The 72,089-nt window shown below is 36.6% G+C and overlaps 5 protein-coding genes, 1 non-coding gene and 1 pseudogene across 7 annotated transcripts; 4 read left to right on the top strand and 3 right to left on the bottom strand.

The window, feature by feature from the left end:
• Positions 1 to 729: 729 nt before the first annotated feature.
• LOC125212256 (uncharacterized) lies at positions 730 to 2,849 on the top strand. The gene has a single exon (XM_089067528.1). It carries the CDS (start codon positions 757 to 759, stop codon positions 2,740 to 2,742), a length of 1,986 nt encoding a protein of 661 aa, XP_088923654.1. The 5' UTR covers positions 730 to 756; the 3' UTR covers positions 2,743 to 2,849.
• A 1,927-nt stretch (positions 2,850 to 4,776) lies between these two features.
• LOC125209296 (uncharacterized) lies at positions 4,777 to 6,162 on the top strand (annotated as a pseudogene).
• A 130-nt stretch (positions 6,163 to 6,292) lies between these two features.
• LOC125212259 (phospholipase A2-alpha-like) lies at positions 6,293 to 8,526 on the bottom strand. The gene is made up of 4 exons (XM_048112365.2): positions 8,256 to 8,526; positions 8,075 to 8,117; positions 7,854 to 7,979; positions 6,293 to 6,596 (listed from the first exon to the last, which is right to left on the bottom strand). Exons 1-4 carry the CDS (start codon positions 8,385 to 8,387, stop codon positions 6,421 to 6,423), a joined length of 477 nt encoding a protein of 158 aa, XP_047968322.1. The 5' UTR covers positions 8,388 to 8,526; the 3' UTR covers positions 6,293 to 6,420.
• Positions 8,527 to 11,135: 2,609 nt separating this feature from the next.
• On the bottom strand, positions 11,136 to 13,781 carry LOC125212257 (cytochrome P450 71A9-like). The gene is made up of 3 exons (XM_048112364.2): positions 13,289 to 13,781; positions 12,384 to 12,827; positions 11,136 to 11,924 (listed from the first exon to the last, which is right to left on the bottom strand). The coding sequence occupies exons 1-3, from the start codon at positions 13,703 to 13,705 to the stop codon at positions 11,319 to 11,321; spliced, it is 1,467 nt and encodes a 488-aa protein (XP_047968321.2). The 5' UTR covers positions 13,706 to 13,781; the 3' UTR covers positions 11,136 to 11,318.
• A 5,584-nt stretch (positions 13,782 to 19,365) lies between these two features.
• On the bottom strand, positions 19,366 to 24,019 carry LOC125216476 (uncharacterized). 2 transcript variants are annotated; one of them, XM_048118190.2, is made up of 5 exons: positions 23,895 to 24,019; positions 21,666 to 23,005; positions 20,977 to 21,188; positions 20,289 to 20,512; positions 19,366 to 20,174 (listed from the first exon to the last, which is right to left on the bottom strand). In XM_048118190.2, exons 2-5 carry the CDS (start codon positions 22,870 to 22,872, stop codon positions 19,448 to 19,450), a joined length of 2,370 nt encoding a protein of 789 aa, XP_047974147.1. In that variant the 5' UTR covers positions 22,873 to 23,005; positions 23,895 to 24,019; the 3' UTR covers positions 19,366 to 19,447. The 2 variants fall into 2 exon arrangements, with proteins under 2 accessions (XP_047974147.1, XP_088925498.1); XM_089069372.1 differs by lacking the exon at positions 23,895 to 24,019 and adding an exon at positions 23,109 to 23,873.
• Positions 24,020 to 48,231: 24,212 nt separating this feature from the next.
• Positions 48,232 to 53,020, top strand: LOC125214618 (putative inactive cadmium/zinc-transporting ATPase HMA3). The gene is made up of 8 exons (XM_048115717.2): positions 48,232 to 48,602; positions 49,328 to 49,585; positions 49,736 to 49,833; positions 49,911 to 50,166; positions 50,238 to 50,375; positions 50,455 to 50,782; positions 50,862 to 51,064; positions 51,360 to 53,020. Exons 1-8 carry the CDS (start codon positions 48,404 to 48,406, stop codon positions 52,868 to 52,870), a joined length of 2,991 nt encoding a protein of 996 aa, XP_047971674.1. The 5' UTR covers positions 48,232 to 48,403; the 3' UTR covers positions 52,871 to 53,020.
• A 1,428-nt stretch (positions 53,021 to 54,448) lies between these two features.
• TRNAM-CAU (transfer RNA methionine (anticodon CAU)) lies at positions 54,449 to 54,522 on the top strand. Its single transcript has one exon. It is a non-coding gene; the product is annotated as a tRNA-Met (tRNA).
• The last annotated feature ends 17,567 nt before the right edge of the window (positions 54,523 to 72,089 follow it).

Below are 72,089 nucleotides of genomic sequence, written 5' to 3'. Positions count from 1 at the left end.
AGATGAATTAACTTGGTTCTTGTAACTCTGGTATATTTATAATATGCTGAAATATTTTAGCACCAGATGTGCATGTACAAAATCTATATCACATATTCACATGCACATGAAAGTAGTAATTAATTTTAGTTTTTGGCACCAGACTCATATGGATTTTTCCTACCCTTATTTAGTAGTAATTCCCTTTTGATTTGAACCGGAGGACGTGACATGAAGTAAAAATTCGGGGCGACGGGAGGGGACCCCACATAGTGGAGCGAAAATAAATTGAAATTACAACAAAAAAATTTAAGCCCTCATTTCAATTTTGAAACCCTAATTCTTCAATCCGTCTGCAGGCACTTTGGTCATTCACGTTAGCATTTTTTAAATAATTATTTCCTTTAAGAATCTTCCATTCTCTATCAATTGAATTATTTATTTCATAGAATGTTATTGTTTAAATATATTATTACTCGCTCCCGTCCTATGAAAACATGAGCATTTAAAATGACATTATGTCATTATTGGTATAAATTGCAAATAAATTAATGGTAATGAGTTGCAGACAATTTTCCATGCATGGAAGCCCATATTTTTATGGGACGAATAGATATATAAACATATTTTTTAGTGAATAAAAATTTATTTGCTCTTGCTTGGCCTCCAAGCTATATGGCCTCGTCTACTATAAATCCAAACGATCTTAAATCACAATCTAAAAAATATTCTTCTATGGCCACTCTAAAACCCTGCCTACTTCTCCCTCCCACAGTCATGGCCACCGCCACCGTAAAATCCTGCCGACTTCTCAAACCCCCAGTCATTGCCATGGCCGCCGCCACTACCGTCAAATCCTGCCGACTTACTGCAAATTATTCCCAGCTTCTCAAACCCCCAGTCCCTCTCATCGGACCACCGGAAATCTATCAACAACCACCCAAACCCGACACCCGCAGTGGTGGGGGCGCAGGCCCCACCACTACTGGCGACCCATTCATGGACGCTATGGTCGCTAATTTTAACAATACAACGACCCTGATGCCCCCATTGTTAAAAGGCCTGACGGAAAAGAACTCTCCCACGTTTCTGTCGTCGGGAAATCCCTGTTTGGATTTCTTCTTCCACATCGTCCCGGACACGCCGCCGGAGTCCGTCGCCAGCCGCCTGAAGCTCGCGTGGGAACATGACCCGCTCAAGGCTCTGAAACTCGTCTGCCATCTCCGCGGAGTGAAAGGCACCGGCAAATCTGACAGAGAGGGTTTCTACACCTCCGCGCTGTGGCTGCACGAAAACCACCCCAAAACGCTAGCCGGCAACGCCGCGTCCTTCGCGGAGTTCGGCTATTTCAAGGATTTGCTCGAGATCCTCTTCCGTATCCTCGAAGGAGCCGATGCGCGGAAGAAGGTTAGGGAGATTGGAGAGCTCTGGAAAGCTCGGATGCTTGGTCCGGTGAAGGTTAGGAGAGGCGCGGAGTTGTCGAAAGCGATGGCGGCGTTTCACGGCAGGAACAATTCGACGCCGGAGGAGAGGAGGATCGAGAGCGCGAGGAGAGCGGTGGAGAGATTCAATCACGACCAGGATTTCAGGTTCCTGCACGATTGCGTTTCGGATCTCTTCGCGGAGCGGTTGAGATCGGATATGGAGATGTTGAAATTGGGGAAATTGAACAGGATTAGCCTCGCTGCGAAATGGTGCCCCTCTCTGTATTCGTCGTTTGATAGAATCACGCTGCTGTGTGAGACCATAGCTAAGAAGGTGTTTCCGGTGGCGGAGTTTCCGGAGTATGAAGGCGTGGAGGAGGCGCATTACGCGTATCGAGTGAGGGATCGGCTGAGGAAAGAGGTGCTCGTGCCGCTGAGGAAGGCGTTGCAGCTGCCGGAGGTTTACATCGGCGCCAACGATTGGGGATCTCTGCCTTACAACAGAGTCGCTTCCGTGGCGATGAAGAACTACATGGAGCTATTCTTCATTCACGATGAGGAAAGGTTTCGTGAGTATCTCGGGAGAGTGAGATCCGGCAAAGCCACTATTGCTGCCGGAGCATTGCTGCCTCACCGGATAATAGAATCGTTGGATGATGAACACGGCGGCGAAGTGGCGGAGCTGCAGTGGTGGAGAATGGTGGATGACATGGCGAAGATTGGGAAATTGAGCAATTGCCTTGCAATCAGTGATGTTTCAGGGAGTATGTATGGCATTCCGATGCAGGTATCAGTGGCGCTAGGGATTTTAGTATCGGAATTGAGTGAGGAGCCATGGAAGGGGAAGCTCATCACTTTCAGCCAAAATCCAGAGCTTCAAAAAGTGGAAGGGGAGAGCTTGAAATCGAAGACTGAGTTTGTTGAAAGTATGGACTGGGGATGGAACACTGATTTCCAAAAGGTGTTTGATGTGATACTTGAAGTGGCGGTGAAAGGGAATCTGAAGGCAGAGGAGATGATAAAGAGGTTGTTTGTGTTCAGTGATATGGAATTCAACAAGGCGTCGGCGAATCCGTGGGAGACGGATTATGAGGCGATAGTGAGGAAGTTCAAGGAGAAGGGATACGGAGAATGTGTGCCGGAGATTGTGTTTTGGAATCTGAGGGATTCGATGGCGACGCCGGTGCCAGCAAGCCAGAAAGGGGTGGCGCTAGTGAGCGGTTACTCGAAGAATTTGATGAAAGTCTTTCTAGAAGAGGGAAGAATAATAGATCCAGTGGAGGTGATGGATGCTGCAATTGCTGGGAAAAAATATCAGAAACTTGTTGTCGTGGATTGATTTTGTTTAGTTTGGTTATAAGTGCATATTGATTGAATTTAACTAGTAAGTATGTTTTTAAAATTATAACTAAACGTTTTCAAATTATAAAGTATTCTTCTCCATAATTCACGAATATCTTGTGGAAGGTATACATTGACATATGAAACACTTAGAGAAATGCTCGAGAAATCGTATGCAAGGGAGGGCCCAATAATGACTCTGTTTCATTGTCGTAGTATTAGTACTAATGTTTTTTTGACTAAAGAGAATAATGTAACATGATGCATTTATGAAGACCAACAAGCTAACAAAAATATTTCTCTTTTCAGCGCGCCACATAAGTTCGTAATAATTTAATTTTAATATGATTATTAATTATTTTTATTTAAATTATATTATATGTATGTCTGTAGGAAGAATGACCTTAGGGCTTTAAAAAATAATTTAGACTATAATAAAAATATAAAAAATCTCTAAAATATAAGCACCAAAATGCTCTAAAAAATAACTTGATCGTTTCATAATGCAAACATTTCCAAACACAACAATATGCTCGAATTATCAGAATATCTGAGCACATTGTGGTGCTCAGAAACTAAAATACTACAGACCAGTGCTCAGAAATTTGAAGTGTTGTGCTAATAAAGTACTCCCTCCGTCTCACTTTAGGAGTCCTGATTGAGTTCGACACGGTTTTAAGAAATATAAAAGAAAGTTGGTGAAAAAAAGATAGTGGAATATGAGTCTACTTTATATATTAGTTTTTTAATAAAATGTGAGTGGGAAAAAGGTAAGTGGAATGTGGGGCCTATTACCAATTATGGAATATTCCAACCGAAACTCTAAAGTGGGATATCCAAAAATCGTAAACCAAGATTCCTAAAGTGGGAATGATGAATATTTGAAATCTTTCTGACGAGGTGGATATCAAGCACTTCAATGCTTGAAAAGCATTCGAAAACTCCATTTTACTGAGCACTTTCACCTTTACCGAGCACCAAAGTGCTTAAATGAACATACTAATTGATTCTAAAATCAAATCAAAGCAAAGGGAAACGATTGAATGCATCCATCTCTATAGGGCAGGTAATTCGGTCGGTTCGGTTAGAACCGAACCGACAACCCGGTTAACCGAGCACAAAAGTAATCGAGATTGAAGCACCGAAACCGAAACCGAATTGGCCTCGGTTCGGTTCGGTTCCTAACCGAATAGGGTTGGTTCGGTTCCGGTTAACCGAACCGGAACCGAATTATTAAAAAAATATATATATGCAGTTCATAGGTATCAATCTGCATACGAAAAATTCCCATCCTAGCCACCACCATTTGCGCTGCATTAAGTTTTTGGTATTTAAATTTGTAGAAAAAATTATGTAGGTGCTTTGTATTAGAAATTTAAAAAATAAAAACAACCTATTTAGAATATACTTAATAAAAATAAATATTAAATGTGTAATTCGGTTCTAATCGGTTCCAATCGGTTCTAACCGATTGGAATCGAACCGAACCGATAACCGAAAGACACCTTTCTTTTAGAACCGAACCGCCGATGACCGAACTACCTGCCCTACATCTCTAATTCTCTATGTAATTAAGATAAATACTTCTATGAATTAATTATGTAACCCTGTTCCATAGTATCAGAGTCATTTTGCTATTTTGATACGATCCACAGTAGTGAAGCCATTTCTATTTAAAGGAAAAATTAACACATTCTACTTACTTACTTTACACTCTCTTACTTTATTCCCTCTTCATCTCTCTGTCTTTTAAAATGTTTCAACTACTATGGAAAGAAGGTAGTACTAATTATTTCACAATAAAATTTATTTTCCCTTTAGCTTGGCCTCTACGTTAAGTTCGCTACTATATAAACTCCAGCCAAATTTCACCTCAAAATCTTGACAAAAATTCTTCCAGATGGCCGCCGCCACTGTAAAATCCGGCCAACTTCTCAGAACCCCAACCATGGCCGCCGCTCTTCTCGTCGGACCTCCGTAAATCTATCGACAATCACCCAAACTCGCCCCGGCCACCACAGGCAATACATTCATGGACCTTATGGCCGCAGATTTTAACAATACAACAACCCTCGCATCCCCGTTGAGAGGCCTCACGGAAAACAACTCTCCCACGTATCTCTCGTCGGGAAATCCCTGTTTGGATTTCTTCTTCCACATCGTTCCGTACACACCGCCCGAAACCATCAACCACCGCCTGAAGCTCGCGTGGGATCACGATCCGCTCAAGGCTCTGAAACTCGTCTGCAATCTCCGCGGAGTCAAAGGCACCGGCAAATCTGATAGAGAGAGTTTCTACACCTCCGCGCTGTGGCTGCACCAGCACCACCCCAAAACTCTAGCCGGAAACGCGGCGGCCTTCGCTGGCTTCGGCTATTGGTCGATTCGTCGTTCGATAAAATCACGCTGCTGTGTGAAACCATAGCGAAGAAGGTTTTTCCGGTGTCGGAGTTTCCGGAGAATGAAGGAGTGGAGGAGGCGCATTACGCGTATAGAGTGAGGGAGGAGGTTCGCTGTGAAAGGCGTTGCAGCTGCCGGAGGTTTACATCGGCGCCAACGATTGGGGATCTCTGCCTTACAACAGAGTCGCTTCTGTTGCGATGAAAAACTACAAGACTCATTTCTCTAACCACGATGAAGAAAGGTTTAGCGAGTATCTCGAGAAGGTGAAGTCCGGCAAAGCCACGATTGCGGCTGGCGCATTGCTTCCTCACCAGATAATCGAATCGTTGAATGGTGACGACGAAGGCGAAGTGGCGGAGCTGCAGTGGAGGAGAATGGTGGATGACATGGCGAAGATCGGAAAATTGAGCAATTGCCTAGCAATCAGTGATGTTTCAGGGAGTATGGAAGGGATTCCTATGCAGGTATCGGTGGCGCTAGGGATTTTGGTGTCGGAATTGAACGAGGAGCCGTGGAAGGGGAAGCTCATCACTTTCACCGAAAATCCAGAGCTTCAAAAATTGGAGGGGGAGAGCTTGAAATCGAAGTCTGAGTTTGTTAAAAGTATGGAATGGGGGTATAACACTAATTTCCAGAAGGGGTTTGATGTGATAATTGAAGTGGCGGTGAAAGGGAAGCTGAAGTCGGAGGAGATGATAAAGAGGTTGTTTGTGTTCGGTGATATGGAATTCGATCAGGCGTCGGCGAATCCATGGGATACGGAGAATGTGTGCCGGAGATTGTGTTTTGGAATCTGAGGGATTCGAGGGCGACGCCAGTGCCAGCAAACCAGAAAGGGGTGGCGCTAGTGAGCGGATACTCGAAGAATTTGATGAAAATATTTCTAGAAGAGGGAGGAATAGAGGATGCGGTGGCGGTGATTGATGCAGCAATTGCAGGCAAAAAGTATGAGAAACTAGTTGTGTTGGATTGATTGGTTTGGTTTCATGTATACTACATATTGTTTGTTTCTTAAGCTTTCATGTTTTTTTGTTGATTTTGAAATTTAAGAGTGTACACAATAGAGCGTGGCAGGCTGCGGTGTATTGCAAGCCGGAGGGGTGCCGCGGCTAGTTAAATTGGCTAATTAACAAACTCCAACAAACTGATCAAACAAGAAGCCAAATCTTATCCTTGCACAAACAAACATACATAGGAATTATTCATAAACTAAAATTGAGAAATGGGATCGAAATTTGTTACACAAGAATAACGTTGTTATTGTTGTTGTTATTTAAGGTTTACCAAAAACTCTTCCTGCAACGATAGCAGCTTTCATGGCATTGTTAATGGATTTGATAACATCATCAACATCACAAGTGTTGCCTTTGAATGAAGGTGCTCTCGATTTCTTGAATGAATCCACACATTTCAGGAATTCTTTGTTGCATTGTTGGCTCAAGTAATCGTCTGCACCCACCAATCATTATGGAGTATTATCACATACAAATTACAAGGATAATCATTATTTTTCATCCCAAATAAGTAAATAAATAGGTACAGAGAGGTCCGTCACGAATTTTAATCAAAATTAATGATATACTATTATCTTACTATTTTTGGAAAGATTTCAACTGAGACAAAATTTGTGGGACGGAAGAAAATGGTAAAATGAGACAAACTTTGTGGGACGAGAGTAGTATATATGCCACCTATTAGTTATCTGTTACTTTTTTTTTGCCAAGAAACTATTGAGCTTTTTATGATATTACTTTTTTTTTGTAAATTTGTGAAATTTTGCTCTAAAGAGATCATAGTAAACAACTTAATATTCTCTTTGAAAGGGTTGGATCTAGAAATTCAGTTTGCAATTTGCAAGGTGCTAAGTTTGAAATATTTTAGGCTTTTGAAAATCAAATTTTCAAAATCACAATGTTAAAAACACTACTACAATATGACAAAAATTAAAGTGCATGTTTACGTGGCACCGATAGCCTGTTTTTTGTCGTATAACAAATTCAACTTATTCTATTTGTAACCCTTTACGTGTTATCTATACCACGTGTCGAAAATGATTATGGCATTTGTTTGGACTAAAAAAAAATGCCAATTGTCAATTAGGTGTAAGATAATTGACAACAACTATTAGACTATATTATATTAGTAACATCTACTGTTTTTTTGGCATAATTTTCAATTATTAAATAAAATCGAAACTAATAATTTACACATAAGATCCCTTATTTCAGCACTTATCATGTGCCACTACCAACATCACCCAAAAAATACGAAGTATATGTGTATTCCTTCTTCTTCATGTTTGATTAATTAATTACTAGTACATAGTACTACCATTTATATGGCCAAAAATATCTAAATCTTCTTCTTTTCTATTTTGAACGGCAAAATATCGAGATATAAAAGTTGCGTCAGACTCAAATTCGAAACCTTTAACATCGAGCAATAATGACTCTACGACTAGATAGCTAGGCTAATTCACACATATATCTAATTCTTCTTTACAAGTTATATCTTGTACTATTAGCAAGAATAAAACCGTTTGTTGGGGATGAAGTAAACATCACTTAATTAAGGTGAGAGGTCACCATCAACACCACAGTCAATTTTTAGGCATAAAATTAATATTTCTACCTACTATGATTAAATGAAATAACCGATCTTTAATTAATTTATTGAACAAACAATTGACCAAATTGAAGAACTTACTTCCCATCTTTGAAATGCATTGATCATGATTCATACAACAAGTGTCCAATCGATCACATGGCTTCTCCCCTGGACATCCAGTGTATAAAAGCCCACAATATTTCCCATATCGTAAAAATGGAGCAGCTGAAATTAAATAACCAATTTTTTTTTAAAAAAATGTGACTACAAGAATTGAGAGAAAAAGAAATTTAATCATTTATCGAAAAAGAAAAAATTACCGTCACAAAACATTGATTCACATGTTTTGCTGCACTCCTTGAACTGCAATAGGTAAATTAATTTACAAATTAAAAGAAATTGTAGACATATGTAATAAATTGGACCATGGATGTGTACTAATTTCGTCATCGATATATTTCATCGGGTGTAGTATCAAATTAACGAGGGGAAGCGACTTACCAAGCTGAGACCGGGATTTGCTTGAAGGCCGATGTTGAGAGCATGAACTTGGACAGTGTAGAGAGAAGAGATGAGAAGAGAAGCAATCAAGAAAATTAGTGATTGAGTTGATGGATTTGGGGGATGAGCCATTGGAAATGGAGTAGAACAAAGTGGGAAAATGGAAGCCTGATTTTCCTCAAAAAGTTATGATTTTTATTGATATAGAGATGGAGTTGGGAGAGAGAGAGAAAATTGTGTGTATTGTTGTGGTTGCATAACCCGTGACTGGTTTTTTTGTTTTGTAGTTTCACATTTCTCACAAAAGGGAATTGTATTAACTTTTTCTACAACTTGAATAATTTATTAGGCCTTCGATAATTTAAATAATGGAATGGAGGGGCTGCTTTTGGCCAATTCAATGAGTAAGTTGCAATTTCTTAAAGTTTTTAAATTTCATCTCCCCCAAAAATAATCTTATTAGTATAAACATTTAGGATCAATATTATTAAAATTATATTAAAATTAGAGGAGAAATAGTGTTAATAGTTAGTAGTACAAAATTTGTAATTCTATTTCATTTGGGTTTGCACTTGGTTGGGCTCAGCTGGTTGGGTTGATCTGTTTCATTTGGCCCATTTTTTAAAATATACCAATAGCTTACAAACTCTCTAAATTGAATCATAATTTCACTATAACTTATAATTATCTCAAGAGTAATTCCAAATCATCAATCCGACCTCCACGTAGCGGTTAATCACTTAATTGCGAACCTCGGTCATAAATCATAAATTCAGTCATCAATGATGCAAATTAAGAAAAATCAATAAAATTAATTACATTAATGGATACAACGTAATTTGAAGTGTACCTAGATGATATCATTTGAACAACCGGCGTTTTGTCCACGTTGTAAAATTCGGAGTCCATGTCATCTCCAATTTCACTAGAATATTTAGTCTCATGTAACAATTGGCCAAAATTCAACTAAATTTATAATTTAAATGTCAGTTACATGTCATAAATCTTTAAAGAAAATCCATGATTTTAGAAATAGTTAACCCAATTGTAAAAGTCGAACGTGTCTTTTTTTCCAAAATTTAAGAATGCAGTACAAACTTTGTTCCTGCCAATTATCTAAGTTAGTTGCTGAATCACAAAATGTTGTTCAGTCAATAATGGATTCACTATTTTTTTGGAAAATTGAATGAGTATAGGTCTGAATAAATAATAAATTGATATTTAAATAATTAGTTTTAATCACTAATTTTCGCATAAATTAGTTTGTGATTGACTCAATATATCCCGGGAAATTAAATCAGTTACACATCTTTTCACAACTTTCCACAACCCAAAATTTCTCGCAACTGAACTGACCAAAATTTCTTATCTGCAAAAAAAAAAAAATGAAAATCTTAACTAAAAAGCACAACTCACAAACAAAATACACATAAATCAATCATATAACAAAACATCATTCATTCCATCTTCCCAACATTTTAATTCCAAAGAAAACCAGAATAATCTTAAACATACCAATCCCTAAATTATTTATTTAATCATACCAATTTTAGTTGATCGGTTCCAAACCATTTCTATATTTTGATTAAAATGTGGTTAAATTAATCAACCACTCCTTATATATTGATATTCTCATTTTCATTCTTAACCTCACAACACTCTCCTTCTCTCTAATGGCGTCAGTGATGAAGAAATTAAAGAAGAAGGTGATGAAGCCAATCAAACGCCTCAAGAAAATCTACATCCGCTGGAAATCGAAGCGCGTTTACTACTCCTCCGACTCCTCCTCCTCCGGATCCTGGGCCTCCGAGAGTAGCATATCGGCCACTTCCTTGATCGGGATCAGCGTGGGGCCCGAGCGTCGCAACATGAACATCCCGTACGGGTACCTCACCCTCCCGGTGTTCCAGGCGCTCATCGAGCAAGGCAACGGGATGTTCGGCCACTTGAGCCCTCCTGCCTACACACTCCCGTGCGAATCCATACTCGTCTCCAACATCCTCACCCTCCTCGACAGGGACGAGGAGAGGTTTCGCGACTACAGCCTCGATGATTTTATCGAGCACTGTTTCGAGTCGCCAAATTGGCCACACGTTTAGAGAATGATAAAACCTCAGCAAGCCACCCCACCCCATGCATTTTTGTTTTAATTTGATTTTTTTTTTTTTTTTTGCAGTGTTTATGGGTTTTTAGGTTGGCTTGATGAGATTCCTATTTTGTTTTTGAGGATTAATGTTTTGAAATTTGCTTTAATGTTTGATTTTGATTATGAGTAAAATCATGCCATTTATTCGGTTTTTTTTGTTGGAACTCTCTTATGTTTCGGTCGACCATGGAAAGTACTATAATGTTTTATGGTTTCGTGTTTGTCGTGGACTATAGAAAAAGTATTTTACCATCTAATTGGAATTTGAATTGGAATTATAATTTTATGAAACAGAATTTGAAGGAATTAAATTATAATTTAAATTTAAATCCTTCATTCGATAAAAATGAGATATAATTGAAATGATATGAATTTGAAAATTTTGTGTAGTATGTGTGCACAGTGTGTATACGTAGAGTGTGTGTTTGTGAGTGAAGTGTGTGAAGGTGCTCGATTGTATAACTACTCCATCTGTTCCACAAAATTTGTCTCATTTTATCATTTTCGTCTGTCCCATAATGTTTGTTCATTTGGAATCTACCAAAAATAAACATTAAATACACTCCTCAATTTTTCTCAATGTGGGAACTCTTATTCCACTACACACCTTTATTTAACACAAAATTAAGCAATTTCTTAAAATCCGTGCCGGGTCAAACTATGACAAACTTTGTGGGACGGAGAGAGTGTTTAGAAATCCAGTTATCTATTTACATGGAATTCAAATTATTGAATTGGGAAGAGGGATTGTAATTCAATTCTAAAACCAAATATTTTGCGGTATCAAACATTGGATTGAAAACAGGCTCTAATTTCAGTTCCAAATGCTCGATTCTGTGATACCGAACGAGGCCTGATTTTGGCTAGTACTCAATAAGACAAGATACCATTTACATGCCCATATATAAATCAATCATCTAAACTTTCATAGGCACCAAGCAAAGTGGATGTTTCTTGTGCATAGTAATACCAGGCAAAACCTCCGTATCAATATCCTCTCTTGTCATTCCGGCCGGCAATTCCCAGTCGAACGAGTGAACAAGGTTCGCAAGCGCGAGCTCCACCGTTGCAAGCCCCATCGCTATCCCGGGGCACCCTCTCCTGCCCGAGCCGAAGGGGACCGCCTCAAAATCTGCCCCAACGATGTCAATTGAAGAATTCAAGAACCTCTCGGGCACAAAGTCATCGGGATTCTCCCACGTGTCGGGATCTCTTGCGATCGCCCATGCGTTTACGATGACAAGTGTCTTGGCCGGGATGGTGTATCCGTTTATGTTGCAATCAGACATGGATTGTCTAGGGAGTAGGAGTGGCGCCGGTGGGAACAATCTCAATGTCTCTTTTATTACTGCCTTGAGATAAGGTAGTTTTGACAGATCATCCTCGTACACGTGTCTTCTATTGCTGACTAGATCTCTGATTTCTTTTTGTAGCTTGTTCATTGTTGATGTGTTCTTGATCAAGGCTGTCATGGCCCATATTATTGTTGCTGCACTTGTGTCTGTTCCAGCCACAAATATATCCTACAAAGAGAAAGTGAATTGTTTCATTTTCTTGGAAAAATCACTAACAATTATTTGATGACGGATAAACACAGTAACGGAGGCAGGATTTTGACGATAGAGCCTAATAGGATAAAAACCGCATCCACTGTTACAACTATGAAGGACGTCGACAAAGAAATTGTTAGACGGAAATGGTGGTTGGAAGTTAGGATTTGAACCAATTCTAATTCGGAAAGGGGAAAATCACGACGAATAAAAAATATCAATGAAATTACCAAAATACCCTTGTTTTCACAAAAAAATTTAGAGGGCAGGTGGACATTCAATTTTTATTTCTAAATGTTCCCATTTTGTATTTTGTATTTCTTAAATACTTCTTTTTTTATTACTTAAGTCAATTATTAAAGTAAAATATGATATCACCTTTTATACTTAGAAACTACAAGAAACCTTGAAAATAGAAATAAAGTAACTAACCATGAGTATGGCCTTAACATTATCCCATGTAAGAGCCACCGAGTTAGAATTGTCCTCTTTCATCTGAATCAAAATATCAAGAATATTCGAATTCATCGACTTGGACCTGATCTGATTCACGCGCTCCTGAATCAGCTCCTCAAAGAATCCATCCATGTCTTTAAAAATCCGATCAAGTCTCCCGATCAACCCGGAAACTCTATCCACCCAACCAAACCAAGGCAAATAGTCCGAAACAAAAAACTCACCCATCATAGCCTCAGCTTCAACCGAAAGCTCATCAAACCTTGTTCTCCTCAGTTCCTCCTTCCCAAACGCGATCCTACATATCAACGTGTTCGTCAAACCCAGCACCACCGCGCTCAGATCCACAACCTGACCGCAACCAAGGCTTTGAGTCATCCGAAGAACCTCCTCCTCGCGCACCGGCCTAAACGACTGGACCTATGGTACATTTACAAATGCGATTGCTAGAGATTATCATGAGAAATTGAACAACATACTCCATTAGTCTCAAAATATAGTCTACATTTACCATTTTGGTTTGTTCACTCGTGCTTTTGAAAAAAAATCCACCAAACATTAATTATACTATCCACTAACATTTCAATTACAAATATTTTTTTCTATTTCTCTCCTATTTACTAACTTGGATTTTGATCCTTTGCTGTGGAGAGAAGCACACCTATGGTTCCTTATAGTATAATATTTAATTTATAGATTATATTATTAAATATATAACAATAAAAATATTATACTATGAGGCACGTGCTTTTCTCCATTAGGATCCAAATCCTACTAACTTTTAACTTTTTTTATAACCATGGTCAAATATAAACGATTGACTCCCTCTTATATGTCATTTCTACACTTTCGCGTGAAAACGATGTGAGATTCGTATCAACCTGTCTGTTGCTGAGGAGATGGACGACGCAGATCTTCCTCATCTCCCGCCACGACTGGCCGTAGGGGGCGAAGGATATGTCGGATAGGTTGTAGGACAGCTTGTGCTGGCCGAGCAGCTTCGGGCGGCTGCAGAAGACGAGGTCGTGGGTCTTCATGACTTGCTCTGCGGTCCAAGGGGATGAAACGACGACCACGGGCACGCTGCCGAGCTTGAGGGACATGAGGGGGCCGTGGGAGCGGGAGAGGCGCCATAGAGAGATGTGGGGCTTGGAGGTGTCGAGAGAGAGGAGGTTTCCGATGAACAGGAGGCCGAGGGGGCCGGGCGGCGATCGGGAACTTCTTAGTGTTTTTGTTGTGTGGAGGAGGAAGAGGATTGAAAGAGGGAGGAACAGTGACATGATAACAACAGTGATCATTTTTTTGGTGGGTGGTGTGTGCGTTGTTGATGGTAGAAAGATTAAGAAGATTTATATTGGAGGAGTAATTTAGTTTGTGGATTGTGGGGTTTGGCATGAATTGTGGTTGGATTTATTCGGCCCCGTAGACTCTAGAGAAAATTGTAGGCATGCCTCAAATTGTATAAATTGTATAGTACTCCTTTCGTTCCACAATAGATATCACATTTTCTTTTTTAGATTGTCCAATAAAAGATGTCAAATTTTTATTTTTGAAAAAAGTTTTCTCTCACATGAATATTAAAATTATATTTTCTTTCTCTATTTAACGCATAAAACAAAACCTCCTAAAATCTTGTGCCGTCACACAAATGTGACATCTTTTGTGGGACGTAGGGAGTAATTTATTGTATTTAATTAATACTTCACTATTATTTAATTTTATTTTATAAATAATGGAGATTAAAAATATAATATGAAATTAAAGAATAATATAAAAAATGAAATAAAATATAAATTGTGATATGATTTTTGGTTCGTGTGGAATGCTAACATGGAGTAGTTAAAAAAGCGAATTGTGGTATGATTTGGTTTTAAAATTTTTTGTCAGATATGATTTTCGTTTGAATAATATAAATAGTTATGGAGAAAAAAATATAAAATATGTAAGAGATTGTGTAACAATTAATGTAGTTTAACGAATAGAAAATGATGCGCAACTTTTGTAATATTATCTATGTTCCATTAAAAATGAAACGTTTTCCTTTTTTGGTTGTTCCATTAAAAATGAAACATTTCCTAAAATAGATATAACTCTATCTCTACTTTTTCATCTTTCTTATTTTACTCTCTCTTCATTAACTCACAAAATAACACTACATAAAATTTCGTGCCGATTCCTAAATGTTTCATTTTAAGTAGTACGTTTTTCTTTTATTCAACAAGCCTGGAGTCTAAATCGATAGAGGATAAATAGATGGGAACTATCATTGCAGCGACTACTAGAATTTAGTAAAACATTTAAGAGATAAACGAGAAGTTTGGGAGAAGATAATAAATAATTTAAACTTCTTATTTGAATATAATATAAGTACATCCTCCGTCCAAGATAGATATCACAATTTCCTTTTTAATTTTCTTATAAAAGATGTCACATTTTTTCTTTTGAAAAAAATTTGCTCTCACATCAATTATTAAATTACCCCCTCTGTCCCGCTTTAGGAGTCCCGGTTGAGTCGGGTACATGTTTTAAGAAAAAAATATTTGAGTGTGTAATAAATAAATATTGTAGTGGATGTTGGGGCCCACTTTTAATTGAGTGTCCAATAAATAAATGTTATAGTGGATGTTGAGACCCACTTTTAATATTTTTTTATTAGTTTTAATAGATGTTGGAAACCACTTTTAACACTTTGTAGGCATTTTTTTATTAGTTTATCTCAACCGGGACTCCTAAAGCGGGACGTCTAAAATTGATTAATCGGGACTCCAAAACGGGATGGAGGGTATATATTTTTTCCCACCATTTAACACATAAAATAACATCTCCTAAAGTTCCATGTTATCTTTCAAGTGTGACATCTTTTTTGGGACGCAGGGATTATATATTATTCGCATATGTAGTTATCCACATTATTGCGGTTTGACTCCTTACAAGACGCTGAAAAGAACTGTCTAGTAAAAAATATCTTGCAAATAAAGATAAAATATTCAAAAATATGATTTGATCCTCATTTTGGACAATAAGGCTTCGCATCTGGGCCGAGTTGGCGTATTTCTTATTGGGCTAGGCCCATTTGACATAAATTTGCAGTCAACTAGTTTTAGTAGGATGATAATCGTAAATCGTCTATATAAAAGTCAAAACTTGATTTTTGAATCCAAGATAATTAGCCAAGGAGAATATTTATATAGTATATAGGCTTTTCTAAAGAAAATAAATAAACTGCAAAATCGACCACATAAGAAGTTTCCATTAATCGGTCAACCTAATATATAAGAATTGCATTGGGGTGGATCAAATAAAAAAACCGTAATCATGAATAGATGCATTATGCCATTATCAATATAAAGAAACCGTAATCATGAATAGATGCATTATGCCATTATCAAACAACTATAAAATGAACTATCGTCCTACTACAACGGTATATAGTAAATCAGATAACGATTCATAACTATTACAAACATAAACATTAAATAAAATAATCAAACCTTTGAATATCTTGAAATATATAATTTTTAGGCAAATAGCATATCCACATAGTATATGGCTTTCTTAAATTGCAAACTATAATAATCACAAAAGGTCGCATGTGAAACGAGGGCACCTCCATCTTCAAAACTTTGTAACAATTTGTCGAAACCAGACAATTTGCAGATTAATTTGCGATCACGATAATCATACACATATACGCCACTGTAAAACTCGAGAATAACACAACCAGATGGAGGCTTCCATGGATGATTACTTATATTATATGAGGTCCCGACTTCCAAATTCACAACTATCATACGCTTCCAGCTCAGTTCCCTTCCTTCACATCTCGACTCATAAATCGTCAGAAACTTATCTGATAAAAAGGTAGATAATTCAGTAGACGAATCAAAGCGCCAGAACGAGTGCTCGTCTTTTGCAAAAATAGTAGTAGAAACATAATCCGAATTATAATCTGATTGTGTGAAACACTTCATTCTGCATGTCAAAGCTAACTATCCTCGACGTCGCCATATCTCCTCCCAGTGTGAATTGCGCGAATTCACGCGCCAGTGGACATTCTTGCAGAACGACTTTATGGGGATAACTGAGTTGTATGCTACATCATCAACGACATCGTCTCCTCCCTTGCCAGGGCGGGGAAAAAGCCAACTGGGCTATTGAATTATTTAGGATAGCTATTAATATACAGATAATATATACTTCCTCCGTCCCGCTTAAGATGACACGTTTTCCTTTTTAGTCTGTCCCAACTAAGATGACACATTTCCTTTTTTGGTAACTTTCTCTCTCCAATTAATACACTCAACCACTTTTTCCCACTCCTATTAAAATATTCATCTTTCTTTATCTCTCTACTTTAATACTTCCACCCACCTTCTCTCTCTCCAATTAAACACTTTAACTAATAACTCCTAAAATCCCGTGCCGGCTAAGCAATGTGTCATCTTAGCCGGGACGGAGGGAGTAGATTGGTAAAATGGTTGGGGGTTCCATGGGTCCCCCATGACCCTCTTTAGGTCCGCCACTGTCTGCAGCTAGAAGGGCATAGCGCACACCCTTTAACGGTCAGCTCCCGAGCAACCTTAACCTCTCCTAATAGCTCTTCATATATGGCCGATTCAATCCAACCTTAAGATGTTCAGCTTCTAACTATATAGTAAAATTACTGCATCTCATCCATCACCCTCTTAGGATTATTTTAAATACTTATAAGTTTTGGGCAAGATTATAAATATCCATATGTACACACGTTACTATCATATTGATGAGAATTCATTTGGTTTAAGGCACTAATTTGAAGGATTACATAGGGTTTAATGCAAATATTGATGGGAATTTATTTCTCTAAAAATGATGGAAATTTATTTGTTGGAAGAATGCATGAGCCGTTAGACCTGAATTCCCTCATATCGCTTCCAATTGTTTAAAAATGATCAGCAATGTTTATTGAGGAAACCGTCTCAATTATGTGAGCATTTAATTCATAATTATGCATAGATTAATTGATATGCAATTACGAAATAGCATGAAGCAGTCATTTATACATTAATATTTGTATATGAAATACAAGGAGACCTTAATATTGCATAAAAAGTTTATTATATAAATTTAAATTAAATGATGTAATGTAACAATATAGTTAATGCAAAAACGTTCATAATAATTCATTCACAAGACATAAATAGCTTCTTTATATAGCTTCTTTATAATTTATATATTATTGCTCATTTCTTCATTGACTTCTTCCCGTTGCAATATTGTATTTTCTCCAACAAAAAATATTGTTTACAATGTGTTATTGACATTTCTTAATGACATCTGCCTAGAAATATTGCATTGGTCTTCAAATAGATTTACGTACGTGTTTTTGAGATGATCAAGCCCAGCGACAAATCAATTTGTTATCGGCCTGGACTGTGTGTTCCATGCCAAAATAGTATGCTTTTGTTGTTTCTCATATTATATTTTTTTATCTATGAATATGTCTCCTTATTACTCAGTTTTCTATTGTCTTCTCCCGTTATATTATTTGATTCTCCTACAAAAAATATTGTTTACAATATGGAAATGACATTTCTTAATGATTTATGCGATCAATATTGCGTTGGTTATTAAAGTGAGGTACGTACGTGTTTTTGAGATGACCAAGCCTAGAAACAAATCAATTTGTCATCAGCCTGGGTTTTGCGTTCCATAACAAAATACTACTCCGCATTTTGTCGTTTCTTATCTTATAGCGTTCTATGACATAATGATATGTATTTTGTTGGTTCTTATCTTATTAGTTTTTTAGGATAATTAATGAGTAATTATTTTCCATGCAGGGCATATGATTCAAAGAACATTTACTTCGTTATCAAACTAGGGAAGGAACAATTCTTACTATGTCATTTTTCTTATAAATAAAATCCATACTTTTACTACAAATCATGAGGTTAAGAAATTAATATTTATTTTAACTCTTATAGAACAAAGTTGTTTGTGAGGTCAACTTTGTTATAAATTTAGATTTTAATAAATATGTAATATCATAATTTTAATAATTATGGTGATAAGAATATAAAATTATGACGAATTTTTACTAGTTATTGTAATGTCCATGAATTGAAAATGTAGTTCACTAAAAAATAAATAGAAAGGTCGATAGGTGCTTAAGCTCCTTCCCATTCTCAAGTGTATCGAACCTTTATTTATAAATTATTGATATAATTTCATTAAAAGGAAATATATCAGATTGGAAATAATACTATCTTTGTCCAAAAATAATTTGTCGCATTTTGAATGACATGAATTAAAAATGAATGATAATTTATAAGTAGAAGTGTAATTTATTCTTTTCATTGAACTTATTTTATATTGTTTGCAATTGTTATTCTTGATTGAACTAATTTGACTTCATAGAAATGTCACAAACAGATTATGGGTCATTTCATCATTTTTTTCTTAAAATGTATATAAAATATCTAAATTATGTTGAATATTAATACTCCTATATTTGTTTTAAATCAGTCAAACAAAACTACCAGTCAAAGAAATTAGTAGTAGAATTTTATTTTTATTATTAGCGTGTATAATAGGTTTCAAAATAATTATATATGTGATTATAGGGGTGCCTTATAATGATAAGTTATATTTATGTGATAACCTAATAATCCTATCATTTTATGGGTCAAAAGTATCATTTTTACTAAAAATGATATTTATACATGATAAAATGATATTTTTTCAGCATACATAAAATGATACTTTTAATCTATAAAATGATATTCTGTTCTATAAAATGATACTTTTCGTCCATAAAATGAGGATTATTAGGTTGTCACCATAATTATAGATTATCATATAATCACATCCCTGTGATTATATTTATTTATTTTACTGTATAAAAAAGGGTATACATATAATATTCTTACTATTTTCATCTCCAAAGCAAAACTAATTCTTTTTTTGGAAATAAAAGTTAAAAAAAGCAAGCAACTAATCTATTTCCATACAAATAATTAGTTAACAATTAGTTCAAGATTTACATTGATTTTTCCTCTCTACTTTTCTGACCCATGAATTGTTTGTGGCTGCTGCTGCTGTTTGTTATTCTCCCATTGCTTGATCAAATCAGCATATCCTTGCGCTGAGCTGACAGCGAACTCCGTGAGGGCGCTCAGCGCAACGGACATCCCGGCGCACAGCACTCTGATGGCCACCTCAGCCATCTTCTCGGCCGTCACCACCTCCTCTTCAAAGTGCCCTGCCTCCACCACCTCCATTTCCCCTCCAAACCTCTTCGATGAACTACCAGACTGGCGACGTGAGTCCTCCTTCAGCTGCTGTGCGTACAACGAGCCGACACCTGCTGCGAAGAAGTCCATCCCATCGAGCACCGGGGCCCCCTGGACGGCATCCAGGAACCTTGACCATTGGATGCAGATGTTGAACATAGGCGGGGCGTTTAAGGACCTCCGAGGGGAGAATGGGAACTTTGTTGTGTCGGGGTCAGAGCGGACGCAGCGCAGGAGCCACCCCTTAAGCGCGTGCGCATAGGATTGTTGAGAAACAATCCATGTATCGAAGCTGGACCTCCAGTTCCTCAGCTCTGTCTCGAGGTTGGCTGCAGAGCGCGCCATCCTGTGTGGTTCGGAAGGTGACATTATCGTGTATCTCCGTGATCCCGACAGCTTTGAAGGTGTTCCAGCCAACAGAATCTTAGCTTCGTCGAGGGTGCGTTTCTGCAGTTGATGGCACTCTCCCATCACCTTCCACATCCTTGCTAACCTGCCAATTTAGATCAACAGTTTTTAAGTTCTCACTTCATCACTGCCTCATAAATTCTCTTAAATTACACTATCTGATTAAATTTATCTGAGAAGCAATTCTCTTAAAACATACCCTTGCACTAATTCTAAGAGCTGAGGCTCCAGTTCTTCGTCCCGTAAAGTTTCAATCCTCTTTGAGATAGCTTCAACTGAGTGTATTGAAACTTTTATCTGTGTATCAAGGTCTCTTATGGAAGCCCTTGTCTTGTCCACAGAAATAGGGTCATCGCCTTTCACGTCCTGATTCCTAAGTTGATTGCACTTCTTTTCGTAAGCTCTACGAACACGCTCACCAGCCTGTGTGATCAAAAATACAGAATTTACTCATTTGGGACAAGGAAGAATCTAGACTCATTAAAGATATAGTACAGAGCAGCTTCTGTAATTCTGAACCTTCAGAGAAATTGTAATAATAGTGTGATTTAGAATATTGAAAAATTATAATCTGATCATAATGCACATATTCATATTAGTCCATCCTAGCTAAATACAATAAACTTGGACATAGAAAAAGGACTGACAAACGTTTTATACTTTGATTGGAAGTTCGACTGGAAGCAGCATTGCTGATTTCAAATCTGATGATCATCTAGAGACATGTCCTAAATACTTGCTTAATATCTTTATAAACAAAGTTAAGTCTACTTCTAGAAAGATGATCCATTTCAATGTGTTTTCTGGTGGAAACTCATGGAGATATATAGCTACAGTAAATATTGAACCCAGCATAACCAGGTGGTTTTTTGGTTTCAGATGCATACCCTAACTTCATTGTAAAGCTTCTTTTCCCAAGCGTACAATCGATCCAAGGTCGACTGGTGACTCCCAGAAAACATGCAGGAATCGTCAGAGAAGTCACTGCTGCTTTCGTAGCCTTCATCTCTTGAAGTTGAAGCACTGACCAAACATCTTGATGATGATGATCGAGATGATGCTGACCTAAATAATGCTACTGGATTTAAAAGCTTCATAGCTGCAGACAAGAAAAAGTAGTAAATTATACATCAATTTTGTAGGAAGCATGTGAGTTGACGTGCAGGAAAACAGGTAACTCCTATCACCAATTGTATCACATTAAGAAAGGTAAACTCTTAACACAGCCATCAAAACAAACTAACTCAAGTGAGTGCACAATCAGTAAAGCTTCTTATAGCACATGTCTGCCTGTGATAACATTTGATAGTGAAGAATTCATGCATTCAAAAGAAAGGAAAGTATCATCTCATGAACATGCTCACAGTGATGCATTAATCTCACAAAACTAAGACTAATATCTTAGATGCATCACGAATAATGGACTTCAAAGTTTTCACATATAGCAGGATGAATTAAAATATTTGGTGTGCAGAATACATTTAACTATGCTTCCAAGCGTAGGACTAAAGAACAAATGAAAGAAACCATAAATTCCAATGAAAAATTTACAAGATATTCGAATATTGTTCTGAACCTGTCACATCATTGGCTGATGGTGAGTGCTGAGCTCTGCTGGCCTCCAAAATGGAAGACACCTGACTAGCCGCATTGCAAGCGGCTGTGAATTGATCTTCAAGATCCTTTATAACTTCTGCCATACTTGTTGGCCTTCTATTTACATAGACAGTGAAGCCCGGTGTTTCCTCTTTTGATTCACCATCAGCAACAGCTGTTTCCTTTTTACTTAATTGACGCATATTTTGAGCTTTGGCCACTTCTACAGTTTCATGTTCTTTAGATGGTGGTTCTTCCATATGTTCCTCCGATTCCTGCTCTTCCTCAGTCTCAGTTTCAACATCACTGTCACTATCGCTATCGTTAACATCTTCTACAACAACATGCTCTCTATCAAAGTTGCTGCAAGGTTTAACATTCTCTTCTTTACTGCTCATCCTTTCATCAATTTCTTCATATTCTGTTTCCTCTTCTAACTCAGGTATGCCTTCCTCCTCGCGGACTTGTTGCAAACCTGCATTCTCATCGTCCAACATTGCCTGATCAAGAGCACCCCTGGTGGGATACCCATAGTAATCTAATGAAGAAAAGGGATTCCAGAAGAAATCCCACTGAGATGTTTGAGGCGACGGAGGAGGGTAGTTAGGCCTATTGTTGGGAGAATACTGGAAAAATGAAGGGTTCATGGGAGAGGACTGCATTGCAAACATGCTGTCCATTCCAAAATGCTGTACGGGAGGATAAGCATCAACTCTATGAGTGTCTGGCGAATAAGGTGGTCTCTCCTCAACCGAAACAGAAGAATTCCTGCCAGGCCTGTAGTAGTTTATTCTATGAGTTTCTGGCGAATGAGGTGGTCTCTCCTCGACCAAAACAGAAGAATTCCCGCCTGACCTGTAGTAGTTTATTTTATAAGACGATTTTGTTTCAGACTTTATTGGTGCCACTGAGAAGGAATTGGGTGATATGGAGATGAAACCGGGATTTGTTTTCTTTACAGGTGTGAATGTCGGTGTTGCAAATGAATCCAAAGTAAACTCACGAGGCCCATCTACATCAATGTATTCTCGCAGTGCAGCAGAGACTCTTCTCATGGCTTGGACATAAGCAATGTGTCCAGATGCAAATCTCATCCTATGCTCAACGGCTTGTTTAATGAATTTCTTCCGATCTTTACAAAGCTGGACCGCCTCTTCATCATCCAACTTCGATATAGAACATCCCATCTCTTGGCTTTGACTTATCCCTCTCTCAACCACTCTATCCCCTCTAAGAGTTTTTCAGGCTTGAATCGAAATGCAAATCAAAATGAAGCGACTTTCTCGCAATTCCCACCAGATTCATAAGAAATTCCTCTCTCTGAGAAATAAGAAAGCCAATACATGCAACATAATCACTAGTAAGCAATGGGAACCAATAAAAATCTGTCTAAACAACATCAAAGGACTTGAAAATCCTTTACCTCGAACCCAAGAAAAGGTAAAAACTAAAAGGAAATGCAATCCAGACCATCCAAACAGTCAGAAACATAAATTGCAAGATGCAAAGGATGATTTCCAATGTTCTCAAAGCATACTAGCTCCAGAATTTTCAACCAACCAAACACTAAACAAAGCCAGAAAAGACTAAGGTAACAAAAATTGCGGTTTCAATTGAGTTTACCTCGATAGAATGGAAAGCAAAGTTAGAAAATTAGTGTTTCTTCAAAAGCAAGAATACCTATGGGATTAGAAAAAGCATATTTGTGCTAATGTGCAGCAGACAGTCTTTATCAGTAAAGGTGCAATGAGCAAACAGTAAACAAACTAAAGGCCTGAAACAATGCTTCTAAACTCCACAGCACGTTGAATCCTATTCAAACTGACATAAAGTCGAAAATCAGATTTATTGGAGAAGATGATGTCTGATTAAATTTTTAAAAAATTATTTTTTTCAGCTGCCAATGGACATCAATAACACAGAATCGCAGTCTCTTTCAGTAAATTTCACAAACAGGTGGTGAAGAACATGAGAAATCTCACAAGTGTAAATTCACGAAAATGCAAAAATACAAGGCAGCTAGAAATCAACATTATGAGTTTAATCTATGAACAAACCACTCTGTGTGTATATACATAACAAAAAAATTGAATCAATTCAGCAACGGAAATGCGCAGGAATGAATTCATCCAATAAACACTAGATTTTGAAGAACTAGAAGGAGACAAATTGCCTCCGAAATGAGAATTGAATGAGGGAACACACGTACCTCAATGCAAAAGTTGTTTCTAGCTAGATTGATCGAAGCTGAATGAGTGAGAGTGTGTGTGTTGAGAGAGAGAGAGAGAGGGGGAGAGGGGAGAGGAAAAGCAACGGTCAAAAAACTGTTTAAAGGTGTAAGGCCGAAAAACAAAAGCAAAATAAAGGAAAAGCATAATACGACATATACAGGAAATTGCCCCTTTTATTCTACGAAATTTCGGATATGCCACTAATTATATATAGCAGTGAAAAATTGAGACTTTTAAATATATACAAAATGAGTATTTTATTTTGTTTGTTTTTCCATTATTTTAAACGTGAAATATGGCTGTCTACTATACTGAAAATGGCTTGATTAATTAGATTATTTTGAAATCTTGATTTTATGAAAATTTAATGGATCCTATACACATGAAGTTATGTACATACATATACAGCTAGTTTTTGTGGTGTTAAATTATATTTCTTCCATAATAGGAGTCTCCTTTTTTTTGTCATAAGATTTAAAAAATAGAGGGAACATCTTTTTTGGTATACGAACTTTGCCAAAGTATCATTTTAGGTCCGTGAACTTTGAAAATATCATTTGAGGTCCATCAACTATGGGTTAATATCATTTGAAGTACTTTTTTACTATTTCCAAGTTTTTCTAGACGAAAATACACTCAATCTCTTTAAGGGTATATATTTTTAATAAACTTGTCATATAATCATATTTTTTATAAATATCTTTACTAGATATTTTTTATAAATTTTCTAAATATAATTTGACCTTCAATATTATCACTTAATTTTGTGACATGCAAGAAAATATCCTTATTCAATTTTTTATTATTAAAGAAAAGTTTTTTATTAACCTTCGATATTATCACTTAATTTTGTGACATGCAAGAAAGTATCCTTATTCAATTTTTTATTATTAAAGAAAGTTCTTTATTAAATTTTAAAATTCTTTAATATAAAAAATTAAAGAAGCAATTTTACTTGCATGTCACAAAATTAAGTAATAATATTGAAGGTCAAATTATATTTAGAAAATTCGTCAACAATATATTGTAAAGATTTTTATAAAAAATATGAGTATATGATAAGTTTATTAAGAATATATACCCTTTAAGGTATTGAGGGTATTTTCGTCCAGAAAAATTTAAAAATAGTAAAAAAGTACTTCAAATGATATTAACCCATAGTTGATGGACCTTAAATGATATTTTCAAAGTTCACGGACCTAAAATGATACTTTGGCAAAGTTCGTGGACCAAAAAAGATGTTCCCTCTAAAAAATATTAATTGCACATTTCATTGAGATGTGAATCTTATTTATTTTATGATGATATTTGAGTGGAATAAATTAGTAGTAATTGTAATTTTTTTTTAATGCCATACTTTTACTAAGAATATGTTCTTATTTTTAAATAACCATTTATAGTCATTTTTTCACTAGTAATAAGCAATGTGAACACATGATTGGTACAATACTAAAAAAAAGGATATAACTATAAAGATGGGTATAAGAATTGGCACTATGAATGCTTTTCAATGTTCATACTCTACCCATCGATATCTCTACCTTTATTCTAAAAATATTATCACCCAAGTTCTAGATAAGATAATACCACTTCTAAAAAGTTTTTTTTTTCCTTCATAATCTTGGAATAACCGACCCTAAGAATTATAGTCTTCTAGAAATCCCATTTCTCGTTCTTTACCCCTTTTTAGTTTTTGTTGGTCGCATTAAATTATACTAGAAATTATTGTATTTTAAAGATCCCATTTGTTGTTTCTTAATTTACTCTTTTATTAGTTTGTGTTCGTGGCATTTAATTAATGAAATGGGAGAATTATTAGGTAATGACTAAAGAGGGTTTTGGAAGAGGATAGCTTAATGGAGGTGTATTCCTAAAGCTAAATAAAACAAAGAAAGTGGCCATAAAGTAAAAAAGATCACCATGTCCCACTTAAACCATCCAACATATACTTGGACCATGAAATTGCACCTCAAACTAACCTATATAACAATAATGCCATTGAAAATATAAATTAAATGAAGGAGCCGCATTATTGATTTTTTTTAAATGACTCAATTTGTAATAAGAAATTAAAATTTTCATATTATTTTATAGGAATATCTAACATTCAACTAATAAAAATGAATTAGAGATTATGTAGACTTCTAGTACTCCCTCCGTCCTGGCTAAGATGACACATTCCTTAGTCGGTACGGGATTTTAGGAGTAATTGGTTTATGTGTTTAATTGGAGAGAGAAAATGTGGGTGAAAGTATTAAAATAGAGAGAGAAAGAAATATGAATATTTTAATAGGGGTGGAAAAAAATGGTTGAGTGTATTAGTTGGAGAGATAGAGTTTTCAAAAAAAGAAATGTATCATCTTAGTTGGGATAAAATAAAAAGGAAAACGTATCATTTTAAGTGGGACGGATGAAGTAGTATTTAACCAAGATCATTCCCTTTTAAATACATTTAAATTTCATTTAAACCATAATTAGTTTTGACCATTTGAAATACATTTAAATTTTCGTAATTAAATCGAGCATACGCTCCCTTTTACTTTGACTTGGTGGTCAAAGTTATGAATGTGAGGCTGAGATATGTTATTATGATAAAAAAAAAAAACATCTACTCAAGGAATACTAAGACAGATAATCCTATTTGGAATGTAACATCAATAAGTTTTAAACATATGGAAATATATATTGCTCCAATTCCTGCTCCAATTCCAAATAACGTAAGCAACATTCTTGTCAGTCCCAATCTTCTCAATCCTACAAGAGATCGATTATCCCAACTCTACTTCATTCGATTATCCCAATCCTAGTTATATATAGAATATGAACTAAATTCATTCGATTATGCCACTTTATAACGCAGCAGGATGATGTGTGGATTTGGCAAAATTCAATATGAACTAAATTCCATTCAATGGGAATTGTCAATTATTCTCTATTTGTATAAGAGTATTCTCGACAGTTTCCCTAATACCTCTCTTATTTCTTCCTAACTTCTGCCACATCAATACCATAATTTATCCCCAGTTTTTAGCCAACTTTTAGCCAACTGCTTCAATGGTTTTTCCTTTATTTCTCCCTAACTCAACATTTCATTTTTACATCATCACTAATTTAATTGTTTTATTTTTGTATATAATAAAGCTAGATAATTTAATTTATAAGACAAAACAAATAATAGTAATAAAGTTCGTTGTATTAAACACGGGTAAACATTACAACGACGAAAATTAATAAAAAAAAATAGTACAGGAATGGGAAAAAAAATTCAAAGTAAAAAAATTCAAGGGTTGTGGGCGCGGTTTCTATTTGCCCACAATTCTTCGATCATATCGTGTTGTAGTGCTCGATGGGCCTCCTTCTGGTGTATGTCCATGAACGCCTTGAACCGTTCATGTTCGTTGTACGGTACACCCCGGCGGGCGGACTCGGACTCGGTTGAGACACCGTGACTCGATAATGAAGAGAAGGTGTGTATTTATAAGGGGGAAATTAAATATATATATATATATATATATATATATATATATAGGGTTTTGATCTATGAAGACCAGATTTAAATACAGAAATGCAGAATACGGTCATACGTAAGACATTTTTAGGTCATAGTTAGTTTATTTTTAGGTCATGCTAACAAAGCATGACCTAAAATGATCTTAACATGACATAAATCCAAATCTTATAATATGACCTAAAACTACTTAATTATGACCTTCCGTGTTTTGGGTTAATTATTGACCATTAGATCATCTAATCCTAGGGCCAAGATTTGGGCTGCATTTCTGGATTTAAACACATACTTGTTTTGATCATCTCCCTATATATATATATATATATATATATATATATATATATATATATATTTATCGCCGAATTATCGACCACAGTGGTCGGCGATAATCCGGCGATTTTTCGCCGGTTGGCGATAAAACGGGAGGAAAAATCGTCGAATTATCGCCGACCTCTCCCATTGGTCGGCGATAACTCGGCGATAGACGGCGAAAAAACGCTGACTTTTAGCCGGTACCATTGGGAGTGCTCTAAGTTGTTCACTTTATCAGGAGCACCATTCACATTTAGGATCAAATAAATAATTAAAGTCCCCGATAAATATCAAGATGAATAATATTCGTAAATTTACAATCCTCATTATCATAATCACAATATATAAAATGAAATATTATAAAACACATTATATAGACTATTAATCCTATTACAAAGGTAAGCTTAGAAGTTAGAAGGATTAGAGTTTTAAAGTGAAACTAAGCTACCTCTGTACTCCATCAGCATTCAGCAATGCCCCTTTAGGCAGATGACAAATGAATTTACCTTCACGATAATCATGCACAAATGGGGTGCCTGCCCAATTCTCAATAACAACAAAACTAGTCTCCCATCGAGGTATTATCTCAATCGTAATGCATGGCATTTCCACAGTCGTCACATAATTCCAACTCCATTCGCTTCCTTCACATCTCGTATCATAAATATGCACCAATTCACCATCAAAGTAAAAGCTCCGAAATGATTGGCCAACTTGACAGTATGGAACACTTCATTCTTCATATCCAGGCTTAGTATCTTTGACACATGGTCACTAGAAGAATACACACTCCAATGTGCAAAGCGGCCATTCTCACAAGCCGATTTTATAGGATCATCTGAGGTAAATCCAAGATCATCATCGACAGCCAACCCCCTTCAAGAATCCGTGTTTCTTGAGTACACATGTGCATGGAGACAGCAGTGCGTTCCGCACCACAACAACTGCGCACTTTGAAATCTTCGTTGTAACCAACTGCGACCTAGCGCTTGGATACTCTACACGACGAAAAGTTGGAATAGGTGGTTGGGATTGGTGGGAGAAGCTTGAGTTGGCCTAGAAAAGGGTTGCATATGGCGATGGGTGCCCTTAGTGGGCTTGATAAAAGGTTCTAATTGGGCTTACAATGTTTTGCAAAATCGATGCTGATTAGACCCTTAACTGGCCCGTATAACCCTAACGCATTCAAGTGGTCGCAATTATATGAGATTAACGAGTTCGTGTTGTGTTGAACTCGAATTCTATCATTGGATAAAATAAATTGCAGACATACCATGCCATCTAATTTGTTATTATTGTGAGTGCGAAGTTCTCGGAAAGACGAAGAATTGATGACGTCATACAAAAATTTGCTGACAGCTCTGAATTTCAACAGATATTGTACAGGCAGATGCAACAGAATCTCCGTTAACACATCGTTGTTCATGGCTATGTGTTTGGAGTGAAGAATACACCCATTGATGGAGTCGAGATAGATAAATCGATGCAAATCGATGGAAATATATATTAGAGGCTTTGTGTTAATTTAAATGATTAATATTTTGTTCTTGTTAGGAATGTGATCAAACGAAAACTCTAAATATTGTACAAACTCAAAACTATGATCTGGACTATTGAAAAATGTCAACAGATCACAAAAAAGCATCAACAGGAAAATTTCAACAGAATTTCAACGGTATATTGTGTTGATACTGCATTGACAGTAAAATCTTGAAATTTTACACTGTGTTGATATTGTATTGAAACAGTGTTGAAGCTGTGTTGAGGAGTTTTGATGATATTGTATTGAAACAGTGTTGAAGCTGTGTTGAGGAGTTTTGAGTTTGTACAATATATAGGTTTGCATTATATCACTACCCTATAAGTATATATCTCATATTTATAATACGGAGTACAAATTGTTATGGGAATATAATTTATAAGTCATTACCATATTGGAATACTTTTCAAGTAATTATGTAATTTAACTATATCAATAATTTCCTAATTCACTTGTTATATAGTATACCTTATATAAAATATCTAAATTACATATGGGAATAATTTAAATATTACCATATTAATGGAGTAATTTCCAAGTCATTACCATATTGAAATATTTTTCAAGTCAAAACGATATTCAAACAATTTCATTCTTTGTAATTTATTGAAAAACTGAAATAATAGAGATAGAAAATAAAAATTCTAAAAATAAATGCTATACATGAATAAGATGGATTGGTCATATAAATATATATATAAGCAAAAAAAAAAAATCAAAACACATTAAGTGTGTTGAAAAATTTCTAAAAATAACATTAATTTAGAGCGCAAAATAGTGTTTCTAAATGAAAAATAAATTAACTTAATTTTGTAATAAAATAATCCATGAATAATCAAATAATCATTTTCCCCTTTCCTAAGTTAAAAAGATTATTAAAATTTTATAAAAATCGTTACTACTAGCATTGGTGGGCCCATGTCATGCATACCAGTTTCCTCACACTTTTATATTAATAAGCTTCCTTCAGATGTGTAATCTAATGTAGCTACCATTTTTTGTCGTTGTAACAATTAAAGTATGACCTCGGATGGCAACGATTCATCCGACGACAAATTGGATAACAATTTATCTGAACACATATGGGGGAAATTTGACAATCATTTTATTAATGCTTCGATTTTAGATTAAATATCGCTTACAATAAATTATAATTTTAGGATTTGAATTATGTAACTTTTAACAAAAATCATTTTTAGGATTTTAATATTATATCTAATTTAAAACTAAATTGGTTGAAAAAATAAAAATAAAATAATGAGATGAAATGGTGGATTGCGTGTGCTCTTTCTTGAGTAAGGAATGTGATGAGAAATAGTATTAGCCCATAAATAGTGTCATAAAGGGGTGAATTTAAGGCATGAGCTCATATCCATCCCCCTTCCCTAGCTAAGCACTGATTTATAAATTGTATATTAATTGTCAATTGTATTGTTTATATCATCTACTATTAGCTCGAATAAAATTGTACAGTATGATAGTAGTATTTGTGAAATTGAACTTCTTGTATGTCATATTAAAATTCATTTATTTATCTCTTTTCTACCCACATTGCGAAACTATTCCAACGTTTATTACAAAGGAAAAGGATCTGAAAGTGTGATTTTTGATGTGATTGTGAATTTTGTAAATTAAAAAGAGAGATGACGCATGTGAGTTTGTTAAGGGTAGCAGTGTATATATATTTGTATTTGTGTGTGGTTTGGGAACCACAGGTGACCCAATGCATTTCAATCATTTTCTATCTTCGTTATATCCATAAATATAAGGATAAATTGCCTAAAAAGTCACAAACTTTGGAAAAGTTTGGTTTTTTCATAAATTATAAAAATTGTGCCTAAAATCACGAACTTATCGGATCGTGCAAATTTCCCAAACTACCCGACCTGACGACATATTTGTGTTAAAAACTTATCCTGGCATGCCAGAGGTGTGACTTGGCAAAATTTCTGAAATTAGGTAATATAACTTCTTTTCGGCTGATTTCGAAAGCGCAACCTCAATTCAATTGACGGAAAACGCAAACGACAAGATTGAAATCGTCGAAAAACGGTTTAGGAATGAAATCAACGTGTAAAAAGATTCAATAAAAAAAAGCATAAAACGACGTTGTTTTGTGCCCAGTCAGAAATTTTTCCAAGTCACGCCTCCGGCATGCCACGTGGGATAAGTTTTTAGCAGAAATATGTCGTCAGGTCGAGTAGTGTGGGAAATTTGCACAATCCGATAAAATTCGTGACTTTAGGTGCAACTTTTATAATTTATAGGAAAAACCAAACTTTCACTACAAAGAAGTTTGACTGGTCACAACCAATTCATGATCATGTGACAAACATGCCTAACTTGGCGGCAAAGCTAACGACCTTGGGAATGGAGGTTCATGAGCAATTTGTGGTCCAATTTATCATGAACTCCCTACCTATTGAATTTAGCCAGTTTCAGGTGAATTATAACACCATCAAAGATAAATGAGAATTTTAGGAATTAAAGGCTATGTTGGTTCAAGAGGAAGGGAGATTAAAGAAGATGAATTGTCAAGTTGCGAATCTCATAGGTCATGGAGGTGCTAGCACCAGTAAAGGAAAATCAAGTAAGAAGGACAAAAAGAAGGATAAATCTTTTCTGAAAGGTCCGGAGAAGAAAATCCAAAAGGAAAGGAAGTGTTTCTTTTGCAGGATGTGTCTCATATTAAACAGGGATTCAGTTCGATCCAACCTATAAAAAGGGTTGAACAATATTTGTTCATGGGAAATAGGATGAAAGCACTAATTGAAGGCATTGGGACCTACAGATTGATCTTGGACACAAGATGTCATGTAGATCTTAAAGATTGTCTTTATGTACTTGAATGTGCTAGAAATCTTGTTTTTATAAGTAGATTGGATGATTTAGGTTTTAAAGTTTAGATTGTAAATGGTGTATTCTCTTTGTACCGAAACGATTACTTTTATGGTGGTGGTACTTTGTATGATTCACTTTATAGATTCAATCTTGATGCAAAGTTTCATGAATCCTTATTTAATGTTGAAAGTCGAGGCATTAAGCGTAATGCGTCAAATGAAAGTCCGGCTTTCTTGTGGCATCAAAGATTAGGTCATATTCCTAAAGAAAGGATTATGAGGTTGGTAAAGAATGAAATTCTTCCTCAATTGGATTTTAGTGACCTAAATATATGTGTAGATTGCATTAAAGGAAAGAAAACTAAACACATTGTAAAGAAATCAGCCACGAGAAGCACTCAGCTTCTTGAGTTAATACATACTGATATATGTGGTCCTTTTGATGCTCCTTCGTGGGATGGTCGAAAATACTTTATCACATTTATTGACGATTACTCACGTTATGGATACATATATCTACTGCATGAAAAATCTGAGTCAGTGAATGTACTGAAAATATTCATTGATGAGGTGGAAAGGCAGTTAGATAGAAAAGTTAAAATTGTGAGATCGGATAGAGGTGGTGAGTTTTATGGAAAGTTTAATGAGACTGGACAATGTCCGGACCCATTTGCAAAGTTACTCGAAAGTAGAGGTATTTGTGCACAATATACAATGCCCGGTACTCCGCAACAGAATGGTGTAGCGGAGAGACGGAATCGTACATTAATGGAAATGGTTAAAATTATGTTAAGTGGTTGTACTTTACCCCTTTCATTGTGGATTTATGCTTTAAGGACTGCAACATATATGCTTAATCGGGTTCCTAGTAAGGCAGTTCCTAAGACACCTTTTGAATTGTGGACAAGAAGGAAACCTAGCTTAAGGCATGTTCGCATTTGGGGTTGCCCAGCAGAAGTAATGTTGTATAATCCACATGAAAAAAAACTTGATTCAAGGACCGTCAGTGGATTTTTCATTGGCTATCCGGATAAATCAAAGGGGTATACTTTTTATTGTCCTAATCATAGTACGAGAATAGTTGAGACGGGAAATGCTAGGTTCATTGAAAATGGGAAAATTAGTGGGAGTGGTGAACCTAGAAAGGTGGATATTCAAGAAATCCACGATAAGGTTCATCCACATGTTGTTGCACCAAATATTGTTGTTCCTATTGTCTCACAATCAAACGATACAATAGAACAACGTAATAATGTGCAAAACTCACTAGCCGAAAATGAAGTAATTGAACCTGTCATAATTTAAGAAGAGAATAGTGAACCACAAGAAACCTTGAGGCGATCGGTAAGGGAAAGAAGATCCGATCTCATTCCGACAAGCCATGGAAAGTGAAGATTCTAAAAAGTGGTTGATTAGATGAAATAAAATCTATGGGTGATAACAAAGTTTGGGACTTAGTAGAATTGCCTAAAGGTTTTAAAACCAGTGGTTAGAAATGGATTTTTAAAACAAAACGTGATTCGAAAGGTAACATCGAAAGATACACGCCTTGTTGCTAAAGGCTTCACCCAAAAGGATGACATTGACTATAAAGAAACCTTCTCTCCAGTTTCAAAGAAGGATTCTTTAAGAATTATTTTGGCTTTGGCGGCTCATTATGATCTTGAGCTACACCAAGTGGATGTGAAAACCGCTTTTCTAAATGGAGAACTTGAAGAGGAAGTTTATATGAACCAACCCGAAGGATTCTTGGCAACAGGACAAGAACACTTAGGGGCCGTTTGGTAGCTATGTTTCGCCTAGATAAGAGATTAATCTGGGTTTATTTGTGTGTTTGGTAGTTATGTTACCAAACATAGTAGCCCGTGTTTTATTTCCGGCCCGCACAAAGCCCACTGAAAATCTTATGTTTTAGTCATATTTGTAACTACCCAAAATCCTATGTTATTTATCATGGAAGCCTAGTTAAGTTATCAAAATACAATTTTACCCATCAAAATTTCTAACCCATCAATTTTACTTAGTTGTTGTATTGAAGGACGTCATTTTCCTATTAAATCATATTAAGAATTTTGTTGATGTCAATTTGTTGTTCTAATTATATTACTTTGTTATTTTATTTACATTATATTATATTATAATATTCTCAGTATATTACTTTATGTTCTCGTTATATTACTTTACATTAAATCGTATTATATTCTTATTATATTACTTTATTTACATTATATTATATTATACTTATAATTACGTAATACTTGAAGGCAATTGCTTTTGTTTTGAACATAAATATACGATGTTGTTCAATCCACAAACGCTTTAAACTTCAAAAAAATTGAACATATAAAATTTGGTACTTGATAAAATATTTTCATATAGAATTTGTCCAAAATAATAATTGATTATTCATAAAATTTGTCCAAAATTATTAATGCTCACAAAAATAGAATACCAAAATAAATATAAGTTTTTTGATATAAAGATGCTAATTTTTGTAAGGAGTTTAGCTTGAAAAGATGTTAATTTTAAACAAAACGATTTTATAGGAATAATTAGGGTAAAATGATGATAGTTTAGTAATTAATTTAAACTAATGAGGATAATTTTGACAATCATAATTTTAATCCTTACTTGTGACTTATTGTACCAAACACTACAATAAGATAACTCACAATTATCTTAATCTACCAAACACCCAATATATGTAAATTAACTAATCAAAACTATGATTACTATCATAATAGTATCATGTCTAGTCGAAATAGACATAGCTACCAAACGAGCCCTTAGTATGTAAGCTGAGGAAGTCAATATATGGACTAAAACAAGCTTCTAGAGAATGGTATATAAAGTTTAATGATATCATTGTATCATATGGTTTTGTAGAGATCATTGTTGATCGATGTATCTATGTAAAAATCAGTGGGAGTAAGTTTATAATTTTAGTCTTATATGTTGATGATATTTTGCTTGCTGCAAATGACATAGGTATGTTACATGATGTGAAGAAATATCTCTCTAAGAACTTTGAAATGAAAGATATGGGAAATGCATCTTATGTGATCGGAATAGAAATATTTCGAGATAGGTCACAAGGATTATTAAGTTTATCTCAGAAAGGATATATCAATAAGATTTTAGAGAGATATAGAATGGAAAAGTGCTCTGTAGGGATTGCTCCAATTCAGAAGGGAGACAAGTTTAGTAAAATGCAATGTCCTAAAAATGAATTGGAGCGTAAGGAAATAGAAAGAATTCCATATGCATTAGTGGTTGGGAGTTTGAACTATGTTCAAACATGTACGCGGCCAGATATCACCTTTGCGGTTGGTATGTTGGGTCGATATCAAAGTAATCCCGGAATGGATCACTGGAAGGCTGCAAAGAAAGTAATCAGGTACTTGCAAGGCACCAAAGAGCACATACTTACGTATAGAAGATCCGGTAATCTAGAGGTCATTGGATATTCAGATTCAGACTATGCCGGGTGCGTTGATAGTAGAAAATGAACGTTTGGCTATTTGTTCCTTTTAGCCGGGGGAGCAGTATCATGGAAAAGTGGAAAGCAGTCTGTCATTGCAACTTCCACTATGGAAGCCGAATTTGTGGCATGCTTTGAGGCCACTGTTCACGGATTGTGGTTGCGGAACTTTATTTCAGGGCTTAGAATTGTTGACTCTATAGCTAGGCCGCTGAAAATTTATTGTGATAATTCCGCAGCTGTCTTCTTTTCAAAGAATGATAAGTACTCGAAAGGGGCTAAGCACATGGAGTTAAAATACTTATCTGTTAAAGAAGAAGTACAGAAACAAAGAGTGTTCTTTGAGCATATTAGGACGGATATGATGGTAGCGGATCCGTTGACTAAAGGACTACACCCAAAATGTTTATTGGCCATGTAGAGCGTATGAGTATTATAGATAAAGCCTTACTATTTTAGTTGTATTATGCTTGTAAAGTGCAAGACACTTTGAATTCAATAAAAGTTATGTTTCTGTTTATTGAATATGTTATCATTATAGTTTGTATACAATTATGGTTATTGGATAACATATGATGATTTGAGAATAAAAGTTTATCTCAATGAAAGGACAATGTAAAGCTGGAATTGATTTGTGATACATGGAAGGAATCATGTCGCTTAATGATGTGTGACCGCCATGATTCGATCAATTCTAATTTTATCATGGTATTTAAAGGATATTTTGAACTTGATATAAAAGTGCGCTTTATGGTTATTAAACCATCAAGACGATACAAAGGTCAAGTGGGAGAATGTAAGAATATTTATATTCTTATATGACCTATGTATCTATATATGTATCTATTGGTTTAAATTATAGTTCAAGTTCATAATATTAAAAGTTAAAAGGGATTCTAATATTAAAGACGACACCGTGATGGATCGGTTTCGATTAAAGAATTAGAATCGGGTGTATTGATAATCCTCCACTCTTACCTTTAATTATAATGTTATAATATAATATATATAGGTAGATAAATATATTATATTATACGAAAAGTATTTTATATGTATGTATGTGTGTAGCCGAGAGCATGTACTAAAGTAACAATTAATTATGGTAGTTACTTAGTACATAAAATAATATTATTAAATGTGCATGTATTTGTATATGCATGTATGTGACGTGATGGATTGAGTTAGAATCATATTCTTTAGAAACTAATTAACTACCTTCTCAACCGACATGTCTATTGCATTAACAAAGGCAGTAGTGTTTAAATTGTAAAGTCATGTATCTGTGTCTCTCATGAAGAGTCACTTCTTACCTATATAAAGAGATGGTATGTGCATGATTTATACACACCAACAAATACCGTATACACACATATATAGTTATACATATATATAGAAAAGTGCTCTTGATTCTTTGTCCATTAAAGGAATCAAATAGAAGGCTTGAGGTCAAGGAGAGGAGAATCATCAAAGGTAGATTCAACATCTTCTTCAACACAAGAAAAGCATGGATGGAGGTTAGTGATCTATCTCCACTTTATAGTCTAAATGTTGTGGTTGAATTAATTCAAATCTAGAATTAGATTTCATTATCGAAATCATTAAAGTTGAGATATGGCTCATACTCTACAGGAGAAGTTGGGATTGGTGGGAGAAGCATGAGTTGGCCTAGGAAAGGGTTGCATACGGCTATGGGCGCCCTAGTTGGCTTGGAAAATGCTTCTCATATGGCAGATAACGTTTTGCAAAGTCAATGCTGATTAGACCATTAACTGGCCCGTATAACCGAACTCGGTCATTGGTTAACCCTAACCCATTCAAGTAGTCGCGATTATACGAGATTAACTAGTTCGTGTTGTGTTGAACTCGAATTCTATCATTGGATAAAATAAATTGCAGATATACCGTGTCACATATTTTGGCCAACAAACATTATTCCCTTTTATTGTACACATTTATTTTGATTTTACTATCTCATACTAATTCTATTAAATACTTAAAACTTAATAGTCTTTTTCAATTTAACTTTAAATAAATGAATAAAAAATGATCAAGAAGTTATGTTCATGTACATTGTCAAATTAATATTGGCGTTAATAACTAATAGTAAGATGTTGGAATGAAAAGAAAAGTTGGCCTAAACATAAGCAATGCCTACCAAAAATGACTTTAGAATATTATTCCTCTTGGTACCTATACTATTTATGTTGTGTGTGGATGATCAATGCATCGGTGGTGTAGCTGGATGAAGCAGCAGATGATCGATTGAATGTTATCAAAGATGGAAATAATTATCATATTTTAAAGTTCACATATAAAAAAAAAAACAAAAGGACATAAAAGGACCCTAAATTTTTTGGCTTGTTGCACCGTTAACCCCTAATAAAAAAATCCCACTATAGGGGTCTGACAAAATATAAAATCACAAACCTTGCATATTTTGTCATTTTTCGGACGAAATTGCCCAAATAGCTTGAAGGGCAATTTTGTCTAATAACTGCCATCCAGCTCACCCACTCTACATTGACTTACAGAGCTTTGTCAAATCATACAGTGTAAGGGTCATATATCCTATGGCCCTTCAATTATTTTACTAGATTCATCAATAGATCAACTTCATCCAATTTTATCTTCATCCAATTTTAGACGAAAGAGATTATAATCTCCAACATAAATTTACACATTTTTAACAACCATTATTAAGAAGTGAGAAGTTGTTCGTAAAATACCAGTTTTCTCCCTACAGCCAAGAATTTCGAGGTACAACTCGTTATGCACATAGTATGACTTCAATCCGAAGAAAAAAAAAGGTTGGTTTTCACAATTCGGGCGATAGCTTGCAAATGGAGGAGACGAAATCGAGCACGTAATTCAACGAATGCGATGATGAATTTCATGATGCGGTCGACGAATTCGAATTTTACGACTGCTGCGAGAATTTTTCCGATCAAACTGAATCCAGTCGTGTCGAATCAATTTCAAATTCCAGCTCTAATTAGACAGTTGAAAATTTTTTGGAATCTCATGTTTGGAATTGTTACAGAATATGTGTATGAATGGATGAAAGAACACCGAGCGATTTGGAAATTAGGGTTAAAATGTGGCTGAGGATTGTTGGAATGGTTGGTGGCGGCGAGGTTCAAAAACCCTAGATCCCTAATTGAAAGCCGAGGGAGGAGGGAAAGAGAAGAGAAAGTGTAAATGGGGGAAAACAAAAACGAAGGGCGGCGGGTGGGGTGAGGTCTGAAGCACAAAGAGGGGCGGCGTCGTTGATCTGCTGCCGGAAATGGAAGAGGAAGGTCGGCGAGGGGATAGGTAGAGAGAGAGAGAAATCGTTGAGAGTTGAGAGAGGATGAATTGTGATATCTTATTAAAGATAAGTGCAATTAAAAATAAGTCTTTCTTAGATATATATTTATATAGAGTGAAAAAATATTACTTTAAGTCACATCCTCTTGATGTGTAAGTGTTCCGGTACATGAAGTAGACTGCATGGCAGGGGCGGCGTCAGCATGGTGTCTGTGTTTGACGAGAATGCCCTTTTAGGGGCTGAGGGTATTATGGTCCGAAAAAACCTGATTTGTGATTTTATATTTTGTCAGACCCCTATGGTGGATTTTTTTTGTTAGGGGTCAACGGTGCAACAAGCCGAAAAGTTAGGACCCTTTTATGCGGTTTACTCTTTAATAAATAACACTTTATTTTCCTAGAAAGATGGAAATAATTTCCAAGTCATTGCTTTTCCTAATTTCAAGATTCTTACCAAAAATAGATATAATATTTTTATTTTTAATTGTTTTATTTCCTCAAATTTCCGAAAATATGAAATAATGCATCATTCTTATTTCCTGGATTTTCAATTGTATAAAAACACTTACTATTGTTATTATTATTTGTGTTTTTTTTTAGTATACCTGAAAATAGTCGTAAGATGATTTTCAAAATCTAGGATTATTTGGGCTCAAAGTTGGGCTTCAAACTCAGCCCTCTCAATGAGCCTTACGTTCTCCTAATTTTGTTTTTACCGCTTTTATTTTTAGTTTATAGTACTAGCATCAGTGTTTTTTCAGCAAAATGAATATTAATTATATGATTGATAGCATGGTATGTGAATGGAGGAGAGAAGATCTCAATTTAATTGTATAGTAAGCAGCGTGAATATGCCCAAGAAAAATAGTTTTGGTTGTAAAAGCTGATGAGTTTTAATGCAATATTGAAAAATATAGTAAAAAAAATTGTTGAAATCTTGTTAATAGAAAATGACCTATCTTGGGAGAGAAAAATAAATAAAGGATATTTTATTGGTTGTTTATGTTTCGCAGAAAATATTTAATATCACTATACAAACTCAAAACTCTTCAACACAGCTTCAACACAGTTTCAATACAATATCAACACAATGTAAAATTTCAAAGATTTAAATGTCAATACAGTATCAACACAATATCAACACAACATCAATCATTGACTACCGTTGAAATTCTGTTGATATTTTCCTGTTAATGCTTTTTGTGATCTGTTGACATTTTTCAATGGCCCAAATCATAGTTTTGAGTTTATATAATATTTAGAATTTTCATTGGATCATGTTCCTATTTGTGAATGTTCCTATTTGTGAATGTTATCGATTTAATATTGTAATTATTCATTGAACTAATTTAATATTTTAAGAGCTTTTCTCCTTTTTGTGTGGCAGACGAGTCATCCCACACTAAACGTCAAGAGGCACGCATCCTAACTTTATTAATATATTATTTATACTTTTAATCATTTTTATATACTAAATTAGTTACGCAAAATGAATTTATTATAGTTTTAAACAACCTTTTTACCATATATAATCATATATTTTCATTCAGCTCTTATCTCAAAATAAACATCATTTTCATTAACCAGATTGAAAACTTTTAGAAGAAAAATAATACTCCTTCCGTCCCGGCTAAGATGACACATTGCTTAGCCGGCACGGGGTTTTAGGGATTATTGGTTAAAGTGTTTAATTGGAGAGAGAGAGGGTGGGTGTAAGTATTAAAGTAGAGAGATAAAGAAATATGGATATTTTAATAGGAGTGAAAAAAAGTGGTTGAGTGTATTAATTGGAGAGAGAAAGTTACCAAAAAAGGAAATGTATCATCTTAGTTGGGACAAACTAAAAAGGAAAACGTGTCATCTTAAGCGGGACGGGAGTACTAAGTTTGCTTTTACTAATCTTGAAGACTTAAACGTACCAATGCTGTTTAACTATGGTTGGTTCTGATTTGAAGCTCAATTTTAATTTGATATTTCAATTGCATAAATAGATTGAGATCTCACAACTTAGAAAAGTGAAAAAGCTCAAATCAACGGATTGTGGGATAAAGTGGATAAACACTGATAATTTAATGATTATCTCCCTTTTTTTCATAAATTACATACAAGTTATAATGCGCTTCATTACGTCAATTATTTTACTATTACATAGAAGACAAAAAACATCAAAAAAATAAATTGCGTGATAAGATAAAGTTTGACATGTTGTATCTCAAAATTATACTCATCTAAAATTGGAAAGTGAATCAGCATATCAATATTTTTTTTCAGTCAATTAGTACTTCAGAGTAGTATAGACAACATTGATGCTCACTCACCACATACTAATGATATGTCCACCCAACTTAGATAATTGAGCAATACAAATTTGTATTCCCACTAAGTAATAATCACAATCCCTTTGAATTATTTCATTACATACTCCTTGTTACAAGAATATACACTCTTTTTTTTAGTCCGTCCCAAAAGAATATACACTTTCTAATTTTAAAATATTTTTCTCTCTATTAAAGTGAAACTTATTTTCCACTTAGAATATTTTAATTACTTTATATTTCTACTTCTTTCCTACTTTACTAATTGTGCATTAAAACTCATGTCTAGCCAAAAATGCAAATACTTGTGGGACATAGGAAGTATAGTTTTATTTATATCTACTTTGTACAAGTCTTAGATCATGAAGCTCAATGCTTTCATTAGCTTTGTTACTTGAATAACAAAAGCAAAGGATGAACGTTGAACGAAGTTCCTAACGTTGTTGTCTCGCTCTACGAGGATTTGGTGATTTAGTTCCAGCAGCATCACTGCATGCTCGATCTAAGAGTGTTGAGTTACTGAACTAAACGTGATAATTAGACGATGTTGTTCTCCCACAATGGACACTGGAGAAAATATTTTGCAAAAATATGTTCTAAAACTATTGAAGGAGGCGTTTAATCGACGTGTCACTCTTGGGGTCTACCTACTAGCAGACCTAGGGCGGATGGGGCCAATGGAACCCCCAAAAATTTTAACCTTATGTTTATATATCACCTATAAAATTCTATAATCTAGTTTAAATGGTCGTGGTGTCGTTGGACTTAGAAACCTTATATTCCTGAGAGCTAAGTATGAAACCCGACACTTGCAATATTCAACTTTTAACATCTCATGACCTATTTTTTTCATACTGTTTCTCATTCATCTTTTGTTCTGTGGTTTGGACCCAATGTAAAATTCATGGTCCGCCACTGATTCTGCCCCTCGATTTTCAAGTTCTTGATAAGGCCACTAAGTTCAATTATTATGTAACCTATCATTTATATATGTCGCTTCCAAGAAAATATCGTTACTATAGTTTTCATAATAATGAGAGCCAAATTATATTGGAGTAACATGTTAGTATTAATGTGTGGTATGTAGATGGATCATTATAGGTTGTCTCGCCTTGTTGTGGTAATGATAGGTCCAAATCTTTGTGCAAAATTAAGTCCGGCATTTCAAAGTGGTTTCTCCACAATCATTTTGAGACTATTATGTATAGTAACATCATGTATCGTTCGTCACAACTTATAACAAAAAAATATTGAAATTTACAAAAACAAAAAATTAAAAAGAATCAAATATAAGATGTACGTTCACTTTCCCTTCCCACTTCTCTATCTCGAATGGTTTCTTCCACTCATGGTGGAATCTATTGAAACATCCACTTAATCATCCACTCACCATTAATAAAACAAAAAAATATGGTAAGTACATTCAATAAGTATGCCAAGGATATACAAACTATATGATTAAGTACATTCATAGGAAAAAATATTCAAATGTGATTAAGTACATTCAATAATTATGTCCAAAGGATTACAAACAATATAATTAAGTAAATTTATAGGAAAATATTTGCGTGTGTTATATATATTATGGGGACTAGTTAATATTACTCAATGATTTCAAAGATCTGTATATATTTAGCCAATGATTTTTAAATATTGTTGTATACACTATATATCAATAATCAATGTATTCTAATTTACTCTGTAACTTTAATATATTAAATTTTGACTTTAGAGGTTATAGTTTGAAACAGTGTTTTTTACTCAATTTTTTTTAACAGGCTTTTCTGTTAGGTATAATAAAACGTTTTCGTTTGACTTATTAATAAACTTTATTTCATTATTGTGATAATTAAGCTTGTTTCCAAGATTATCACAAATAATTCGATATGGAGTAGTATTAATTTTTTTTGATGTGATTGATTCTGTCCTTGTTCCAAATTTCCATATAACCAAATACACCCCTTGCTTTTAAGATCTTCCACGTGATGAAAAATTATAAGGAAAAACATAAGGGTCACCTCGTAATTAAGGATTGCTTCTGACGAGGACGACGACACCGAGAGATACCCACAGTTGTTAACTCGTGGAGCCAATACTTTTCTTCTTTGTTTTCTCAATGTCAAAATTCTGGCTCCACCGCTAATTAATTCATATTTGATACGAAAAGGTGCATGACATGCGCCTAAATCCTAAACCCCAAATCGACGAAGAAATGTAAAACCTTTGAAAGCACGTCTCTTCGTCGTCTAGCAAACATGTTTTTTTTACATAGATCTTCTGCTCGCCCTAAAATGTTATGTAAAATCCTCAACTTTTTTCATTAGTTTGCTTATATATTCTTGTGTTTTGTATGACAACAATGGTATCATAGCCCATTGCAACAAACCAAATCCAACATTGTGAAATTGCCTTTTTTTTTTAACAAATCATCAATCATCCTACATATTTTTCCACTCCCTTTTTCTTGCTCAAAAGCAGGCAACTTTCCCTTATTTTGCGATACATTCATTTACAATATATTATTGACAAAGACAAAATTCACCATTGTGTATCTCAAACTCTAGCACAAAGTGCCTATAAAAAATGTGAATAAATGTTGGCATTTTTGTACTTATTCTACGTACCCAACATCATTATGTCTTTAGCAATAAAGAATTCAAACTTAAAATTGAGAGGGATATTCAAAGACTTTGGAGTCAAGATCATACCTATATAAATATATATATATTTGCAAGTTTAATTAGGACATGGTGCATGCCATGCACCTTTATGTAACCATCACAATGAGATTACAAAGATAGTAGTACTACCTAACTTCGATTTTAATTGCTTTCACAACTTATTGTGGAAATGAAAAATTAAATAAAGAAGACAATTCAGGCATGCTAGGAATATAGATTGACACAATTATCACATTATTTTTTCTTCATTATTTATTACTCCTATAAATGTGTTGAATAACTTTGGTTAGGTCAAAATGGGCGTTTTATTATTATTTAATCAATTATTACTACTATTAATTTTAAAATTTTACTCTGGAAACGACACCGTTTATAGAATGCAAATTTTACAAAGTAACACGTAGCATGGTTCCGTCAACGACGTTGCATTGCTTAATTAAATTAGTTCTATAGTGGATTACTACTTTATCTTTACCAACAGAAAGTTGTTCCTTTTTTGTACAGTATATTTCTTTATGCAGAAAATATATGTTTGTCTTTTTTTCTATGGAGAAGTTTCACATTCTAGTAGATTCCTCCCTCTCAACATTTTCACACCCATGTCCAATAATTTAATAGTCAAGAACTTTTTGAACAGATCTCTAGCTTGGTTGGTGATGAGATTTCACCATGTGATAAAAAATCATAATATTCATTTTTAATCATTTACAAATCTTTTATTCCCAATTATTACTTTTTGAAATCCAGCCAATTATATTCGGACCCATTCCAACGTGTGCCACGTAAAATTCCACACGCTTGGATACTCAAAAGAGTGATGAGTGATAATTGATTAGGTGCAATATCAATTTTAATAAAAATTATCTAAGTGATAATTAGCCTAATAGTTCATTCATATTGATTTAAGTGATACATTTTATTTTGCCATGAAAATAAATTAAAATGCAAAATTCAAAAATATTACTATGAATATAGAAAATGCATGTCATGTTTTAGAATTGTACCAATAATGAATTATAAATATATTAGGAGTGATTAAGATGGTAAAGTATTTATAATTAACTTGAAATGTACTATGTTTTATGAAGAGTACTAAAGTCTAAAATAGTGAAATAAACTAATCTTTAGAGAAGAAGTATATTAAATTATGACAGAATCATTTATTTTGGCTACGGAATATCCCTCGATTCTTGCTCCACTAATTGTATCATGATATTTGGGCGTGCAAGAGCAATGATGATATGCTACATTATTGATATTATTATAGAGCATACTATAATTTAATATTAGAGTGTAATTTAAATAAAAAAATACGTATTTTATTTTCGTTTTTCAACAAAGGGGTTCGACACATATTCCGTCACACGTGGATTTAGAGGCTTTTTCACTTCATTGGAATATGTGCCTACGAATAATAGTGCAATGCTAATAAAAGTAAAGTTAATGTGATATAGAGTGGATATTAAATTGAAATCATGATAACTTTTTACTAGTTAAAATTTGCGAATGTTGGCAAAATGTCAACATATAGATAACAAATGTTACCATAAAATATTGTGAAGTATTTCATTGACCATTTTTAGTTTTCCAACTGTGAAAATATAGTAGATGAGGACCTCATTTAATCATCGATACTCATTTGAATACAATATCAACGACACTACTCAAATTATGAATTAATTAGATTTGAGATTTTATCAGGCTATAAATTTTTAACAATAATTTTCAAATTTAGTGAACTATTCAACTAATTTTTATCTCTATTTAAACTCCAGTACACCATGTAGGAAGAGACGACTCAGTAACACTTCCTCAATAGTACTATTATTACAATTAAGATATAATTAATGACAATTAACCTACTTTCATTATTCGAAAGGTACTCATCTAACAAGATTTATGGGCTCATTACTGAGAATTTAGGACCATCTAAAATATCTTCAATGACTTCTTTAAATCCCCACCAGAACTATAATAAGATTATTATGCTCTTTCTGTTATTAATATTTTCATATGTGTTATCCACTTTAAGGAATATTACTAGCATAGGATAGAATTAGGAATTTATCTAAATGAATATGTGTTGGGATAATCTCCTATGAACCAGGTTCTAGAGAATAAAGTCTTTTTTCTTATTTTTATTTTACTTTACATTTCTCATAGGCTGGTATGTATGTTTCTCTTTTATTTGCGTTTCTTAGTTTTAGTTGAGCCAGAGTGAGAAAATTTTTTAAGGCCTACTTCATATATTTGGAAACACAAATTAGCATGTTTAATCAAATAAGAAATGTCTTTAACATGTAATTGTATCTTTCTTGTTACCATTCTAAAAGAAAGTAAATTATTCTATTCACAAAAAGTTGTAAAAATAAACGAATTAATTTCCTTTCTAAATAAATATATAAATTGCGTAATTTTAATATTTTATCGGCCAGCTTTAGTAATGGACAATACTAATTTCCATGTAAAATTAATTATATGAGAGTGATATAAAAAATGACCCAAGTATCATGAGTGGAGACCGTCCACCTAATTAGTCTACTTAACATAGAATGTAACTAATTTTTTTTGAAAAAAAACGTGATTATCTGTTATGGATGAACTGAATATAATCGTGTGTGACTCGTTGTAAATATCAAGAAAATAAATCTAAATAAAAACTAAATACTTCTAATTGGGCAAACAAAAAAACAACAAAAAATTAAGGAATGGTAGTTTTCTTGTGTGGGAACACACTATCTAGGAATTCCGAGTCAGCAAATAAGATAATTGAACACTAATTATAGGAAGTTGGACCAATCATCGTGGCAAGGAATCATAATGATAACAAAATAAATTTGTAGGGTACATTCGACTATATATTAAATAAATAGATACATTTTTAGTCACTCATGAAAAGAAAAATATATTTTTACCGTTTTGTCTTTTAGGCCTCATTTAATATATTAACATATTTAGCATAAAGTAATATAAAAGGAAAATCTTATGCCTAGTTAGTTGTACACTTTAATTGGAATTAGAAATAACGTGTACAACTCTAAGTAACCCTTTTAATTATATGTGCTTTATGTACTAAAATAAATTAAAAAAGATTCGAAAGATTCTATATATGTAGGATATGGATCTCCCATACCTCTAGAATCATACTATAGTGGAATTTTGATACATATAGATTAGCTAGATTTAGAGATTTATTAATTTTTAGTTTAAGTCATTATTGGCATCTTTACTAGTTTATGAGCTTACTACCTAAACCTACACTAGTCATCCAAAACTCATTTGAATTCGTCTATTATTATACGAATAAAAGTATCATAACTGTCCACTATAAATGACTATACAAATGAAGAAATTTTTAGAAACAATGACGACAGTCACACAACTTAAAACAACAATAAAACAATATTTTGAAATAAATTAATGTGAATCTTGCTTAAGATGAATAAAAAGGAAACATGCTCCAATTGATAGTTTATATGGTAATGATCTAATTTTGCTATATAGTCCAATTGTGGTATTAATTCTTTTATGAATGCAAAAATGCTTGAAGCAAAGAATTCGTGAGTAGATTCTATCAAGAACGATGACAATTCAATGTGCAAAGAAACTCAAAACCAACACGGCATTAAAGGCACACCAAAAGCACAACATATAATTTAACAAACATAAAATAACAACACGCAACAATGTGAAACCCATTTCCTTTATAATAAGTATCGATCTTACAGCACACAACAAATTCAAACAATACCAGCACAACAAACAACACAATCTTTTAAATAAATAACTACATATAGCAAACCAAACGACCAAAAAAGACCTCCAACAACTACATATAGCAAGTAAAAAATCAATGGACACATGAAAACCTTTAAATGGTGTAAAAACCAATTGATTCAGTAAATATTCTTTTACCAGCATGTTCCAACAACCCATTAATTTCATAAATATTCTTCTTATAGTGACAACCTATTAAATTAGAGATAAATCACATTTGAAAAATGAGATGCCATATGCTTGTAATCACATTTGAAAGATGAGTTGCAATATGCTTGTAATCACATTTGAAAAATGAGGTGCAATAATACATAATTAAATATTATACATATATTGTATGTACGTAAATAAAATCACATGATTGCACCCATTGGTTAGTAAAAACAACCTCAAACAATAAAAAAAACATGGATTCCAAACCACCTTCCAAAAGCAAAAAAAATCCCATGCCAGACCACAGAAACACAATAAAATGCAAGTGCCAAAATGAGTGTGATATTTAGTGGAATCCAATCCAACACTCCCTTTCCCTTTTCAATAACCGATTCTTAACTATTTATGTCCCATTCCAAAGCACCACAAACGTAGACGCTATTTCTTCCATTATCAAACAAATTTAAGTGGCAATGTTTGGCGGCATTGTTGCACCTATATATATATACACACCCTCTCTCTCTCAACACTAGTCTTTGCTTTTTTCATTTTTTGCAGAGGGAAAAACAGAGAGATGGAAGAAGGGAATGACAAGAATGGGAAGTTTCAGAAGAGTTACTTTGATGTGTTGGGGCTTTGCTGCTCCTCTGAGGTGCCATTGATTGAGAAGATCATGAATTCTCTTGATGGGATCAAAGGCTTCTCAGTTGTTGTCCCAACCAAGACATTGATTGTGGTCCATGACTCTCTCCTTATTTCCCAGATTGAAATAGGTAACAATCTTTTTTATTTGGGTCTGTGTTTTTTTCAAAAATTCGAGTTCCAGATTATTAAAGACAACTTATTTTTAGAAGGTTTTTTTTTTTTTTTTTTAATTCGAGGCTTTTAGAAGCGATTTATAATACTAAAATTGTGTGTGTGAGTGTGTGTGTTGCAGAAGAATTAATCAATGTGACAAAAGAAGGGCTAATTTTCTTGGTGTCCTAGTTTGATTGCTTTAGTTATTAGCCTAATTTAATTTTCGGTTGGTTAGTTGCTTAAAGACAACTTTTTTTTTTTATATGGGTGTTTTTCTTTCTTTTTTCGAATTCGAGGTTTTTAGAAGCCATTTTTTTATAGGAGCTGTATTTTTCAAATTTAGCGTTGGAGTTTTGTGGAACACGGATTATTTCTGATAATTTAGCGATTTATAATACTTATATTTTGTGTGTTTGTGATGCAGAAGAATTAATCAATGTGACAAAAGAAGGGCTAATTTTCTTGGTACACTAGTTGGATTGCTAGCCTAATTTAGTTTTTTTCTGTTAGTTAGTTTCTCCTCTTTCCCAATTTTTTATTGGTCGTAGTCACGATATTAGGTAAGTTAATTTCAAATAATAATCAAACAAAAAATTAATGTCACAATTTGGTAGTTTTTTCAACTGCACCTATGTTTACTTGCTCTGTTTTAGCCTTCCCCTGTTTTTGAAATGGCTAAAAATCGTGTTTTCCATGGCAGTTAAGGCGCTGAACGACTCGGGGATGGAAGCCGGGGTGAGAGTGTACGGCCATGGCAGCTACAAGAACAAATGGCCGAGCTTCTACTCTGTTGCTTGCGGGATATTGCTTACTCTTTCGTTCTTGAAGTACGTGTTTACCCCGTTGAGATGGCTGGCCGTTGGGGCCATTGTCGTTGGCATCCCACCGGTCGTGCTCAAGGCCTTTACAGCAGTGAGAAACTGTAGGCTTGATATCAACATCCTTGTCTTGATCACAGGTAGACAGATATCTAACCACGTGCTTCGTGCTATTCCTTCTTCGTACGAGCCATGATCAAGTTCTTAATAGCGACTATACATCTGATTGAGATTGAATCAAACAGTGTGATTTGATTGATCTTTTGTTGTTACTATGTGTCGTGTTGCAGTTGCTGGATCCGTTGCTCTTCGCGATTATTGGGAGGCTGCAACGATCGTGTTTCTCTTTACAATATCCGAATGGCTCGAATCAAGGGCTAGCCATAAGGTACAAAATCTTGATTGTGTGACTAATCTCGTTTATCGTGGAAGTAGTCGGATACTATCTGATCGTGTTTCGTGTAGGCAACTGCTGTCATGTCGTCTTTGGTCAGCGTTGTGCCTCAGAAGGCGGTCATAGCTGAGACGGGTGAAGAGATCAACGCGGATGAAGTCAAGATGGGAACCGTTCTAGCAGTGAAGGCCGGCCAAGTCATACCTATCGATGGCGTTGTAGTGGAAGGCAGCTGTGAAGTGGACGAGAAGATCATGACCGGAGAATCCATCCCTGTCACGAAGCAGAAGGACTCCACCGTCTGGGCCAGCACGATCAACCTAAACGGTAAAAAACGCCTTAATCCTCACTCTAGTCACCACCCGAAAAAACATCACTTCTGATAAGCTTGTTTTCAGGCTATATAAGCATCAAAACGACAGCCATGGCAGAGGACTGTGTCGTCGCTAGAATGGCGAAGATCGTGGAAGAGGCGCAGAACAAGAAATCGGGCACACAAAGGTTCTTAGACAAGTGTGCTAAGTACTACACTCCAGGTGAGAAACATGTTAATTATTAAGGCCATATTAGATTGTGAATTTGTGACTAATTTGATTAAATGTTACCTAATTGCAGCTATAGTTGTGGTATCTGCTTCATTAGCCATAGTGCCTCTTGCATTCCATTTCCACAATAGGAGAGAATGGTTCCACTTGGCTCTCGTCGTGTTAGTGAGCGGTTGTCCATGCGCGCTTCTCCTCTCCACGCCCGTTGCCATGTTCTGCGCGTTGTCAAAGGCAGCAACGCTAGGCGTGCTGTTCAAAGGAGCGCAGCATTTGGAGACGCTTGCTCGGGTAAAAATCATGGCCTTCGACAAGACGGGGACGATCACTAGGGGAGAGTTTCGGGTGGTGGATTTCAAGTCCCTACGCCCCGATGTCAGCTTGGACGCGTTACTATACTGGTAAAATAAACAGATATTTTTGAGAAAATTAGTCACAATTTCATGAATGAAACTGAGTGTTTCATGTTTTGATATGTAGGATATCAAGCATTGAGAGCAAATCAAGCCATCCAATGGCTGCTGCTTTGGTTGAGTTTGCTAGAACACATTCGGTTGAGCCAAGGCCGGATAGAGTCGAGCATTTCCAGAACTTCCCCGGTGAAGGGATCTCAGGGAAAATCGAAGACAACGAGCTATACGTTGGGAACAAAAAAATTGCATCAAGAGCAGGATGTAGTGAAGGTAATACTTAAATTTTTATACTAAAAGTAGGGGTGAGCAAAAATTCTGTAAACCGAAAATCCGAACCGAACCAAATTGATTTTGAACTTTGGTTCGATTTTCTTCAGATTTTGGTTCGTTCTGTTTTTTTAGGAAATTTGGTTTTTCGGTTGGTTTGGTTCGGGTATATAAAAAACCAAAATAAACCAAAAGCCGAATTTATTTGAACTGAAACCGAATGCTAACCGCCTCACTTCCTAACTAAATGTAGCATTTTAGCATAAAAGTAAATAACACTATGTTTTTTGGCATACAGTTCCCAAATTAGAAGGCTATGATACACAAGGAAAGTCTGTTGGTTATGTCTTCATGGGATCATCTCCCATTGCTGTCTTCTTCCTGTCTGATGTGTGTCGAACCGGGGCCAAGGAAGCGGTCGAGGAGCTCAAGTCGCTAGGCATCAAAACCGTCATGCTAACCGGGGATTGTCAAGGCGCCGCGCAGCTTGCACAAGAGCAGTTAGGGGGAGGCCTAGATGTTATACGAGCCGAGCTTCTCCCGGAAGACAAAGCCAGCATAGTCAAGGGGCTCCAGAAGGAGGGGCCCACGGCGATGATTGGGGACGGCCTCAACGACGCGCCAGCATTAGCCACGGCGGATGTAGGGATATCCATGGGGATATCCGGCTCTGCTCTTGCAACAGAGTCCGGGGACGTTGTGCTAATGACGAACGACATCCAGCGCGTGCCTAAGGCCTTGCGTATCGCGAGGAGGGTGAAGCGTAAGATTATTGAAAATGTGATACTTTCTATTTCTACAAAGGCTGCTATAATAGGGCTGGCTGTGGCTGGCCATCCACTCGTTTGGGCGGCCGTGCTTGCAGATGTTGGGACGTGTTTGTTGGTTATTTTCAACAGCATGTTGTTGCTTAGAGGCACGCCCGTTGATAAGTCTCGCGCCCATGTTCATACGAAACGGGCGACGTCTTCTTGCTGCGATGAGAATTCTTCTAGAGAGCATGATCATGGAAAACATGATGTGGAATCACACCATCAGCATAAGCATGGTGATTCGTGTGGAAACAAGAAATGCTCGAGCTCCACCAAAGGGCACGAGCACAGTGCGCATAGTGGCCATTCTTGCAACGGAGACGGAGTCAAGGATGGTGATTGTTGTGCAAAAGTTGATCCCCGTGATTTGGAGCGTGGAATGAAGAAGTGCTCGGGCTCCACTAAAGAGCACGACCACAGTGCACGAACTCATTCATGCAACGGACACAGGGACGTAATGGATCATCATGATTTGGAATCACAGAATCACCACAAGCACGGAGATTCTTGTGGAAACAAGAAATGCTCGAGCTCCACCAAAGAGCACGACCACAACGCGCATACTCATCAGCATCATGATCATGATCCGAAGCCACATAGCCATGGAAGCTCTTGTGGGACCGAGAAATGCTCTAGCTCGGTCAAAGAGCACGCCCACGATACCCGTTGTGGTGAAGATATCAAACATGATCATGAACACAAGCAATGCCACGGAGATCATGGAGACATCAAACATGATCATGAACACAAGCAATGCCACGGAGATCAAGAAGACATCAAACATGATCATGATCAAGGTAGGGGAGGGCATTGCAAGGAGGGAGGCTATGGCGTTGGGGCCGGGGGGTTTGAGGGCAGTGACACGGGATGCAACGGGGGATCGAAGAAGGTGCACCGGGGATGCTGCGAAAGCTTCAGGAGAGAATGCTGCATAAGAAGAAGTGGCCATTTTGAGGGCAACTTGAGAGGAGGGTTATCAGAAATAGTGATTGAATAGTGCTTAATGAATTTGTGTTTGGTGCAATATTGTTAAGCACGTGGATTGGGTTGGTATATAACAAGATAAGACTTTGTGTTCACATGGATGATCTTCAAGAAATAATCATCCATATCTTAGTAATGTGCAATATTGGTTAAGTTTTCAGTACATTCACCCACAAACATTGTAGCTTAATGGGATTCAATTCTTGTGTTTCTAAGAGGTTTAATCTTGATTTGTTCCGTTTTATGCGGTATGAGGTTCAATTAGTATGATTTAGCGGCTGCATATCAGATACAATTTCACTGAAAAAGTTGTCGTAGAGTAATTGCAAACAAAATAGAGTACAAATTTCATCATTTTTCTGACTTATATTTAAATTTTTGAGCAAACAAGAAATGTATATTTCAAATATTTTATTTGTGATGAAATAATTGAACTTTTTGGTCTTGTATCGTACAATTGCCCGTTGAAGCATTGCATTCTTTGACTAACGGACAAGGAATATTCATTCCATTTTGATGATGACATCTTAGATATTGTATATATGCAAAGTATTTACTACTTTTAGAAATAGAATCAATTGAAGTTGTATTTAGCATATATAAGGTCCTTGTTTTAGTAAAGAGCCTTGTATAGTTGTATGTTGAAATAAATATATTGTTAAAGGTAGATTATATTGATATGAATCGTACTACATAAAATGCTATCATAAAATACATTAGAAACATTTCAACTTCCCCCTTACTTTTTATCTTTTGTTATCTTATTTTATTAACACTACTTAATTAATTGTAAATTTGTAATTCTTTTTTCAGCCAAATCACAAATACATTAGAAAATAACTACACTTTCACATGTCGCATTACTAATGTATACACTTTCACATAACACAAAGATACATTACATCCTCAAATATGACGAAATTTTGTAATATGCTTTTATTTTTGTGACATATGATTGCTACTCATTTTGAAGATGCCTCGTATCATTACAGAACAATTTGATGTAGCAACACCAACGTCAACTGAAATTGCGAGAGTAATTGAAACACGTATTATGTCCCAAATTGCGATCACTTGCAACAACTATGTCTTTGAAAGTGATGTCGTCATTTCAAATTCAACTATAGGAAAAGGAATTATGACTTATGAATATAAGAATTTATTAAAACAAAAAATTTTCTCAATTATAAAAGGAATTAATGACATAAAATATGTTAGTACAAAGATGTAATGAAACAAAATTTTGTAGAATAACCTTATAAAAAATGTATTACTAGCACAAATTGTTGGAAAACTCGTGAAATTTGGCCAAATAATGATTCGTCATACAATTTTAAAAGTCAGTTGAAAAAAATCATGAAGTATTGGATTTTTTCATAATTACTCACATAGCATAAAATTTTGATAAAATCGTATCTAATATAGTCGAAAAATCATATGTTGACGTTACTGCTGGTGAATTAATCGACGCCATCTATTTACAAAGAGAACAATGTGTTTGATTACTTCCTCCTAAATTGCATTGGTTTATCCTAAAGATTTCATTTCAATTGGAATTTGGTTATTCACCATGTACGAGGATCCCCGCTAAGCATCCATGGCTGAATGGTTAAAGCGCCCAACTCATAATTGGCAAATTCGTAGGTTCAATTCCTACTGGATGCACGCCAATGGGACCCTCCAATAAGTCTATTGGAATTGGCTCTGCATCAATGGAATCTCATCACCCACACATAACGAATTGGTGAAAAACATCAACAATATGGAGTACTATAAACAGACAACTGAATTTTTTGTCGTAATACATTTATGATTAGGAAAAAAAACTCATGATTTTTTCGGCAAATTTTTTAAATCGGTGAACGAAACAAATTTTGCCCAACTTTTATTATTTTTCACACTACCTCTGTCCATAAAAAAATGGTCTTGATAGTAGATGACATGTGTTTTAATGCAAAAATTTATAAATTAAAACAGATAGAAAGATAAATACTCCCTTCGTCTCATAATAAATGTCACACTTTCCTTTTTAGTTTGTAAAGATGTCATATTTCCTCTTTTGGAAAAAGTTCCTCCTCACATCAATTCATCAATTATAAAACTATATTTTCTTTTACCACTTAACACACAAAATAACATCTCCTAAAATCCCGTGCCATCTCCCAAGTGTGACATCTACTATGGGACGGAGGGAGTAGTTTTTTTGATGGACTTATAATAGAAAAACAAGACTATTTTCGTAGACATTATCGTTCAATTATAGATCGATGATGGTTTTATTTTATAAATTGCTCATTATTATACACTTTTATCACCCATGGACCACAAAGCTCTTTATGAATAGGGAAAACGAAATGCAAACATAGGATAACGAGCTTTAAAACTGGCCCCAAAAGTAGATTGTTGATGGCGATTGCTACCTCTCTATCATATCCTTCACATTATTACGATGACTTGCGCCGCGGCTGCTGCGGCGGCGCCGCCTACCTCCTGTAATAGCAACCAACCATGGTGAAATATATTCATCAAGACAATATATCATACTCTATTTTATTTGTTTTCCTCACTTATCATATTTCATTATACATATGGCACTTTCAATAATGAAAATTGATAGTCATAGAGTTCCTTCTTAAAATCATTAGGGTGAACCACATCGACAATCAGTAACCCATGAAACTTATATTGCAGTTTCTGCTCTCACTTATATCGATGAAAAATATTGTTTATTTTTCATTTTATTAGCAATAATATCGATGTACCTATTGCAACAAAGACGAGATGAAAGTAACTTTTTTTCAAGAAACAAAAGGAGATGAAGGTAATATTAACTCTATCTTTTGCTAAACCTTCATTTCATTGCATTTTGATAAAAATGGATCACCGGAGACTTGCATGAAAAGCAGAGGGAGAAATGTAGCGAAGGACAACTTGCCGGCGACCCTTTCTCCGGTAGCACGCGATACCGGCTGGCCGGCAAGTCATCCTTGGCTGCAATCCACCACTCTATACTTTATCCATGGAAGTCTCTTGGATTGGAGACGATATTGCATGAAATGTGGAAAAAATGTGGACCTATATATATTAACTCAATTTTGGTGAATAGTGGATATATATTTTGCAAGTGGAGATATATTCCCTATATATTTGTTATTCCAATTCCAAATTATGCTGATTTTTGGTCTAAATATTCTGTCGACAGAATGATGGAATTCAAGCAATTTGAAAAATAATGCAGCCAAAAATAAATGAAAAATCAAATTTATCTTTAATCAAGGGAAAGGTGTGTGGTTGTGGTGCCACTTTATTGCCACAAAGCTGGATGGCGTGGGCCCTACTTGCTATATACAGATGAATTCGGTGCCGCCATCGACGGACACAAATGGAGTGGCCAAAGAGCTTATTAAATATGGGGGTTTCGATATGTAAGATTGCATCTCAAGATTAAATATGTAATGTGTTTTGTTATGAGATTTAATTTTATAACTCAATCTTAGATCAATAATCATGAAATAATTCGACATAGCTAATCCCTTTCAATTAAAATAATTTCACAACTCAATCATAAATTATATCTCAGCACTACTACTATTTTATCTAGGAAACCGAAGACTATCATATTATATTCTCGAATAAATTTAGAAGTCTCATTTGTGTTTGATACGAATTTGAAGAAATAATTAAAGAAAGGGAGTAGAAAATTAGTGAAATATAAAACTCATTTTATAATAGTTAGTGGAATATGTGGTCTACTACCTATTATCTATACTAAAAGTGAATTGAGACTTTTATTCACGTATGGACTAAAATAATAAACCATGATTACTAATGATGGATGGATTAAAATAATAAATTGTGACTTGTAATGGCAGATGGAGGGGCTAATATTTTTTTCTTCGTCATATAAAATTAATTTCTAATTAAACACATGGTGCCAGCATGATCAGAAAATATATATTTGTCCCATGCCACAATATATAATATAGTTGTATATATCATACATTGCATGTGTGCTAATTATGAAATAATCAAGACCTTAATTTTGATAAAGACGATTCCAACGGTTGACATTGCATTGAGTAAATAGTTCAAAGATAAGACTGAAGAGGACATATTGGACATTAAAGCTAGCCTGAGATATCAACGCCCACCAAAAAGAGAGCGGGTGGCTAGGGATTATGTCGATTCAATAATTGCCGATTTTGGTTTGAAAAATCTCGGTTACGACTAGAGAAGTGAAATCGTAACCAAATTAACAGCCGATTTCCCGATTTTGATTAGGAATCGCCGAATCGGTAACTAGTAGTTCCAGTTCTAGTTCTGGTTTGAATCACTAGTTTAACTTCGGTTCCAGATCGATAGTTACTTTTTCTTTTTTCAAATGATGAACATGATATTGATGATATATGTCAAATAATATGAATTATTATAAAGTTTGTGATTTTAGGTAATGAGCAAACTTAGTAACATGTCGCAATTTTTGCATGACAGGTATACATATAGAGACAGATGCAATAATGAAGATGGGGCAAATGTGTTTCTCCTTAAATTGATATTGTCCGAAAAAATATGTACTGCCTTGAATCAGCAACCACACAGCCGCAATTATAGCAACGCATTATTTGCTTTCTATTTCCGTCATTCTCAAAATCATTTTCCTTTCTATAAAGTTGTTTGTAGCCTACTTTCCCTTTCAATCTTTGCAATGAAAATAAAATTAATTGGATAAAATATAAAAATAAGATTGAATTATAGCAAAAGCATCCTAGGTTTACTAATGAAAAATGAATACTCCTTCTCTAGCCATATATTTATTTATTTATAAAGTTGGGCAAATATCTACCAAGAAACTACAATTGTTCGACACATGCCCTTACTATAAATTGCACTTGAGAGCTAAAGTACATTGTGTGGTGGCGTCTCAATTTTGAAAAAAAAAATAGGTATTTTAATAATTAGTTGTGCATGTTAAAAATTAAAATTATACTCCAATTCTATTAAAAAATATTTGGTATATTTGAGAATCAAAATATTTGTTCCACGTTGGAAATAGATTATTTTAATAAGGATCTCATTATTTCTCTTTCTTAGATTGAAGTCCTAGCTCTGCCGCTGGTATATCATGTTGATAAGCTAACGACCGTCCGATTTGCCACATGTACGGCTTCAATTTATGTATCGAATTATAACTTAATTAATTAATTATCATGGATAAACTTCAATATATGCATCCTCAATTTCATGATCAGCTTGTAAGAATATTAATATTATGAAAATGGGACTGGAATTTGGATAGTGGGAATAGTATACACTTGTTGATAAGCTGAAAATTTTGGAAAGAGAAGTGATCATTTGGCCCTTGAGGAGGTGAGTAGCCGAATTCACTACTTTTTCCCCTAATAATTGGTGTGTGCACCTTCTCCACTTGTTATACGATCATTCAAGTTTCATTTCAACTTGACTAATTTTGAGATCGAATACTACGAATGTGTTTCTCCACTTGCTATTTGTTCATTCAAGTTTCATTTCAAGTTTTTAGACTAATTTTGAGATCGAATGCTATGTATTTGTTTGATGTGTCTTAGAGTGTGAAGTTTGAAGGTACTTTGATATCAAAGTTTGATTTTTCGAACTCACATTTTTTAGATCGAATGCGATGTATGGCCTCTTGAATGGTGTATCAGACATAGCTAGAATTTCGAGAGGAATGAGAGAATGTTTGAGGGGATAATTCACCGGTTTTTGATTGATGATAATTGTTCCTCCAATCACCCTATATAGGTGTTACAAATATATAACTCTATAAGGTATGATATCAATCTCCTCTAATTAGTATCAAATCTGTAGTCCATGTGATTGATCCTAATCAATGTAATTGATCCCTATAATATTCTATTTTATAACACTCTCCCTCAAGTTGAGTGGTGGTGGGTCTCTAAAACTCAACTTGCAAAGTGCACTTGTAAAGCTTCTTGAATTCACTGCTTTGGTGAGAATATCTGTCAATTGATCTTTTGATCGGACAAAAGGCAGTTCTACAACCCCCTTTTAAATATTCTCTTTGATGAAGTGTCTGTCAACTTCAACATGCTTGGTCCTATCATGTTGTACTGAATTTTCTAATATGCTGATAGCTGTTTTATTGTCGGAGAAGAGTTGGCCTATGTAATATTTCACGGTTGTTTCCTTACGAAAATTATAATTAAAAACTTTAGCTTGGAATCTCTGGAATCGTTAGACATCTTGAGTCAACAATTCTCTAGTGTTGTTTATTATTTTTTTCGTGATTATTGAGCATGTTATTCCCTAAAAATATCTTGCACTGACACAATAATGCAAGAATAAAATCTCATTGTGGTCAAGCTCAATGAGTATATTGTGTTATTGTGATTTTAATATCTAACTTGAAAATAAATATTGATTTTTGAAATAGGCGTATATATCTGAATTTTGCTTAAGCACAAATACATTCGGCTCGATTCAATTCTATTGCACCCTTGTATTTTACCATTTTTGCTTAAAAATATAGTTCATCTCTCTTTTTACTTGGTCCTTATTATCTTCTAAACAAACATCTCTTTTTTATCAACAAAATCACATTTTTCTATATATATAGTATAAATATAATACCAAGTTAATAAATGATGCATCTTATATATATATTGGACTTTTAATCATATGAGCAAACTTATAAGCTAGTAGTCTCTATTAACAAGAAAATGGATACAAATAAAACAGAAACTCCATGGAAAGAAAAGATATGATACAATAATGAACTCTTATATCAAATTACCTATGGATTTTCTTGAGGAGGATGAACTCTCATCAAGAAATAGCGATAATATCAAACACACACACATTGAGCATAAGTAATTCAGTTTATGCTTTAACTAAAGCTATACTCTTTCTTTTATTTTCCACTCTTATTTACTAAGTATTTTACAATAAGAGATTGGTGTCAATAGAGTATAGAGATTAGTAGAAATCATAATCACAGGATAGATAAGAGTATACTGTTGATGACCTCCACTCCAGTCTGTGGGTTGCAAGCCTGTTTTTGGAGAGGCAATGTAGTCGGAGGATATTCGACATCCATCTTTTGCTTCGACCAATCACTGTGAGCTAGAGCTCGGGCTGGAACGTGGGCCTTGTTATGTGTTACGACCTCAACAACCTCGCCTACTGCATCTGCTGCAGAGACGAGCCCAGCTGCAGAGACGAGTCCAGCTTCCTCGTCAACTGAGGAGAAGGTAGAGGAGAATGGAGGTGAGGAGAAGATATCAGGGGAAGACGTGTTAGTAGAGGAGAGTGTAGCGACCAGGACGCTGAGGCCGCGGGAGCAAATAAGGCGACCGGATCGATATCAAAACTTCGTCGCCAAGTAGGCGCCGAAGTATGGAGAGCAGTAGAATTAGGAGTTAATTAAATTAAGTATTTTGTTTTACTTGCTTATTGTTATTTTATTTTATTTTTGAACTTAATTGAGTCGAGCGTTTTATAAGCTCCGTCGGGTTTTCTTTGTTGGTTCTTTCCCGATGAATAGGACTAGGTCGAACCAACCCTAGGGTCTTAGATATATAAATAGGGCTATTCATTAATTCCGTCATTGAAGGAATGAAGAACTATTTTGCCCACCTGACTTGAGCAATACACAAATTAAACCTGATTGCTGCCGACGGAAGGAGCTTCCGCGCCAGCCTCTGTTTCTACGCCGCCGATCCCAACCTTAGGGACGCCGGTATCGTGTGTTGTTGGAGACGTTGACGGATATTTCTTCGTTGAGAGAGACTCACTCTTAACAAACTGGTGCTTTCATCCCGAACGAATGGAGATTCAAGAAGAATTCAACGGCTCCCCTGTAGTATTAACAGGGGGAAACGCTCAGGGGTTGGGTACTGGCCCTTACCGCCGCAATCAAAATACGACTCGCGGTCCCCCGCGACCACCGTCGCGTGGAGAGCGCCTCCCCGGGGAGGGTACATCTGCTGATCCGTTGACGCAGGGTTTTGATCGGATCATGACACGTTTTGATCACTTGGAGGTTAGGATGGATAACTCGGATCGGAGGGTGGAGACTTTGGCGAATCCGGTGTTTCACGAGTCGGAACCTCCGGACGATGAGTTTGATTCGGATGAAGAGGAGTACGCAACTTATCGCGACAGGATCCCTCGACGCCAACACTTAGGGATTCGCGATAGAGGAGCAGGACGGCGTGGAAGAACAGGTGCATATGCAGCCCGCGATGATTCTCGTCGAGCGGGGGAGTGGCATCATGATTACGCGCCAGAAACCAGGCTGGCGGTACATCGACAGCGTCGCACCTCTAGTTGGGATCCGCTTGAACCACGTCATAGGGGAGGTCGCGACCGTCGTCGCGCATCCTGTTGGGATCCACCACGTCACCGAGATCGTACCTTTCAGCATGATTACGATACTCGCGAGAGCGTCAAGATGCGCGCTCCCCATTTTGATGGAACGGATGCCACAAATTGGATTTCTCGGGTGGAATATTATTTCGACCATGTTCGGATGCCAGAGGAGGAGCGCCTTCACTATGCAGTTATGTTATTTGACCCTCCGGCTGCAGAATGGATTTTTAACTACCGAAACAATAATCGTTTCGTTTCGTGGCCGGAGTTTGTGGAGGATGTGCGCCACAGATTTGATCCCCAGAGCTTTCGGAACTACATAGGTCCTCTCGCCAAACTGGTTCAGACGGGCACGGTGGCCGAATATCACGATACTTTTGAGAAGTATTTGAACAGAGTGGAGGGCCTTTCCGATTATGCACTGATTCCTATTTTTATTGAAGGCCTAAAACAACCTCTGCAGGAGAAAGTGGAGTTGCAGCAACCGCAATCCCTTGCGGAGGCTATGGCATTGGCCCTTCGATTAGCCGCTAACCGAGAGCACCGCCACCAGTCCAATACAGCGTTCCAAAAACGCCAATGGTCTAGTCGCGATTCGAAGCAGCAAATTGGACAGGCTGCCAGCTCTCAGCTTGTGCCATCAGGGGGTCCCCCAATCCGCGATCGAGAACGTGCAAAGGTAGTCCCGATTCTGGTTTCGAATGCTGAAAAATCGGAGCGATCGCGGAAAGGATTGTGCTGGCATTGTCCGGAGAAATATGTCCCGGGCCATGTCTGCGCAGTGAAGCTTCTCTGTTATGTTGGAGAGGAGGACGCGGAGGACCTGGATTGTAGCTCGGAGGAGCAACAGAACGATATGGCTGTGATTACAGCTGATATCTCCCATTTACACGCATTGACTGGAAATACCCGCGCTGCTCCGTTTCAAGTTACAGGTGAAATTGGGTCTACTAAAGTAGCTGTGTTAATTGATACTGGAAGCACCCATAATTTCCTGCACCCAAGTTTCGCAGAGCGTTTACAGTTGTCATTGGCCTCAATCCGCCCTTTTCGTGTCTATGTCGGCAATGGAGCTTCTCTGGTTTGCTCACATGTGGCTCGGCGAACCAAATTAATTATGCAAGGTGCGACCTTCCTAACGGATCTGCATATTCTGGATATTCACGGACCGGATGTTATTCTAGGGATGGCGTGGTTAGAATCATTGGGGAAAATTTCGGCGGACTTTGTCGGGAAAACATTGGAGTTTCACCAAGGAGAGAAATTGGTTGTGTTGCAGGGTTCTCTCCCAGGGCCTCGGGAAATCTCCCTAAACTCACTAGCCTTGCTGGCTTCGCATTCCCCCGCCCACGAATTCTATGAAATTGTGGCATTGGATGCCGCGGACGAACAGGGGCTGCTGCTGTCTGCCGAACAGCAATTCCCAGTGGATTTACCTGTCGAATTTCGCCGGGTACTGGAGGCGAATCAGAAAGTGTTTGATCTGCCGATGGGTATGCCACCTGCCCGCGCATTCGACCACAGGATTCATTTATTGCCAAACACGAAGCCGGTAAATGTGAGACCATACCGCTATCCATATTTCCAAAAAAATGAGATAGAGCGGCAAGTAAGAGAGATGTTGGAGCAAGGCATAATCCAACGGAGCCAGAGCCCGTTTTCGTCGCCTGTCTTGTTAATTCGGAAGAAGGATGGCACGTTTCGCTTCTGCATTGATTACCGAGCTTTGAACTTGGCGACGGTACCGGATCATTTTCCTATCCCCACTGCCGATGAGTTGTTTGATGAGCTGGGAAAGGCTAAATTCTTCACCAAACTGGATTTGAGATCAAGATACCATCAGATACGGATGCACGATGCGGATATATTTAAAACAGCATTCCGTACACACAACGGCCACTTCGAGTTTTTGGTAATGCCTTTTGGCTTGACTAACGCGCCGTCAACTTTCCAGGCCGCTATGAACAACATTTTCCAACCACTACTACGGAAATGTGTTATAGTGTTCTTTGATGACATTCTAATCTACAGCCCGGACTTGGATTCACATTGTGCGCATCTATCTCAGGTTCTATCCATCCTACTTGAACATCATTTTTTTGTAAAATTGGCAAAGTGTGTATTCTGCAGTACTACGGTTGAGTATTTGGGTCATTTAATTGCAGAGGGAACCTTGAAGGCAGATCCGTCCAAAATTGAGGCCATGACGTCGTGGCCCGTACCGAAGAATGTGAAACAATTGCGCGGCTTTCTTGGTTTGACCGGATATTACCGGCGTTTTGTGGCCAATTACGCACTTATCGCAGCGCCCCTGACGGACCTTCTTAAAAAGGATTCATTTGTATGGTCAGCTGCGACAACTGATGCTTTTGACGCTCTTAAGAAGACTATGACATCAACTCCAGTGTTGAGATTGCCAGATTTCAACAAGCCCTTTTGCTTGGAAACCGACGCTTCAGATGTAGGAATCGGTGCGGTGCTACTCCAAGAAGGTCATCCTATTGCCTTCTTTAGCCGCAAATTGGGTCCTCGCCGCAGAGCTGCTTCAACCTACCACAAAGAACTCTTTGCTATAGTGGAAGCCGTTCAAAAGTGGCGCCAATATCTTTTGGGGAGGGAGTTTATAATTCGCAGCGATCAGAAGAGTTTGAAGGAGCTGCTTCAACAGGTGGTTCAAACACCGGATCAACAACTATATGTGCGAAAACTTATGGGTTACAAATTCCGTATAGAGTACAAGAAGGGCATTTCGAATAAAGCGGCGGATGCACTATCGCGCCGTGAGGAGGGGGATCCACTGCCCGAGGAACCAGCAGGGCAGAAGCTCTGCCAGCTGACCCGGCAGATTCGCGGGACTTGGCGGACCCGGAGGGGATCGCTGCAGCTTTTACTATTGCTGCCCAGCCGGTCCCGAAACTGTTGGAGGTGCTACGTTCCGAGACGGCGTCGCGCTCGGACTTGCGAGACTTAGTCGCACAGATCAAATCCGGCGCTGCACCTGCTCATTTGACCTTTATGGACGGCCTGATATACTTCAATCGACGAATATTGGTCAGCTCCTCATCTTCCATGAAGCGGTTATTGTTGGAAGAACACCACTGTACTCCGATGGCAGGACATCCGGGACACGAAAGGACTTTCCGGTTGCTCGCAGCAGGTTTTTATTGGCCTAATATGCGGAAGGATGTTCGAGCTTTCGTCGATGCTTGTGTCATTTGTCAAGCAACTAAATACTCTACCCAGAAACCTGCAGGCTTGCTGCAACCATTACCCGTTCCCTCTCAAGTTTGGGACGATGTATCAATGGACTTCGTGACGGGGCTTCCACAGTCGCGCGGATATACTACAATAATGGTCGTGGTGGATAGGCTGTCGAAATATGCACACTTTGCTGCTCTACCCACCCGTTTTGACGCCTTGAGGGTGGCTCATCTGTTTGTCAACACAGTGGTCCGCCATCATGGTTTTCCCAAAACCTTGGTGTCGGATCGTGATTCTGTTTTTCTGAACGCAGTCTGGGAGGAGATATTACGCCTTAGTGGTACCAAATTGAATTTCACGACTGCCTATCACCCGCAGTCGGATGGCCAAACAGAAATTCGAAATAAGGGTCTGGAACAGTACCTCCGCGCCTTCACAGCTGATCGCCCATCAACGTGGTCGAATTTTTTACCGTGGGCGGAGCTGTCGCTCAATTGTTTTCATCACGCTGCCTTGGGCACTTCTCCTTTTCGGGCCCTGTACGGCCGCGAGCCACCTCTCCTGGTGGCAGCTGCACCGTCAGCCAAGACACCTCCTAATGTGGCGGAATTAATCACCCAACGGGGGGAACTGTTGATCGAGTTGCGTGAAAATTTGAAGAGGGCCCAACAACGCATGAGTGCATCAGCCAACAAGCATAGACGTCACATTGAATTTGAGGTGGGTGACTTCGTGTGGCTGAAATTGCAACCGTATCGCCAACACTCCGTCGCAAAGCCGATTTCAGCTAAGCTGGCAAAGCGCTTCTATGGGCCGTTCGAGATTTTGCAGCGTATAGGTCCGGTAGCTTACAAGTTGCAGCTGCCGGAGGGGAGCCGAATACACAATGTCTTCCATGTGAGCCTTTTGCGCGCCTTCGTAAAGGGAGACAACGTGGTGCCGTTGCCGGAAAAATTCAAAGGGGACAGACCAATAGTACATCCGGTAGCAATTTTGGATTCTCAGGTTATGTGGTATGATGGGGCGGCAGTTGAACATGTGTTGGTACGGTGGTCCGACGGGTCGGAATCTCCATCTTGGGAGCCATTATCAGAAATCAGGAAACGTTTCCCTACAATTCCCCTTGAGGGCAAGGAGGTTTCTAAGGGAGGGGGAGTTGTTACGACCTCAACAACCTCGGCTACTGCATCTGCTGCAGAGACGAGCCCAGCTGCAGAGACGAGTCCAGCTTCCTCGTCAACTGAGGAGAAGGTAGAGGAGAATGGAGGTGAGGAGAAGATATCAGGGGAAGACGTGTTAGTAGAGGAGAGTGTAGCGACCAGGACGCTGAGGCCGCGGGAGCAAATAAGGCGACCGGATCGATATCAAAACTTCGTCGCCAAGTAGGCGCCGAAGTATGGAGAGCAGTAGAATTAGGAGTTAATTAAATTAAGTATTTTGTTTTACTTGCTTATTGTTATTTTATTTTATTTTTGAACTTAATTGAGTCGAGCGTTTTATAAGCTCCGTCGGGTTTTCTTTGTTGGTTCTTTCCCGATGAATAGGACTAGGTCGAACCAACCCTAGGGTCTTAGATATATAAATAGGGCTATTCATTAATTCCGTCATTGAAGGAATGAAGAACTATTTTGCCCACTGACTTGAGCAATACACAAATTAAACCTGATTGCTGCCGACGGAAGGAGCTTCCGCGCCAGCCTCTGTTTCTACGCCGCCGATCCCAACCTCAGGGACGCCGGTATCGTGTGTTGTTGGAGACGTTGACGGATATTTCTTCGTTGAGAGAGACTCACTCTTAACATTATGCTTGCTCTGATGCACTTGCTTCTTTGCTGGAGTTGGCACGGCTGTGATGGTTGGTTGCTCGTTAACCGCTGTATCCCTTGAGCGCCTATCAATCTGCCACTGATGCGAGCCGGTCGAGGAGTCCATGACCACTCCCAGTTTAACCTATCAATGATTTTTTTGTAAGATAAATCAAAACATTGTAAAGGTAGAAAGTAGAACATTTTGTAAAATGAAGAATAGATGAAAAGCAAAGCAAGCACTCAAAAGCCATTTCACAACTCAAGTACATGTCATTTGTAAGACCTTCCAACTGCAGATAAATCATCAAACTTAAACAAATATACATGTAAATAAGAAAAAAATATTGATTTTTAGTTGAAGCCTGTAATTGAACAACTTACTTCATCTAGAATAATGTTTGATGCCTTGAAATCTCTATAGATAACTGGTACTTGAACTGCGTGTATGCCACGAGTTGTTCCAATCATCGTGGATCTGCTGTTTGTATGGATCAGTTTCCTGTGGTCAGATAAGCGCGTCTTCATCCAAACAACCAAGTTTTGTTGTTCACCGCCACGTCTCTGGTCAATTGCTTGCAAACCTGTTAGCACTTCTAGTAACAACACGCCAAATCCATATACATCGCTCTTCACGTTTACATGACCTGATAAAAACTTCTCGTCAGTATGATTTTGTTTACAGTTGAAGAATTTTATAGGATTGCTATACTTACCTGTCATGATATATTCTGGTGCCATGCATCCAAATGTTCCCATAATCCGTGCTGACACAGGGGTTTTATCAGCGAATGGACCCGTTGTTGCAAGGCCAAAATCTGATATCTTGGCATTGTACGAATGAGAATAAGAAGCAGAGAAAAGTATAGAACGTCGTTTCAGCCATAAAATCAGTTCAAGAAAAAAAAAACGATACAACATGCAAGTCAAGCTTACTTTGTCCAGCAGTATGTTTGAAGATTTGAAGTCCCTGTCTATAACTTTTATGTCTGAACTGTGTAAGTTTTGAAGCCCACGAGATGCTCCGATCAACATTTTCATCGATGAATGTCCCAGCAGTGGGTGACCATAACCTAACCAAGCGAATTCAAGAAATTAGCTACCTATGTCTACTAGCAAGGGCACTACAATTCATAAGTTTAAAGCCGGTATCCTCATAGAAAGATAATCTCTTACTTTTAAAAGGATGGTTTTCGAAGCTTCCTTTTTTCTTGAATTCATACACAAGAAGCAGATCGTTATCATCCCATCTGTATCCAAATAACTTCAACAGATCCAAATGAGAAAGCCGTCCGAAGAGTAGCTGCTGAGTCTCATGGCAGTGGCCCAACTGTTTCACCACTCTTCCAAAGAAGTTCACTTCTGACTGCGAAATAAGACACACAACATTCGCTCTCAGTTTCATACATATATTCTCAAGCTAAGCTAAGCATAGAAGTGAAAACAATTCTAGTGTTGGTACCTGCCATTCACGAAAGCATTGGTCACTTTCACAATTCATAAACCTCTTGTAAACGCTGCCAAAACCACCTTCTCCCAGCACTAAATCACTTCTAAAATTCCTGATGGCTCTCTTCATGGCATAGACCACCAGCTCTGCATCTGTGGGGTAGAACTCGAACCCTGGAGGCAACTGCTGCTGCTGGTGTGAGTCGGTCTAGGAGTCCATGAGAACTTCCAAATCAACCTCCTCAGTATTGCCAAAATCTATTTTATCATAATCAACATCTTCAACTTCAGTCCGTGGCTCTCTACCTGCTCTTCCACACGAGTCCAGGAGTTCCAGATGAAAAGCACCAGTTTGTTAAGATAACGATTCTCTTAACGAAGAAATCCTGTCACTGAACCAACAGCACACGAGTCCGGCGTCCCTAAGCTTGGGATCGGCGGCTGAAACAAAACGAGGAGGTGGCTGGCGCGGAAGAGAATTCCGTCGGCAGCGTGCAGAGTTTTGTTGTTTGCGTGTTGCACAAGTATGTGGGCAAATATTACTTCATTAATTGATTGACGGAATTAATGAAAGCCCTATTTATTACCTCTAAGGACCCTAGGGTTGGTTCGACCTAAACCTACATCGGGAAAGAACCAACAAAGAAAACCCGATGGAGCTTATAAAACGCTCAATAAAATAAGTTCGTAAATGCCAAAAAAAATGTCCAAAAATACTTAACAAAATAACATAATAAAATAAAATAAACTAAAGAGCTGTTCCACGCCTTTATTTGGAGCTGTAACCACGAAGGCGCTCAGGCTGCTTTAGACTCTCCCGAGGTCGGAGCTGCCTTCTCGTCGGAGCCGTCTCCATCGCTGCCTTGCTCAACTCTTCCTTCTGCTGCTCCGCTGCTTCTCCCGTGGACTCGGTTGACACCACTGTATCTACATGGCTGTCATCAAGAACCTCCGCCGGAGAATCGGGCGTTGGTGCGTTCGTAACAACTCCCCCCTCCTTAGAAACCTCCTTGCCCTCAAGGGGGATGTCAGGGAAACGTTTTTGCACCTCCGAACGAGGTTCCCAAGACGGGGACTCCGACCCATCGGACCATCTCACCAAGACATGCTCCACTGCCTCGCCGTTACACCACATTACCTTAGAATCCAAAATTGCCACTGGGTGCGCTATCGGGCGATCTCCAACGAACCTCTCCGGCAGTGCCACGGAATGATCGCCGGCAACAAAAGCACGCAAGAGGCTGATGTGAAACACATTGTGAACACGGCTCCTGTAACGACCCGCCCATCTAGGGTATAATAAATGCGGCGATCGTTATCTAAACAGACTTAAATGCATCAAAGATCATAGGCTAGGGTTTCCATTTGAAAAGAGATTTTCACCAAAGCATTTAATGAACAATTTAATAGGAAAAGAAATAATGCTTTAGCAAAGAAATCCAATAAAAGGCTATCACCATAAATGCTCCAAAGTAGCAAAGGTTCCAAAATATTTCCAAATGTTCTATACCCAAAATATACCCACGAAATAACAGTATTTATCCCAACAAAAGATCATAAGTTTTCATAAAAATAGCATAGCGGAAGCGACCAAGAAAGAAGTGAGGCTATGTATGAGGACACAACGACACCTTAAGTACCAACAGATCATCTTATTATTCTCTACTCAACACCGCCGCCCGCTCGTCACCACTCAACCCGCACATAAGGAAAACACATGCAGGGCTGAGTACGATAAACATACTCAATGGGCTCATGCCGAAAACAGTTTTATCACAAGTATAGTCATCATGCCATTTTCAAGTGTCCATCGGGGTTTTAACTTTAGAAAGACCCGAGGCACCAAAATATCTTCTTTCTCAAATATCACGGTCGCGCAACCATTTTTCTCATAAACGTTTACCATATCCTCGTTCTACATGACAAGGACTGCGGCCGCAATCCAGGTCACTAGACCGGCCAACCCGTACGCTGACTCTCGGTCTAACATTGGTGTACACTAACCCAAGTAGAGTTTGCGGCTCTACAAGGATCCGAATTCGATTATAACAATAGTGGCATAGCCACGAGGGATAGGCACGACAAAACAAATCAAGGCATGATAACACATCTTTCATTCTCATCAATATCATTTTAGGACAATGTCCTTATTTTAAAAGAAAGCCCACCTCGTAGGTTTAGCTCGATAGAATTCTCTTCTCCTCGTTTATCACGCTGAGAGCGCGAAGTATCACCTTTAAATTAGGCGTATCACAAATCAGTTTCAATCATGGATTTCAATATTATGCATGATCTCACGTTTCCCTTTTTCCCATCGATTATTTTCAAAATCATCAATATCAAAATCAAAGTATGATTAACATACCATTTTTATTTAAATACTCATTCCAAAATCACCAATAATTCGTATCACGCATGAGTGTTCCACACACATAACACACGCACACGAACACAACAATTGTGCACGCCGATCGAGGCGTGCACACACACACACTCTCGGCCACACACACACACACACATCCATGCATCGCAAAAATTCACCGATTAAACCCCTTTCACTCGTTCTAGATGCATGTGGATTCAAGAACACCGATTAATCGGTAGAAGAAGAGGAGATCAAAATTTAAAGTACCTTTTCCAAAAGAACGAACGGTAGAAACAAGGAATTAGTCTTGATTCTTCAATAATCTCTTGAATTTCACTTGAATTCTTCTCAATTGATGAAGAAATCTTGAAGAAACTTGAAGAAAACTTGGAGAAATTGGGAGAGAAGTTTTCGAAAATATTGGGGAGAGTGGGCGCCGGTTTTGTGATCTCTAGGGTTAGGGTTTCTCTCCTATTTATAGAGTCACCAATAATAATATCCAAATAATTAAATAAATAAAGATTTGGAAGATTTGGTAGAGAATATGGGGGAGTGGCGTTAAGTTTGTTGAGAAGTGGGAGGATTTTCGAAAATTAGGCTTAAATAAATAGCCTATGATTTAATTTGAATATTTCACGGAGCAGAATAATATATCACGGAGCAAGAATAAATAAAATACTCCTCAATAATAGCCAAAAGTGGCGTGTATTTCCTCTTCCCACAAGGAATAAATTCAAATCCTAATTTAATTAGGATATGACAATATCTTCTTAGATTTGGCAAGATATGCTAGGATATTTTAGCATATTTATATTTATTCATGGAATAGAATAAATAAGGGATCAAATAAATAAAATAATTCTCTCTTTTCCAAATTATGAGATTTTCGAAAATCTCATGGAAATAAATCAAGGTGGAGTTCGAAAATTCCATGTAGGAATTATAGAGTATTTGGACTTTGGATTTAATTTGGATAATTATCCCAAACAAATAATTAAATCCAAGAATAATATTATTTCTTCTCCAATAAAGATAGTGGCCGAAAATTCCACATGATTTAAATAAATGCTCCTATTATTTTTCTCACTCATCCCTTAGCAAAGTGAATAATAATTTCCCCACAATTATATTTCTCCGCATCAAAATATTCACATATTCCAAATCAATCATCTCTTCACTTTCACTTCATTTTCTCATCGTATTGACCTTTCAACGGCCACATCATTTTTCCACATTTTGACTATTCAATAGCCACGTCAACATTTCAACAAGTTGACTATTCAACTCAAACTCCATTCTCATACGCAATTAGGTCACAAAGACACTTATGCAATTAATCACTCCTCAAATAATTCACATATCATAGCATTTAAGGCATTTAATGCAAAAATTTTAAATAACCCGAAAATTAGGGTTTGAAAAAGTGGGGCGTTACATTCCACCACCCTTAAAAGAAATTTCGTCCCGAAATTTTGGTACCTCATGGAAACAGTTCCGGGTACAGTTCCTTCATCTTGTCCTCAAGCTCCCATGTGGCTTCTTCATAATCGTGGTTCCTCCATAGCACTTTCACACTAGTAATAGATTTATTTCTCAAATTCTGAACCTTTCGGTCCAAGATCATTTGGGGTCTCTCATCATAGCACAAGTCGGAATTCAACGCGACTTCTTCGTAGTGAATCACATGCTTTGGATCAAACACATACTTTCGCAACTGCGATACGTGAAAGACGTTGTGCACGTTTGCAAGACTTGGCGGTAACGCCAAACGATAGGCTACGGGTCCTATTCCTTCTAGAATCTCGTAAGGCCCGATAAAACGTGGCTTCAACTTTCTTTTAACACCAAAACGTGTTATCCCTTTCGACGGGGACACTTTCAGGAAAACCTTATCACCGGTTTGGAATTGTAGGTCGGTTCGTCGGACGTCAGCGTATGACTTTTGTCTGTCCTGAGCTTCCTTTATTCTAGCATGAATTTGTCGTACGACTTCGATCATTTCCTCGACTGCATCGGGTCCTAGCACCCGTCGCTCGCCAACT

The sequence above is a fragment of the Salvia hispanica genome, chromosome 3 (genome assembly GCF_029641045.1).
Source record: "Salvia hispanica isolate PSC_SH4W2 chromosome 3, Shi_PSC_v1, whole genome shotgun sequence".
NCBI lineage: Eukaryota > Viridiplantae > Streptophyta > Magnoliopsida > Lamiales > Lamiaceae > Salvia > Salvia hispanica.
This window is presented reverse-complemented; position numbering and strand designations above follow the sequence as displayed.

Bases quoted from the DNA above. Each gene is read 5' to 3' on its own strand.
- LOC125212256 (XM_089067528.1), top strand. From the start codon at position 757: ATGGCCACCGCCACCGTAAAATCCTGCCGACTTCTCAAACCCCCAGTC.
- LOC125214618 (XM_048115717.2), top strand. From the start codon at position 48,404: ATGGAAGAAGGGAATGACAAGAATGGGAAGTTTCAGAAGAGTTACTTT. The intron at 48,603-49,327 runs GTAACAATCTTT...TTTCCATGGCAG, and splicing joins TATTTCCCAGATTGAAATAG to TTAAGGCGCTGAACGACTCG. The intron at 50,783-50,861 runs GTAAAATAAACA...TTTGATATGTAG, and splicing joins TTGGACGCGTTACTATACTG to GATATCAAGCATTGAGAGCA.
- LOC125212257 (XM_048112364.2), bottom strand. From the start codon at position 13,705: ATGATCACTGTTGTTATCATGTCACTGTTCCTCCCTCTTTCAATCCTC. The intron at 12,828-13,288 runs GTTGATACGAAT...AATGTACCATAG, and splicing joins ATCTCCTCAGCAACAGACAG to GTCCAGTCGTTTAGGCCGGT. The intron at 11,925-12,383 runs GTTAGTTACTTT...TTCTCTTTGTAG, and splicing joins ATGTTAAGGCCATACTCATG to GATATATTTGTGGCTGGAAC.
- LOC125216476 (XM_048118190.2), bottom strand. From the start codon at position 22,872: ATGGGATGTTCTATATCGAAGTTGGATGATGAAGAGGCGGTCCAGCTT. The intron at 21,189-21,665 runs GTTCAGAACAAT...TCTTGTCTGCAG, and splicing joins ATCAGCCAATGATGTGACAG to CTATGAAGCTTTTAAATCCA. The intron at 20,513-20,976 runs GTATGCATCTGA...TTGATCACACAG, and splicing joins AGCTTTACAATGAAGTTAGG to GCTGGTGAGCGTGTTCGTAG.
- LOC125212259 (XM_048112365.2), bottom strand. From the start codon at position 8,387: ATGGCTCATCCCCCAAATCCATCAACTCAATCACTAATTTTCTTGATT. The intron at 8,118-8,255 runs GTAAGTCGCTTC...TACCTATTGCAG, and splicing joins CAAATCCCGGTCTCAGCTTG to TTCAAGGAGTGCAGCAAAAC. The intron at 7,980-8,074 runs GTAATTTTTTCT...ATTTAATTTCAG, and splicing joins TGAATCAATGTTTTGTGACG to CTGCTCCATTTTTACGATAT.